At 56.1% G+C, this 69,818-nt stretch overlaps 1 protein-coding gene across 1 annotated transcript; it reads left to right on the forward strand.

Moving 5' to 3' along the window:
* Positions 1 to 22,392: 22,392 nt before the first annotated feature.
* Positions 22,393 to 44,840, forward strand: IRF8 (interferon regulatory factor 8). The gene is made up of 9 exons (XM_047078882.1): positions 22,393 to 22,444; positions 26,093 to 26,267; positions 31,117 to 31,300; positions 33,688 to 33,776; positions 35,205 to 35,310; positions 36,476 to 36,523; positions 40,653 to 41,039; positions 41,819 to 41,934; positions 42,542 to 44,840. The coding sequence occupies exons 2-9, from the start codon at positions 26,094 to 26,096 to the stop codon at positions 42,716 to 42,718; spliced, it is 1,281 nt and encodes a 426-aa protein (XP_046934838.1). The 5' UTR covers positions 22,393 to 22,444; position 26,093; the 3' UTR covers positions 42,719 to 44,840.
* The last annotated feature ends 24,978 nt before the right edge of the window (positions 44,841 to 69,818 follow it).

Raw genomic sequence — 69,818 nt, forward strand, 5'->3', positions numbered from 1 at the left:
GCTTTGTGTTGTACTTGTCAGAAGTACTGTATCTCCTTACACTAAAAGGCTCATCAGAAAACGTTATAGATTTTCCTTTCAACTGTCATTCATAGTTTAAAGAACTCAAAAACAATATTTATTACATTCACCATTTCTGTTTCTTTATTCCTGAAGTTCCAAGTTTCCCTCTGTTATTTTCCTGTCATTTGAATATTTTTCTTAGCATTTCTTTTACAGAAGGTTTACTGTCAGTGGATTCTAGTTTTGTTTCATTGAACACTGTCTTTACTTCATTTTTATTTCTTAAAGGTGTTTCTATTGGATAGAAAATTAAGGGTTAATTGTTATTTTCTTCCAGCACTTAAAAAATGGTTTTCCACTATTTTCTGGCATCCAGTGTTTCTGATGAGAAATCTCCAGTATTTTAGATCATTGTTCCCTTATATGTAACATATGCCTTTTCTCTGGCTGCTTCCAATAATTTTCCCCTTTATGTTTGGTTTTCAGCAGTGTGATTATGATATGGCAGGGTGGGGATTTCTTTGGGTTTATCTCTTTAAGATTTATAGTGTTTCTTGAATCTGTACACTGATGCCTTTCACCAGATGTGGGGAGTTTTTCACTATTTTCTCTTTGAATATTTTTTATGCACCACTTTTCTTCTCCTGCCCTTCTGAGACTTCACCGAAATGAATATTAGACCATTTGATATTTTCCTACAGTGTCCAAGTCTGTTTATTTTTCAAAACCTTTTTTCTCTCTTTTGTGCAGATTAGATCCTTCCTATTGAGCTATTAAATTTTTTTTAAATATTTATTTATTTTAGAGAGAGAGAGAGGCAGAGCGTGAGCAGGGGAGGGACAGAGAGAGAGGGAAACACAGATTCCAAAGCAGGCTCCGGGCTCTGAGCTGTCAGCACAGAGCCCGACGTGGGACTCAAACCCATGAATGGTGAGATCATGACCTGAGCCGAAGTCGGATGCTTAACCGATTGAGCCACCCAGGTGCCCCTAAAGTTTTTTTTTAATGTTTATTTTTGAGAGAGAGAGAGAGTTAGAGTGTGAGTGGGGGAGGGGCAGAGAGAGAGGGAGACACAGAATCTAAAGCAGGCTCCAAGCTGTCACCACAGAGCCCGATGCGGTGCTCGAACTCACAAGCCATGAGATCATGACCTGAGCCGGTCGGACCCTCAACCGACTGAGTGACCTAGGCACCCCAGCTGTTGATCAGTTTTAAAGCTCACTTATTCTTAGCTCCGTCATGTATTCTGCAATTGAGCTGTGACTTTTTAAATCTCTGTTATTGAATTTTGCAGTTTTAAAATTTCTCTTTGATTCTCCTGTATGCCTTCTATTTCCTTACCGAGAACTTCTGTCTTTACTCTGTTCCGCGCACTCACCTTATTTCACAAAGCGTGGTTCCAACAGCCGCTGGAAAGGCTGTAATAACGCCAACATCTGGGTCATCTTGGGTTTGAGAGCTGTTGAGATTTTCTGGATTCTTTGTATGTCAAGTAATTTTGGATTGTGTCCCACACATTTTCAATATCATGTTATGAAACTTTGGTTCTTGCTAAATGACTCCGGAGAATATTTCCTTTTCTGTTTTAGCAGGTTAGCAGTCTCGTTAAGTTCAGACTGCAGACTACTGACCTGCCTTTTGTGGGCTGTGGTTCCAAGTTTGTTTAGTTTCCAAAGCCTCTACAGCATAAACCGCGTCACTCCACATGCACACTGCCCAGCGCTGTCCCGTCTGGGACACGGGTAGCGGGCCACACTGTGGTTCAGTTCTCAGAGCCTTTGCTGTGTGCCATCGGTCAATGCTACACATGTGCAACTTGGGTGTGAGCCTAGGGGCTTACCCGCAGCTTTGAAGGGTCCCTTTTCCAGGTGTACTGACTAGAAAGATGGGGGGTAGCCTTCTTGCACAATTGCACACTTCCGGCCTCAGGGTGAAGCAGCGAGAGGAAAGAGAGAGCAGAGACTCTGGACTGCCAGTGCCCTCTTCCCTGGTGCGTCTGGCCAGAGAGAAGGGCTTTCCTCTCAGTGTTGGTTGTCTGAAATGTCCCACAGGCGCTGGCACCACCACGGGAGTGCAGATCTGTGATGGGGGCTGCTTTGGGGTGGGGGCAGGATGGTGTAAAGAAAAGCACAGAAAGGGGGTCTCCCCCACTCTCTGTTTCTCAGGACCCCGCCTTCCCAGCCAGCAGGCCAGAAAGAGAGTAGTTCTCTTGTAGCTTTGTCCTGACCGCATCCACTGGGTGGTTCCAGGATTCAGGGTTCCCTATGGTTAAATCTGGACATAAGGGGGGAAGAAACTCAGGAAGCTCGTCACCCCATCAGTTGTTCAAATCTTCATTATCCCCCCGAATCCACCTGCTGTTACTGACCTGTTAGGAAAGTCACAGAGTTGCTTGAGGCGTCCGTTCAGGGTTCGGTTGTGCGGAGAGGGTGGGAGGATAGGGTGTGCCTGCACCATCCGCCTGGGGCCTGGAGTCCCAGCAAATGTGCGACCGTCCAAACAGACTGTGTGCATAATGAGGAAGACTGTGTGCATAATGAGGGAGAAAGAACGAATGCAGAAATGACCTTACAAACCACATGAGGACTGTCAGAGAAAGAAGCTATGTCAGAGGGGGAAACTAAGATATTGAGACAACTGGGTGGCCATTTGGAATGAAAAGTGGGATCCGCCCCCAACTTCTTACATCAAAATAAGTTTAGGACAGAATGAAAGATTACGTGTGAAACACACAGAACTACTTGAAGAAAGTTGGGATGAATGTTCTATAATCTTGGGAGGAGCCTTTCATGAGCATGAATGAAGTCTAGAAGCACCAAATAGAAGATTCATAGATCCGATTCCTTGAGAATCAAAAAGCTCTGTGCAGGAGAGCAAAACAAAATACCATAGACGAAGTTAAAACAAAGTGAGAAAGCGTGGTTGCAGTATGTGACAAAGAATAAAGGTATGTTTAAAAAATCCACAAATTAATAAAGAGCCAGGTGAATGAAATGAGCAGGGAATTCAAAGAAGACTTAAATTGCCTGTAATTATAGTTTGTGAAAAATCAATCTGCTTGGCCCACCTCACTACTGCTCAGGAAGATGCAGATAGGAAGGCAGCGTGGCACTGTCCCATGTCAGTCAGGGTGCGGGAAAAGGGACGCTCACTCTCAGGCGCCGTTGGCAGGAGCGTAAGATTTCCACAGCTCCTCTGGAAGGCAATTTGGGAAAACGTTCAACAACTTCAAGTGCATATTCTTTGACACAGTAACCAAGATCTAGAAACTTCTCTAGGGAGGTACCCCAACAACGGTCACGAAGTCAAATGGGCAAGGATGACCATCGCAACATTGTTTATTATAGGGAAACATTGGAAACAACTGAAATTGTCCAATATGGGGGGCTGGTTAAATAAACCATGGTTTATCCACACCCTGGAATATTAACCAGCCTTTGGGAAGGGCGCTATAGCTAAATGTACTCTTTGGTAGGGAGCGATTGCCACAGCATTTTGCTGAGTAAAAAAGGAACAAGTATAATTGTTTTATTTATGTAAATATAATTCTAACTATCTATCTATCCATCCATCTGTCCATTTCTCTTTTTATCCATCCATCCATCCATCCATCCGTCCATCCATCCATCTGTCCATCCATGTATCTGTCCATCTATCCGTCCATCCATCTCTCTATTTATCCATTCATCCATCCATCCACCCACCCACCAATCCATCCATCCATCCATCCATCCATCCATCTCTCTATTTATCCATCCATCTGTTACCCATCCATCCATCCATTTACCCATCCATCCATCCATCCATCCATCCGTCCATCCATGTATCTGTCCATCTATCTGTCCATCCATCTCTCTATTTATCCATCCATCCATCCATCCATCCACCCACCCACCAATCCATCCATCCATCCATCCATCCATCCACCCACCCACCAATCCATCCATCCATCCATCCATCCATCCATCCATCCATCCAACCATCCATCCAACCATCCATCCATCCATCCATCCATCCATCCATCCATCCATCTCTCTATCCATCCATCTATTACCCATCCATCCATCCATTTATCCATCCATCCATCCATCCAACCATCCATGCATCAATCTGTCCGTCCATCCATCCATCCATCCATCCAACCATCCATGCATCAGTCTGTCCATCCATCCATCCATCCATCCATCCATCCATCCATCTAATCTACCTAATCTACATCCATTAGAATAACAAGGGGTTTGGGAAAACGTTAACCAAATATTGGTGGTGTTTATGTTGGGTGGTTGAATTTTGGGGAAATTATTTTTCCTCATGCTTTTCTACATTTTGGAAATTTCCTACAAGTATCTTTTATCTTTATAAACAGTAAGATTTTAATAGGAGGTTACCCTAAAATAATTCAATAGTGGAGAGCAGGGAAACAAAGGAATAAGTACATGAAAAGAAGCAATTTACAGAATTCCATGGAAATTGATCCTTATATCCTTTCTCAGCTTCTCAAAAACATTGTTTTAAAGTTTTATTTATTTAAGTAATCTCTGTGTCCAATGTGGGGCTCAAACTCAGGACCCCAAGATCAAGAGTTGCATGTTCCTCCAACCGAGCCAGCCAGGCACCCCCGTTTCATTTTTTGTTTTACAGAAAATGCAAACCTTTAATTCTCCAACAGAAGGCAAAATATATTTACATCTGATTTTTTTTCTTTCTTCTGCACGAGTTCAAGGAAAGAGCAAGTTCATTTCCCTGTCATCCTACATTCCTTGGTTAGCGGCTGACTCAGCATTTCAGAATTGGAAAGTTTTCATTTTCATAAGGTTAATATTGATCATTGAAAGAGTACAGCGAATCTGTTTTTTCCTATCGCTGAAAACGTTTTTAAACTTTTTTTTTTTTTTACTGTGCTAAAACATACACAACAGAAAATGTCCTATTTTCACCATTTTGAAGCGACACTCAGCACATCACACTGTTGTGCAGCCCTCACTACCGTCTGTCACCAGGACCCTCTCCTCTCCCCACACCGAGACTCTGTCCCCGTGAGACAGCAGCTCCCCTCCCCTCCCCCAGCCCTCATAGTCATCATCTACTTTCTGATTCTACGGATTTGCCTGTTGTGTATCCAATGTACACGTGGACTCAGACAGCGCTTGTCCCTCTGTCTGGTTCCCTTCTAGTGTCGGGTCCTGGTGGCCCATCCATGTTGCAGCATGAAGTCAGGATTTCATTATTATTTAATGCTGACTAGGATTTCACCGAGTGGCTGGACCACCTTTTGTTTCTCCAGTCATCTGTCGATGGACGTTCGCACCGTTTCTGCTTTTGGCTATCGTGAACGGCGCCGCCCTGAACGTGCGTGAGCAGATGTGACCATCAATTTTTAAAAGGCATAAACACAAGAAAGATTCAGTGTATAGGGGAGGGGAGGAGCAAGGGGCAGGTCGGGGTCCCCAAGCTCCCCTTTGCAATTCTTTTTTTTTTTTTTTTTAAGTTTATTTATTTATTTTGAGAGAGAGTGCATGAGCAGGGGAGGAGCAGAGAGAGAGGGAGAGAGAGGAAGCCAAGCAGGCTCCGTGCTGTCAGCACAGAGCCTGATGTGGGGCTCGATCTCACAAACTGTGAGATCGTGACCTGAGCCAAAATCAAGAGTTGGGCACTTAACCGATGGAGCCACCCAGGTGCCCTTCCCCTTTTCAATTCCAAGCAGAGGATGTACTCAGGCATGCGCACTCAGAGTTGGCCAGATGCGATGCCGGCAGGGGAAAAAATGTACTAAGAATTAAAATATGCAAAGGCTTGATGGCAGACCTAAACTTCTGTAATCAAAGAATTTTGGTTCCTTTCCAACGTAAGAAAAATCATAACCCTCTCCTCAAGGTCTTGGGAACTTGAGTGGAGCATTTTGCTTTTTCCCGACCCGCAGTCACCCCTGTTAGGTCGTGTGACCCAGAAGGAAGCACGTTCTCCCAGGTCACGCTCAGCCCATCCTGGGATGTGCAGGAAGGAGCCTAGTTCCCTGCTGGAGCCACACAGTCCATGGGAGCGAGGTCAGCATCTTCAGAGCAAGAGTTTTCGAGAAGTAACGAAGAGTGTCACATGTTTTTACAAAAACAAGTTACAGAGTTTCAGAACATGACCCTGGAGATTTCCCCACCGACACCATTCAGCCGCCTCTGACCTACACCTCCGGGAGCAATCCCAGGAGGGCTCCTGGGAGGTGGTGTGCTTGGCAGGTCTTGTATCCTTGAGGGTAGGCTCGGCGATGAGGATACCAGCTTTCCCGAAAGGGGAATTCGGAACCTGGCATTCTCAACACAGTGAACACTGAAATGGTGAAGGGACAAACATTGTCTACGAGGGGGTTCAAGCGGAATATAAATTGAAGCGGGACAGCAAGAGAGTGTAAAAGACGGCAGTGTTGTGGGTGAGTAGCTAGAGCTAGGTGGATGTGAGACGGGTGTGAGTGACTATGAGGGACCGAGCCATGTCCTTTGCTCCCCGCTTCTGGTCCTTAGCTCGCCACTTCCTCAATGGGTGCACGTACCCCTCAGTTTCCCCTGGTGCCAAGGATGACCCCTGGGTCCCCGAACCCCCTGTGGAACTGGTCTTCAGGGCAGGTGGAGCGACTGTGTGCGAGAGCCCAGGCCACCGCTGCCCTTTCTGTTCCCAGACTGTGTCCACAGAGCGTGAAGACGCAGCACGGGCCACTTCCGTTGGTTGGAGGGATCTTGGGTGGGAGTTAACGTGAAGATAACCCGGGCTTATAGGAGGCATTTATAAAAACTGATCCCGTCGTGGGGACCCTAACCTTTCTCTTCTCATGATACGTTTTTGGGTGTCCTGGAGAAGGGGTGTCCCTGACGACCGTGGTGCCATTCAAGCGGCTTATCGGAGCCTGTTTGTCGCGCAGAATGTGCAGAGGTCGGAGGGGTTTCCCGCTGCCCCCAAAGGCTGCCCTGGGTCGATCAGCGTGTGGTCTCGTCCCCCTCCGAAGCCTTTGTTTGGTTCAGGACACCGAGGATGCAGACTTGGTGGTTGTTTGGGAGGGCGGCCCCCTGGGAAGTAGGACGTGGCCTCAGGCAACCCCGAGGCCGGTCCTGGGCCTGCCCCTCGCCGTCCGACGCGGATCACTTTACTCCACAAAGTTCTCTCCTCTGAGGCGCGGCGCAGCGGTGAGGGTCAGGCGAGGTGACACGTGGCCATGTGACGCTCGTGCCTAATTTAAAATCTTCCAGAAGCCACATTAAAGAAGTAAAAAGAAAGAGGCGACGCTAACTTTAATAATATTTTTCATTTCGCACAACGGATCCGTGCTAGTAACGGCTCGGCACGTAATCAACATAAAAGTTAACAGTGAGATGGTTCACGTTCCTTTTTCTCGTACGAAGTCCCCCAGACCTGGTGGATTTTACACCCACAGAGCATCTCCGTTCAGAGCAGTCACGTCTCCAACGCTCGGGGGACACACATGGGGGGTGGCTGCTCTACTGGATGGGGCAGGGGCGGGGCAGGCGGGGCAACGTGAGGGTGTGTCCAGTTAGTGGCACCGTGGTTCTCTGTCCGCTGCTTCCTCCCTCTGTGACTTTGCGAGGGCCAGTGGCCACGCGCCGGGCCATTCCCGACAGCACGGTGGCTGTGTCAGCTTCCTTGCTGTGCCGCAGGCTGCCAGGGACTCGTGGCTCCCGGCAACGGCCGTTTGTCGTCTCACATTCCGTAGGTCAGATGTCCGTGTGGACTCAGCCGGGTCCTCTGTTCAGGGCCTCGTGGGCTGCCCTCCTGGGGTCACCCAGGCTGCATTCTCTGCCTGAGGCTTGACTGGGGAGGCCCTGCCTCCAAGCTCACTCAGGCTGCTGGCAGAATTCAGCTCGTTGAAGACGTGGGCCTGAGGTTCCCCACTGCCGTGCTGGATGTCGTCTGGGGACCAGTCTTTTCTTCTAGAGGCCGCCCACGTTCCTCCTCATGCTTTCCATGTGGCCCCTCAGGCTTTGCCTCTCTGAGCTCCCCTCCTGCTGCCGGCTGGGGGAAAAACTCTCTGCTTTTCAGGGGCGCATGTGATTAGATTCGACTCACCAGATAATCGTCCTTTTGATTTACTCAAAGTCAACTGATGAGTGATCTTAATTACAAAATGTCACGTAACAGACGTAATCAGGGCATGATGTCCCGTCACCTGCACAGGCCCCAGGGATCAGGGCAGGGAATCGGTGGGGGGGGCGTGCGTTTTCAGGCGCTGTCCAAGTAGAGGTGATGTGGACAAGGAGAGGTTGCCACTACAAGCCACTAAAGGAAGAGGAGGATAGGAGCATGAGGGTCATCTGTGCTTCCCTGGCCTGGGCGTCACAGCAAGCTTTATGGGTGCGGCGGGGGTGGGGGTGGGGGTGCGGCGGGGGTGGGGGGTGCGGCCCCCCCGCCACCCCCAAGTCATGAGGCTGGGACCCCATTGCGGGCAGAGCAGGCTCACTGCGGGCGCAGCTCGGATCTGAGCAGAGCCCGTGCTGGAGGACCAGACCCCTCAAGAGTCTGGTGTCATTGCTCCTATCCCCGGAAATCAATGTACGGTGATGCTGGAAGATTTTAAATGGAAGGCGTGTCACAGAAATGTTTTGTATTCCTTTGTCCCTTTTAAAAGTCATCGTTCGAGACTTTGTGTTTCACACAAGTCACTCGGTCCCGAAGCCAGGCAGTGCCGTCCCGGGCAGTGTCCGGGGCAAGAGGCCCCCAGATACCGCTGTACCTGTATCTGTATTTAGCAACCGGGGAGTTGCCAAATTAGCAGGGTTTCTGGATAGGGACAAACACCAAGAAATTCTCCAGCGAGAACCGTAGAAGTTCCTCCTTGTTCTTCACCTGAGGCCCACGGGGCCAAGAGAGAAAGGTGCACTGCGATGCGATTGGTTTCTTCTTCAACTATATACACACACTGCATGATGTGGCTCCCAAAACCATTATTCTCGACAGTGCCCTGTCATCGGGTTGCCGAAGGAATCTGTATGGGTGTCCTGGGGCCGTCACAACAAATTGCCAGAAAGTGCGTGGCTGAAAACAACAGAAACTCGTTCTTTCACGTTTCTGGAGGCCAGACGACTGAAATCAAAGTGTCGGCAGGCTTTTGGAGGAGAACCCATTCTGTGCCTGTCTCCCAGCTTCTGCTGGCTGCCGGGGACCCTGGTGTTCCCTGCTCGGGCCGCGTCGCTCCGATCTCAGCCTCTGTCTGCGTGCAGCCTCTCCCTGGGTGCCCGTGTCCTTTCGTCCTATGAGGACCTCCTACGTCTCAGGTAATCTCATCTCAAGATCCGTAATTTAGTCATATCTACAAAGAGCCCTTTTCCAAGCAAAGTCACAGGTCTTAGGGTGTGGACATATCTCTTCGGAGGGGTCACCGTCCAGCCCACCGTGAGGTCCACGACCCAAAAAAGGCAGAGAATCCTTGTGACCTCCCTAGGGGATTACTGACGTCTCCTGTCAAAACCTTACTTTTTCATGATTTTTGCTGCTGTAACTTGCAGGCATTCCTGACTTGCCCACCAAAAATAATGCTTCCCCTCCGCCTTGAAGAGCTTCTGAACAGGATCAAGTTATACTGAGGACTGACAAGTGCATTTCCCCCACCTCCCCTGCTTTTTTTTTTTTTTTTTTTTACTCTCAAATATTGTCTAATCAGGAAACCACTGGATGGAGGTGACGTGAAACTTCTCCCACATAATTCTACAGCGTGACGCTTGCTAAATGCCTTTTCGCCAGGAGGAAACTCCCGCCGTGCTTGGGACAGCACTTCTCAGCTTTGGGCCCGGTCTCAAGTCCGACACCCACATCCCCTGTCCCCTGTCACTTCTCCCGAGACACTGGAAACCACTGCGGGGTCAGGGCTGGCTGGGCGCCCCGTCCTTTACAAACCACTTTCTCCCACATGACTCCATGTGGCCACGACGCTGGTTTTCCTCCAGCTCACACAGCCGATTTCTCCGCATTTCTGTTCTTAACTTAAATGTCACCTCCTCAGAGCTGCCTGACCACCCTCTCTGCCCTGAGGTGCCTCGTATTTCCTCTTCTCTTTTCCCTCCCTTGTCGTCTCCTGAAGATGTCTGCATAGCGAGCAGACAGCAGCCTCTGTGCCTTTGAATGACATAATTTTTAAATTTCCTCCAGTCAAAACCAGAAGAGAGAAGTGGAGAACGCTGGGTGAGAACCGTGTCATTCAATAGCTTAGGGTATGCGCACAGTGAAATTTGGGTGATTTTAGTTTGAACGTTCAAATGACCTTTTTTCCGAAAGAGCGCGGGAGCTCGAACTTGACCCCCCGATCCCCAGCTGCAAACGTTTGTGTGCCCAGACCCACCACCGCTACTGTATGTTTGCTTCTCTTCATTTCTTCTAATTGGGGTAGCATTCACATGCCCCCAAACCTGCCATTTTCAGGTGGGCAATTCAGTGCATTTTAGTCCATGCACAGGGTTGAGCCAAGCCGCACCTGGGATGCTTGGCTATTGCAGAGGCGAAGGGTGAAAAACATTTCTTTTTTTCCGGTGTGGAATTTGTGTAGTGCCTGTTAAGGTGTTGAAACCACATTAAAAGACCTTGAGTGTGTTTCTGTGTCGTCTGGTGCAGGGGAGCGCGTGAGGGGCAGGACGGTAGCAGGGGTGCTGCCCGGCTGGAAGGCGGGCGGAGGGGGTGGACGGGAAGCCGGGAGCCAGGCAGAGAGGGAGGCGGGAAGCCGTGAGCCAGGAAAGGAGAACTGCCTGTCTGGAAACCCCCAGGTTCACGGTCAGGGAGACCAACCACCCACAGAAAACTTTTCTGAATGACACAACGAATTCTTTCATCCTGCCACCCACCTGAGGCGAAGATGCCCACGGAGCCCTCCCCTCCCCCTCCCGCTCCCCTCTCCCCCTACTCCCCCCTCCCCCGCCTTCCCAAGGGCCATCTGCGTCTCAGCACGTCACTCGTCGCTCGGGTTCTGGCGTAGAAAGCCCATCTCCGCATGGCTCCCACCTCCACCCACGTGTCCCTTACTCTCCCGTCTGTAACCTGGATGCTGCTACCCTGTGACCACCAGCGTCCCCCGGGCGCTGCCACACAAGGCAACCAGATTCCAAGAGATGAAACCAGGCTTTCTATTGTCCCAGGGGTCCCCGCCACAAGTTTCTGTCCCGGTTAGGTCTTTTCTGGCTCTACCTGTAAAAAGCCCTTCTCAGCCTTTAAAGCCTATTTCAAATGTGGCTTCCTCCATGAAGTCTTTCCTGATTGCTCCAGTTGGGGTGAATTTGGTGCAACAGGTAAGCCCTACTTCCTTCACGTCAAGAGAACCGGGTTTTCTCCTTCTCCAGTTTGCTGACTGGCCGACCGACCCTTTGTGCCTCGATGCATCCACGTTTCTGCATGTGTCCAGTGGGGGTGCTGGTGTTCAGCCTGACCCTCCATCCCCCCAATCAGACGGCCGAGAAGCTCCAGCAGACGGCCCGTGGCCCGCGAGGAAGGGCTTCATCGACTTTACCAGAGTGTCCTGCGTGGGTACATTGTTATCTTTCCCTCTGGACCCGCACGTGCTGGCCCTGCCCAGGTCCTTCTAACCACGTGCATATTTTACTTTGAATTATAGTGATTGTGCACTTGTCCAATTGTCCCTGCTAGAGAGGCCCGAGGCATCCTGAGAGAGGAGACTATGATTATTCTTTACTCCTCCTAATCATTTAGTATATGCTGTGTGTGTGCATTTTCTCCCAACCCACCCCCCCCCCTTTCTCTTTTGCGTGGGCACATTTGCTAACCAGGTTGAAAAGTCAGTCCTGGGTCAAGGGACAACATAGGATCCCCTCCCTGTCCCAGCTGTGCCTTGTCTGCATTCCCTTGTGAGCATACTATTTTTTGCCTGAAACCCCTCTTCCCATCTGGTTCACATCTCTGGATTTGTCCTTCTGATTTCTGCTTCTGGTGCAAGCTGTTCTGGCCGTTGGCTGTCACTCCTGGGTGCCACATCACATTTCCACACACATAGGGCAGTTTCCGAGCTGACCCTGTGGCTTCCATGACTTTCAGTCTCTGCCTGGGCTGTCACCGCATTCCCTCAGTCCCAGCCACTCAGTGACAGGACTGGACATCGGGCAGGGCAAGCCCCCCACATCGTTGTGCAACACTGTCTTGGCTCGTCTCTGTGATGTTATGTGCTCCCGTCCATGAACATGGTATGCTCTCTATCCGGTCATGTTCTGTTTTCTCACTTCCAATAACAGGGCACTTCCTGATTCGCAAATGACACCCTCTGGCCGTGTCCTCACATGGTGGAGGGGCGAGGGGTCTCTCTGGAGCCTTTCATAAAGGCACTGACCCCATTCATGGGGGCTCTATCCTCATGACCTAATCACTCCCCGAAGCCCCAGTTCCTCATCCCATTACATTGGGGGTCAGGCTTCAACATACGAATACTGAGGGACATGCACCATTCCAGGAAGTTCATGTATCGAAACAGTAAATAACCCAAACCAAACAGCAAATGAGGAGGCAGGAGCATTTGGACGGTCTGTGGGGGGAAGAAACATGGCATCCGTTGCCTGAGAGGGTAAAGCACCTGCTCAATACAGGGGGGTCTCCGCGGGCGTCAGCAGCACACGCTGACTCTCCGGAGTCCTAGCTCCTGGGATGAAACAGGTTTCCGTCTACTCGCATCCGAGAGAAAGAGTCCCTGGAAATTACTCTACGAAGAGATAGTCCCCAACGCTCAGGGGCCCGGAAAGCAGCCCCAAGACTTGGAAGCGAGCAAGGAGAGGGTGTGCGCAGCTCCCGAGGGTTGGTGTGAGCTCGTGCGACCCTCCCGCAGACGCGACCTTCACATGCTCCAGGAGCAGAGGGGAAGCAGGTGGTGTTCGCACACATCTCCAGTTTGACCCGCAAGTGATGATGCTTCTGTTTGCATGAGTAGGTGACAGGGGTGCAAAGCAACAGCTCAGAGGAAGAAGAAGGCTGTCAGGAAGGAAATGACTAACTTGTAAAGAAATTTCAGCCACTTGTGTCCTCTCTCCAACGCCCCAAGTTCCCAGTGGGTGGGCATTGTAGCCTAGCTCTGCCGGAGAGATCAGTCCCGGAGGTCTGGAAGAAACTGAAGCACCTGGCCGGTTCAACCCTTTAATCTTCCAGGAGAGGAGACAGGCACCCCCGGGGCAAAGCGACGTGGAGGAGTGGGAGGAGCCTTGGGCTTGAGGTCAAGAGCTCTCAGCCTCCCTGGGCCTCACCGTGCACATCTGCCAAATGGGGACAATCATACCTGTCCCACAGGGCTGTTTGGAAAACCACATGAGAAGGCCCGAGAGCAAGCGTTTTGTCAAAGAGAAAGCAAACTGTGGATTGAAGTTGTTACGGCCCACGAGGCCATTAAGCCCTCCCCTTCCCTTTCAGGCGGAGTCCTGTGATCCAGCGCTGGCCACCAGAAGGTCCCTGCGCTGCGCCTCCTCGGCCTTGGGCACCGGCTCGCGTTATCGCTTCCCTGCGCCCTTTCTCTGTTGCTAGTTAAGTGGCACATCACAGCCAGTGACTGTGCGGCTCCAGCAAAACGAATTACGACCGGGTGTGGATTTAACCGCCCCTGTTCCCGTTAGTGACAATGAACTGGAATCAGGATCTTAAACTTGCAAGGGACCTGAGTAGTTTGGATTAAGTCGCTCTCTCCTGATGACGCCGGAGCGCTTCCCGCAAAAAAACTGCCACAGCCGGGAAAGCACCTGTTCCCTCCGCGGTCCCCGGGGGAGAGGTAGCTCCCCAACGCACCGGGCACGTCATCCCACGTTCAGAGGGCTTGTGAAAACACAGCTCACCCATTACGTGGACTGCAGTGGACACGGAAGCAAGTCCTGCCACTGGCACACGGCCCCACGTGCCACAGAGGTCGGAAAGAAGGTCACGTGAGGACTGTTGTCAAGTTTTCGGCCCTGTCTCTTAGGACCAGTGTGGAGACGGGCTTCTGGCTCACTGTTTTCAATGTCTCTTTGAATCCTCAGAGCCTATGGCTCTACGCAGAGGTAAATAACCCCCGTCGTGCTATTCCACCCCCCCCCCCCCCGTGCTTAGTCGTATGTTTATCAGAGAGGTAATTTTTGCAAGTCTACAAAGGTAGCTCAGAGACGGGATGGATCAACTCGTTCTAGATTATTAAGCACTGCTGGTCGAGCGAGCAGGGTCCTGGCCCCAGCCCGAATGTACTACGCGCCCCGTGTTACTTACGCATATTAAAATTTAAAGACTTTCATCTACACTACATGTCAGAAATCGATAGTTTTGGTAAAGCAGTATTTCCTTGCAGTAGCCCCAAATGGGATAGATATTTTTGATCTGTGCTTAGAACCCGTTTACTCCAAAAAGCTCTTCTTTTCAATGAGTGTCTCAATTGGTGTGAATATAAAGTTTATATTTGAAAGGCAAAAAAAAAAAATCAAATGTTTAATGCAAATTCTTTAAAGTTTTATATGCTTGCCCTCGCTCCTTTGGAGGGTGGTTATGACTTAGTGCATAGCACATTGCAAGGATAATATATAGTAAATAATGTATAATAAACATCCAGGAAGTGAATAAACAGTGCATTTAAAAGTAATGGATTTTAGGGGCACCTGCGTGGCTCAGTCGGTTGAGCATCTGACTTTGGCTCAGGTCATGATCTCACAGTCCAGAGTCTGTGGGTTCGAGCCCCGCGTCCGGCTCCGTGCTGACAGCTCAGAACCTGGAGCCTGCTTCAGATTCTGTGTCTCCGTCTCTCTGCCTCTCCCCTGCTTGTGCTCTGTCTCTCCCTCTCTCAAAAAATACACAAAAACATAAAAAAAAAAGTAATGGGTTTTAGGGTAAAAACAAACAGAGACTTATCTCAGATTTTTGTCATCCTTCCGGGGTAAAGAAATAAATTGGGGGCAATATTAGCGACTGGTAAATAATCATCGAACTCCACCTTGAACAAATAGACCGATTGATTCACTTAAAAGAGAAACTGCTTATAAGGACATGGGCTCAAAGTTCACATCCCTAGAGCAGACGAGTTGTGTCCAGGTTCTGAGTATTTCCTTCCCAAGGCCCTTGAGTCAGCCCCGATTCGGCACCTTGAAGAAATCCCCCTTTAATGGAAAGACAGCCTCTTACACGGCAAAAAGATTGACCTCTTGCGTGTACCCACATGCGCACAGACGCACACACACGCCCTGTGTGTTTAACAACCTGATACACTGCAGCCATCTGTTCTGTGCTGGGTGCACTAATGAACGAATCTTTCCCTTATCTGCCTGGATAGAGCCAGCTTTCAAGTAGTCTGGCTTTCTCAGGCAGAGCTCAGACTTCCTGCACTGTGGGCCCAGGGCCGCCCGTGCACACCGTCCGTCGGGTCTTTGTTCTGACCTCGCCAAGGTCTGTTGGGCGTCTCGGCTTGAGCCAACATCCCCGTCACTTGCTCGCAGGTTGTGAGTGGCCCCTCTGCCACTGTAGTCACCTTGAACACAGCAGGACGGATTTTCCGTACGTTCACGGCCGTGTGCACCCCCCACCCCCAGACCAAGGTGTCGATGGCTCCCTGGTGACTCATCCCCATCAAGTCCCGCTCAAGCCCCGCCCCCATGCCACCCTCCCCCCCCCCCGGAGGTGACCTCTATTCTGACCTCTGCCACCTTAGTTAGCCTGTTCCTGAACTTGTGCACACGAAAGCACACACCGTAGCTCTGGCTTCTTTCACTCAGCGTCGTGTCTGTGAGCCGCGTCCTCGCTGCCGACTGGAGTGACAGTGTGCTCTTTCTCTCTGTGATGCGCCGGGTCATCTGCGTGCAGCCCCGTCGGGATCCCGGCTGCCTCCGTCCGACACTGGGTGTTACTCTGTGTGAAGCTGCACTGAAGTCTCTGGCACGTGGGTTTTGGTGGACGCGCTCCCTGCACTCATTTCTCCTGGGGACAGATTTAGGAGGAGAAGTTCTGGGCGCGGGTTCCACCTGTGTTTTGCAAAGCGATCTCGCCAGGTTGCGCTCCCGCCAGCCGCGCGTCATCGCCCTCATCCTTCCCCGTCTCGCCCGACGCCTGGATTGTCGGTCTCTTTATAATTTTGGCTGTTCCGGCGGGTGTATAGGGGTGTCTTGCTGTGGGTTTTGAATCGCGTTTCCCTGGCCGACGACTCTGTCCACCTTCTCGTGTGCTGTGTGGCTACTTACTTGGTTAGTGCAGTGGCTGTTTGATCTTTCTCTTCGCTTCATGTGTCCCGTCTCTTGACAGACGCACGTGTGAAGGTCAGAGCACGAACATGACTTTCCGTGTTAGCGAGACATCATCTCGATAGTCTTAGAAGAAGGACTGATTCAAATGTGTCCTTTGTTTCGTGCCCACACAAACCACTTCACATCAAGGAGCTCTCGCAAAGGGGATCAGCCTTGTGCAAGGAAGTCACGTTCCTTTTACAAAGCCTGAGCGCCTGCCGGGGCTCCGGGGCATGAAAACGTGTCGTACGAAGACCGCTAGAGACACAGGTCCGGGCACTACGCTGTCACCGCGCCCGCCATGCGCCACAACAGAGCAGTTTTCTGTAACAGCCAAGCAGAGAGTTAACTAGGGGGCCGACTCACAGATGATAAAGTGCATTTCCACACAGCTGTTCCCGCTGTCTTTCTCCGAAAACGGCCTGTGACGTCTGGCGGCACAGAAGGTCCAGGCACCCAACCGCCTCTGCTTTGGAGTGGAGACGGAATCTCTCTCTTACTGGCGCATAGGGCTTCTTTCTATTCTAGACAAAAGTCATTTCTTGAAAATGGGTGTGGTGAGTTTCTGGGCTCGCTTCATGCCGTCTCATAACGAACGTGAACTCCCAATTTTAGTGAAGCCCCGTGTATCTAGCGTTTCGTTCATGGCTTTGTTGCTTTCTCCGTCCTGTCTGAGGACCCTTTGCCTGCACCCACCCTCCCCCCCCAACTGTTTTCTTGCTTGTTAGATTATTTTTAATTTTTTTTTAACGTTTATTTATTATTGAGAGACAGAGCGTGAGCAGGGGAGGGGCAGAGAGAGAGGGAGACAGAATCCGAAGCAGGCTCCAGGCTCTGAGCCATCAGCACGGAGCCCGACGCGGGGCTCGAACTCGCGAACCGCAAGATCGTGACCTGAGCCGAAGTCGGACCCTAATCGACTGAGCCGCCCAGGCGCCCCACTGAGACAATTGTTAGATTATTTTTAGCAAGCATCCTGTCCTGCCGGCGCTATGCTTCTGACCCACGGCCAGCCGCACCCCCGGCACATTGTGTTTTCTTTAAAGCCTTTCTTTCGTATCCACCCAGATGAATACTCTTCTGACTGTCCTGCTCCTCGGCCCATGTGTCTGGTGCTATTTGGCTGGCCATTCACAGTTTTAGCAATTAACCAGCCTTTCGACGATTTGGCCTTGCCTGTCTTGGAGGAGAGCAGTCATGTCCTTGTGTGGATGTGGTCTTAAACAGAAAGTTCAATTCAGAGTCAGTATCACATCCTGAAGGGGCTCAACTCCATTAGAGTCATTGTTTATTGATCTCACGGAAACACGCCCTCAGGAAAAAAAATCCGACGTGGTCCTTGTTTCCTAAGCCCAGGGCTGTACTTGGGGGGCAGTGGGGTCAAGCCTGGGAAGCCAGAGAAGCTAGAGAGGCACATCGGGGTCCCCGTGGCCGGCAGACGCAGCTGGCAGCCAGCAGGCCCCACGCAGCGTAGGCGATGCCGGCGGCAGGAGAGAGGCCCTCCCCGGAGGCCTTCCTCCCACCTGCCTTCACTCCCGCCTGTCCTGTGAGCTGCGCCCCTGGGCGACGGGAGAAAACGCAACTCACCCTCGTTCGCAAGTAAATGCAGGCAGCTGGTAGCAGGGACACAGCCACGGGCGCCTTTGGAGTAAGTGTGGCAGCTTTTGCCGGAAGGTGGCCCCTGTTCCCCCAGACCTTGCCCACGTGCCTGTGCCTTTGCAGATCGTGCTGTATGTCCTGTCCTTAGAATATCCTGGCTGTGAGTACAACTCTGTGCTGAGTTCGTGAGTCCTTCCAGTGAAGTACCACAACCGAGGGTTCTTGGAGACGCTCAGCTAAGAGGAGTGTAAAAAAATAACTCCTCTCCTAGAGCACAAAGACGAAAGAATGTTCTTCCAGCTTTCTCTCCTCTTGTCCCCCCGAGACCACCTCTTGTCTGTCTAAGGCCCCCCCCTAATTCAGGGCTGTGCTAAGTAGGCGTGCTAAACCAGAGCAAGGTTTTATTCTTTATCTTAAGGAGAATTCAGTGCAATCGTTCATAAATGTGTCCCACAAATTATGTTATAAAGACTTCCGTGTGGCTGGAGTCCAGTGCGTTTAAAATGAGGGTCAAAGGCTGGAGGGAAAAAAAAAAGGTTAGGCTTGAGTCGGATCTTAGGGATAGTGTGGCAGGCAGAGTAATGGCCCCAAAGACACCTTGGTCCTAATCTGTGGCGCCTGGGAACGTGTCATTTTACACAGCAAAGGGAAAGTCAGTTTGCAGATGGGATTGAAGGTACTAATCAGCTGGGTGGGGGGACGGTGTCCTGGATGACGCCGGTGGGAAATGCATGTGTACCTGGTGTCATCACAGGGCACTTAAATGTGGGAGAGGAATGTCTTAGCTTCTTGGGCCTGCTATGACAAAACACGCACACTGGGTGGCTTATCTACAGCACAGATTGGTCTCTCGCAGTTCTGGGGGCTGGAAAATCCAGCCTCAAGGTGCTGGCAGGTTCCGTGTCCGGTGAGGGCCCGCTTCCTAGACGGCTGCCTCCTCTGTGTCCTCCCATGGCAAGGAGGGAGGGAAGTCCCTGGAGTCCTTTGACGAGGGCCCTACTCCCGTTCACGAGGGCCCCGCCGTCACGGCCCCATCACCTCCGCAGAGCTTCACCTCCTAATGCAACTGAGGGGTTATCCTAATAGGAGGGGCTATCTCGCCTCGTAATCACCGGGGGGTGAGGATTTCAGCGCATGAATTTTGGGTGACAAGGGAGGCAGAAGAAAAGGGCAAAGTGATGGGATGTGGCTTTCAAGATGGAGGAAAGGGCCCCAAGCCCAGAACACGGCTGGAAGAAGCTGGAAAGACACAGGAACGCAGCTCCATGGACGCTTTGATCTTAGTCCCCCGAGACCTGGGCTGGATTTCTGACGCCCAGAACTGCAAGATAATAAATGTGTGCTGTTTTACGCCTTTAGTTATTGGTGATGTTACAGCAGACACAGGAAACGAATAGAGATTTGGAGATTTTTTTAGTGTGTTTAGGTAGATGATGAACAGTACAAGGCACAGGCTGCGGGCTGTGACCTGCTCATCAGACGTGCTCGGTGCCACAACCAGTAGGTCTCCCTTGCCTGGTAGGTTTCCAGAACAGGAGTCAGAGCCCCTGCCCCAGGCTTTCTCAGGAGGGAGTTGACACCTGTTCTCCCAGCGAGCACATTTCCGAGCTCTCTTGAACCCTCCTCTCTAAGCCTGGCTTGGAAAGTGCAAAGGTGGGGACTGGAAAATGAAAATCTCCCCCCCTGAGAAATCTCTCCACCAGTTCCCTTACTGAGCCCACAACCTCCCTGGCGCCCCCCATGGTCTCACCAACCCTCGCTAATCCTAAGAGGCAGGCGTGACTAGGCTGAACCATGCGAAACTGCCCTTTCTGTAGAGCAGAAAGCAACTGAATATCAGCGATTTCAAATGATTTAACATAACAGTATCATCAGCGCCATTATACAGATGAGGAAACTGAAGCTTAGGAGGGTTAACTCCTCTGCTCAAGGTCACACGTTTAGTAAGCCAGGAACTTGGGATCTGAACCGGGGCCCAGCTGCACAATGTGCTGTTCTGACCGCGTTGGAAGGCTGCGACCCAGGGAGAGGGTTCAGGTCAGATGATGTAAGAGGTGATTTTGGAAGGGTATGGTTTTTATAATTTATTTATTTAAATGTTTATTTTTGAGAGAGAGAGAGAGAGGACACGAGAGTCGCGGGGAGCAGGAAGGGGGGGGGCAGAGGATCCGAACCAGGCTCTGTGGTGACAGCAGCGAGCCCGACGCGGGGCTCGAACTCACAAACTGTGAGATCGTGACCTGAGCCTAAGTCGGACACTTAACTGACTGAGCCACCCAGGTGCCCCAGGAGGGTATGGTTTCTAGATGCCAAGATGAACATCTAGACGTGCTGTGAAGCCACAGGGAATCCATCCTGGAGGGAGAGGCTTCAGCAGGGGGAACGGGTGGGACACGCAGAGACACGGAGGACGAAGGTGCCCACGGCTGCGGCAGAGACCAGGGTAAAGTCTACCTGGATTATGGGGTGCTGGCAGGTCACCGGAGAGGAAGGAATGGTCAGAGACTCTTGTTTTTTGGGTCTTCGGTCCATGGCACCGTATCTAACCCACAGCCGTGGCTCAATAAATGCTCATTAAGTAAGAACAGAGCTAAACAGCTAAGGTTAGAAATTGTCGCTAGGCAGTGAGGAATCACCACGGTGAAAATACGGGTTTCAGGCGCAGTTTTACGCAAGCTCATGTATTGTGAACGGCTCCCGTAATGTATATAGTGACACCTACCGCCAGTAATGCATGCTGTGACGGTTCCAGGGCTGACTTCTCTATATTTGTGTGCCCCTGTCTTTACCCAACTGGAGTGTTGAGCACACATCTTTGTGTGGTGGGCAGCACTGATCGGTCAGTAAATCTGGGTAGCTTAAGGGGCACGTTTGTGAAAAGGTAGGACTGTAAACATCCATGCAGCCTCTTTAAAGCATTTCTGAGCTCGGGAAGCTTGTCCCACATCCTAACAAACATATCAAAATACTCCCACAAAATTATCCAACTACTCTTAAGGAATTTGAGCTTTGAAAAAATAGCTTTCATTTGAAATTATTTGGTGACAGGGAACTCATCTAATTTTTGATTGCTATGACTTCCTGGCAATCATGGTGTCAGGAAATTCTTACCAAGTGATTTCTAACTTACATGTGGTTTTCAAAGACGATGGAATGTTTATCAGTTAATAAATTACAATTTGATGTTGGCACATTATGTTTTGGGGGCTTTTCTTTGAGCATCTAGTAATTTCAAACTGGCAGCGTACTTTTTGCATTTGGGGGCCAATAAAATTTCTTTTTCAGGCTCAAACATTTTTATAGGTTCTTGAAAAGCCTAATGAATAAATGGCTCGGAAAACACCGATGCTTGTGTATTAGTGGCCGATGAGGCCATGAAAACCAATGAAGGCTCTCCTTCTTCTCTATATAAGGCTGCCCCAGACCTGAGTGTGGGGAAGCGTGTCTTTTTCCTTCTGTCTTCGAGGGTTTTCTTTGTCATTTCCGTCACCATTGTTGCCCCCCCACTGCACTCCCATATATAGTAAATGCCAGCTTACATCCACAAGGGGCTGAAAACTGGACACAGACCCACAGAGGACCCTGCCTCAACACAAGTGACATTTTCTGGGGAAAATAATTTATGATGAAAATTTCCCTAATTGGGCATTCTAGCACTAGTATGCTAGACAATCCTGTTTTTATTTCTGATTTTCAGAGGTCAGTGGTTTCGGATACCTTTTTAGCTGGGCACTTTTTTTTTTTTTTTTTTTTAAACACTCCCGGTCAATTGCAAGCATTCGTCATCTAGGACCCGGTCTGTAAGTAGACACATGTCGGATGTAAGGTTGGCCATTGTTTGGACATGTTATTAGGGGCTTCCTCCGGGTGGCGGATGCCTCCCACGCAGCTCACAGAGATGATAGCCTGACCAGGGCTGGGTGGGCACCCTGGGGGTCACTCTGCAGGGACCCACAGGCCGTCTGCAGCATTGACCTCTGGGCCCCCACCATCCCAGCCGTGACTTCCACTGACCTCTGCCGTCTGACACCCATCATAAATCCCAGAGCCCTGACTCTGGAATCTGAACCCGGCCCCGGCCCCAGCCCCACCGTGTCCTGAAGGCCGCCATCTGACCCTCGCCCCAGCCCCGACGTGTCCTCACCTCCGCGGTCTGACCCCAGCATCGCCCCGAGAACCTGGCAGCGCCTTGACTTCCGCCATCTGACACCCACCGCCCGCCTGCCCTCGGCCTGGGCGCGTGGACGCCCCCGAGTCCCCTCGGGAATTCCTGCGGACACCCCCGTCCCGCGCCGCCCCCGGGACCCCCGGCGGGGACCCCGGAAGGGCACCCGGGCCGTCAGCGGCCGCCCCTGCGCAAAGTGATTTCTCGGAAAGCTGAGCGCTTCGAAGAAGGCGGGCCGGACGGGCCGCGCCCATTGGGCGGTCCTGGCAGCGCGTCCGCGCCCATTGGGCCACCCGGGAGGCCCCGCAGCGCCCATTGGCCTGCGCGGCCGTCGCTCGGCGCCCCGGGCCCGCCCCCCGTCCCTACACTCGCGCGGGCGCCCGAGCCCGAGGCCGCATCCCTGGAGCGCGGCGGCGAGCGTGGGAACGCGGGCGGCGGCGCCGAAGGCGAGCGGAGGGCCGGGCGCGCGCGGCGGCAGGTAGGCGGCTGGGCGGGAGCGGGCCCAGGCGGCGGGCCGGCCCGGCTCTGTCTCTCCTCCCCCTCTGCTGGTCCTCCGGAGCCCAAACCCAAAGTCCAGGCGTTGAGCATGGGGTGGCCGCTCCCTAAATGGCTGATGCTTGACAAAAAATAATCCCACTTTTCTTAAAATCTGGTTTGCACGGAAAACTTTAGAATGGCCTGTCTAACGAGGGGAACTATTGACCCCTTTATTGGCAAGAGCTGCCCCTGGGTCTCGCCCAAGTCCTGCTGCCTGGAGGAACGCTTGGAGGGTCACGACCCAGAAACTGCCCGGAAACTCGCCGAGGCTGTGTGCCCTGCATTGTGGAGGGGTGCGCCCTGGGGTTTTCTTCTGCTTGCTGACAGTTAGGATTTATGAGTGGGTTTGCGGCCCTTTGCTCCTGTCATAGCCCAGGGGTCCCTGGCGAGAAAGGCTGTGTAGGGCTCACAGCAAACGGGAGCATTTTGGTGTAAAAGCTCCAGGGCCAAGGGGAGACTTTCTAAGGTGAGATATGTTGCTTCCCCAGGGTTGTGGAGGGTGTTGTGAATGGAAACTGGAGACTGAATTTTCCAGAACTTCAGACTATCCCTGGGGGCACCTGGGTGGCTCAGTGGGTTAAGCATCTGACTTCGGCTCAGGTCATGATCTCATGGTTCCTGAGTTGGAGCCCCGCATCTGGCTCTGTGCTGACAGCTCAGGGCCTGGAGTGTGCTTCGGATTCTGTGTCTGCCTCTCCCCTGCTCGTGCTCTCTCTCTCTCTCTCTCTCTCTCTCAAAAATAAACATTAAAAAACCCAAAACAACCTAACCCTTCAACATATGGGGAGATATGACACTTTTTTTTTTTTTTTAACTTAAATTAGGAGCTGGTCCTTAAATGAAGGTTCTGAGCCTGTCCTTTGGGGTTGTGTCCGGTTCCTCCATGAACAGAATTGGGTTCAGTCATTTCAGAAAGATTGAGGCCCAAGCAAGAAATGGCTTTGATGCTTTTGGTCTGGGGTCAGGGGAGATGGGGATTTGTGGCCACCAGGCAAATGCCCAGGGGCCCTGAGGAGTGCGGGAGGTGAGTCCTCTGTGGCCTCATGGGCACATCCTGAAATCTGGGTTGGGTGGGGCCCGGGCTAAGCGTCTTATCATCTCCTGCCTGGGAAGCCTGATCCTCCGGACTCATTTATTGGGATGCAGATTAGCTCCAGATAGGACTTGGCCCATAAAGAGAATTATTACCTAAAAATCAAGGAAGAGGAAGTTATAAACATGTGACTGGACTTATACATTTTTTTCTGGCTTGGCATTTGGTGGAATTAATTTGTTAGCGTTCAATAAATCATTGTGGGTCATCATCGAGCTAGAATCTTGGCTTTTACTGCTGTTTAGAGTCTTAGAGGTGATCTCTGAAAGTTTAGGTAGGGCGGTCCATGTGCTTAGATCTCGTGACTTAACCGTGGTTTTTCTCTGCAGAGTCAGTGAAGGAAGACGCTGGCCGGGGTGCCTGGGGGTCAGGGTGCCTCTCTGGGTCTCCATGTTCCCTCCTGTGAGCAAACCGGCTGCGTTAGATGGCTTCTAAAGTGTTGTCCTGCTTTCATGTCCCGTAATCACTTTTCCTCTCAGTGCCCCTCTGTGTCTTTTCTCTTTTCCTGTTCTTATAAATCGGCAAGGCAGTTGTTCCTAACAATTTTGGGAGTTGTGAATCCATTAGAAATCTCAATAAGAAGGTGTTGGTTCACTTTCTAGAAAAGCATCCGTACAAACAAAATCTTGCTTTTCATTTCAGGGGGCTCCTGGAACACGGACGGGGTTTATAAAGCTAGTACTAAGAGGGTGAGCAAAATACTCCTGAGTGGGCACATTTCATTGAATTGACAGACCCGCAGAGACCACCCCTTCTATCGTGTTCTGGCCCCTCACCCTCCTCCTGCACACAGCTCATTCCTCAAGCGAGGGGACAGTCTCTTGTCTTTTCTCCAGGGGGGATCTGTAGGAATCAGTACTCTGCGAGGTTATTTTTCCGGGGCGGGGGGGGGGGGGCTTGGTGGTGTCGTTCTCTTTCTGTTACTAGGTGTCCCTCCTAAATCTGTACCTTCTTACTTATACACGCGGGGACTGTTTTTGGAATTCTGGGATCCTTGAGATGCACTCATTTTGCAGATGAGGAGAGCCTCAGAGGCGTTCAGGTGGTTTTCCCAAACACCTTTCTCTAGTTGGAGCAAAGCCTTTGCTGGGTCTGCAGTTTCCAAATCCAAGTCCAATTTCTATCCCACGTGCTTCACTCCTTTTACGTCCACAGGTGGGCATGGAAAAGTTACAGCTGGCACTTGGGACTCACCTTCTCTCTGGGACCCGGACCCCCTTCCGGTCCGACAGCCACCTGCAGGGTGGCTGGTTTCCGAGTCATGTACGTTATGGACCAGCATGGCTCTGGATGTGACTGTATTCTGGAGGACATTGTGTCTTGTCTCCACTGATTGTCTCAAACCGATTTGCCCGAAGAGGTTACATTTTAATCAGAAGAATAGAAATGCTTTTTTTTTTTTTTTTTTTTTGGTGGGCGTCTGTCCAACCGCCTAGGGGATTTCCACCCCTGTTCTTGTAAATGTGGGCTATGAGTTGATGTGGCATGACTGTTCTCTCTTTTTCTCTGGGCTGTTGGGAAAGCTGCCTTTTCTGGCAAGAATGTTCCTCCAAAGGATGTCTCTGGGCACCCTGGTGAGATCCCCAAATTCTGGTGCCTTCTGGAAGAGTCTAGCCTGGCTAACTTGGTCTGTCCAGTGGTCAGAGTCGGTTTCCTTGCTTTTGTCTCCGCTGGTCGTAAGACTTCCCGAGGAAGAAAGTTGGAAGAGATGACATCTGGTATTTAGAGAGAACCTTCTAAGGTCCAGGCATGGCCTCAGGTGCTTTATACACATCCTCTGAGCCCTCACCGCAATGACGCAAAGTATTGATACTTGTCCTGGGGCTTCAGCCTGGGTGCCTGGCACCCAAGGTTAAATGATGGTTCAGGGTCACTCAGCTGGGAGATGGCGGGACTCAAGCGGGCCCCCAGCTCTGTCTCATTCCCAGACTCTTGGTCTTATCGTTAGCCCAGCTGTGAAGGAACCATCTCAGAGGGATAGCCTTGAGGATCTCTTCTTTCTTGGCACACACACATGTCATATTTACTCATGAACACTGGTCAGACTGGGCATCGAGTAATGGAGCTTGCTCTTGGAGGGACGAGCTGCTCACTAAAGGGACCTGACAGTGTAAAAGTGATTACTCCCCATCTCGTACTGTAAGTGGAAAGGTGTCCTTAGATGGGGCTGTCTGCCCAAACCAGAGCGAGGGGCGAAAGCTGGAAGGAGTACCAGGCGGAACCCTAGGAGGGGCTGACGTCTGGCTGCTGGGAAGCTGCAGGTTTCCCGGGGAGCTTCCACTTTTCCTTCGGGGGTTTTGAGGCCCAGGGGAGGCATGGCCTCCCCTCGGCAGGTGGCCCGGCGTCCCAGGTCCGTGGGTTTCCCCGAGGCTGGCACCTGTGTGGCAACCCTCTGATCTTCCTGTCAGTGCTGTTTGGTGTGCCAGTACATGGGGCGCTGCGATTAACGGGACGATATTTGTAATATCACAGAATGTGTTTTATTTCCTTTCCAAGGATGTGTGACCGGAACGGTGGCCGGCGGCTTCGGCAGTGGCTGATCGAGCAAATCGACAGCAACATGTACCCGGGGCTGATCTGGGAAAACGATGAGAAGAGCATGTTCCGGATCCCTTGGAAACACGCTGGCAAACAAGATTATAATCAGGAAGTGGATGCCTCCATTTTCAAGGTACAGACTCGAACTCCCTCCCCGCGTCACCAGTGGTTTCTGTCTTCCCTGCAGGCCCGTGGAGGGGTTGAGTGACATCTCTTTTATTTGCTCGAAAATTAACCTATTTTCTTAAAACAAACATCGATTGAGTGCTGAACGTGTCTCAGAAATATATACCGGGTGATTTTGCATCTACTGTATGTGTGATCGAATCCCTTCGAGGTTGTGTGTTGTTGGCATTCTCCCGCTGAGGAAATTGAGGGCACCTTTATCACCTACACCACCATTTATTTTGCACGAGGACTAGTGAAGCGGGAGTGAGAGTACTTCTCCGAGGCCCTGAGACCCTGGACGCTACCGTCTAAATCCACGAAAAATTCTAGGAAGGGCATAAGTCTTCATTTTTCAAGGTTATCTGCCTGGCAGCGTAGGGTCGGCTCAGATGAGAGAGACACCATCTGTCGTGACTTCCGGGGCCTGGTCACCTAGGGTGTCCTGAGGCGGCAGCAGATATCTAAAATAGTCTTCCTTCCCTTGAGAATAAGAAGTACCCAAGCGTGGAGAGGCTCGCTATTTACCGCCAGCGCCCAGTGAGAGCTCGCCCCGTGCCAGGCCTGGCCCACGTGTTTGTTTTTCCTTCCACACACGGCTGTGCTGCTCTCCTGCCTCTGTAGAGGCCCCGAGAGAAGGGACTTGTCCAAGATCTCATGGCTCTTGGGCGATGGAGCCTGGCAGCCCAAGCATGAGCCCTTGCCCCCGAGCGAGCCCGAGCTGTACCCACAAGCAGAGGTGTTTGTCATTGCCCTGGGGGTCATCGTCACCCGTGGGTTTCTCTGAGGCTCCAGGAATGCAGGCTCCCTGCTGTGTTCTCCCTGGGAGATTTGGATCCCTCGGTGGAGGTGAGCCCAGGCTTCTGTGTTTGCAAACAGACGCACCGCAGGTGGCTGACCCTGAGCCCTCCCTTGTTCTGTGGGCATGGGGGTATGGGAGTGAGTATGGGGGAGGAGCGGGGCGGGCTGAGCTGTGGAAGGGCGGAACCGGACCCTGGGCCGTGGTGAGGGAGGGAGCGCAGGCCCGCGGGACCCCGGCGCAGCGCCCGGATGCTTCGCCAGGGATGACTGATCCGCGGGCCCAACCAAACAGAAGTGACCGGAGATCATCCCTGGCCCCAGAGCAGAGCATAGGCAGGTCGCAGCTGGCTTCAGAGGCGCAATCAGTGCTTCTGGGCTTTGCGGGGAGGCTCCGCATCTGAGCAGTTCTGTCACCTCTGTCATCCGGGGGCGTGGGTCTCTTTGGGAACCTGCTGCCAGTTACTGGCCCTCTTCCAGAAAAGTGGGCACATGCGGGCGGACACGAGTGCACTCAGTCGCCTTCAGGGGGCCCCATGTAGCCTGAGCGTCCAGCCGATTTCTTCCCCTGGAGGACCCCGGCTCAGCAGCCTGGCAATGGTAATGGCTCCCTTATCACTCTTGGTGGTGCCTTTTGCCTTTGGGGCTCATGGTGGACCTCTCTTGGGAGTGGCTCTGGCTACATTTAAACAGTGTCCAAGGTTCTCTGGGCCCGCTGGGAGTTCTGGATGGTAGATGGCTACAGGCCAGAGCCCCACAGCCTTGGCCCTGTTGGCATCTGGGGCCAGCTAGTTCCTCCTTGGGGGGCCGTCCTGGGCACGGGGGCACGTTCAGCGGCACCCCTGACCTCAGCCGACTACATGCCAGTAACGCCTCTTCCCAGTGTGACGACCAAAGGCGCCCTGACGTTACCAGACCCGCCTGGGGGGGGGGGCACGTTCCCCCCTCCCCACTGAGAACCCGGCAGGCTGCCGACCGCGGCCAGAGTGAGCAGGTTTAAGCAGACGCGTGGGGTGCCGAGGACACGGTTTCAGGGTGACCATCACGGCAGCCTCTTCGGGAGGGGAGGAGGGGCCCTGGCCGAGGCCCCCGGTGGCCTGCCAGGCCTCTCCCTTCACGCAGCTCCCTGTTTCAACTTACGCTCTGGGGGCAATGAAATAAAGCCCCAGATTTATATGTCTTATGCAATGCCCTTCATGGCCGTTTCAACAGCGTTGAGAAAAATGTGTAAGATTCCCAGTGTTTCCGTTCGTTTCGCAGTCGCCCAGTGTGGCAATCTGAGAGAAGCCCACAATCTCGGCAGGAGCCGGGTGGGAGGGGGGCGCGGGCGGCCCCCAGAGCTGCTGGCCACGGGGAGGGTAGCACGCGGGTGCGAAACGGGGGGAGGAGGCCACGTGGCTGTGCCCTGTGCCATGCTGGCTGGCTCCCGTCCTCCGAGGGCGCGTCCCCGCGACGCCCACGGGAAGAGCCCGCAGTCGGGCCTCGGTTGCACGGAGCCATTTTATGGATCTTCTGGTCCCGTAGAGAGACTTTTGTTCGAAGCGTTCAAAGAAAACCTTTAAAAAATCCGTGAGTTAAGAGGATAGAGTGGAGCTTCAGAAGGCATTTATACCAGAGCGTTCTTCATCGTCTGCAGATATGATTCTGCGGCCGACCTCGTGGGGCAGGGCCAGAGATGGGGAGTGAAAAGAACGGAGCTCATTTGGTGCCGTCCCTGGGCACACCGAGGCCCTCGTATCCACTCACGCTTGTTTTTCAAGAAGGATTTTGCCTCCTTTTCATAAACCCGGGGCGGTGGGGTGGGTGGAATCCTTGTTAACTGAGGGTTGTTCCTCTCCTCGACCAGCCTTGTGACAGGCCTGAGTGAATTAGAACTTACTTAGTAGCACAGATATTTCAAACCCAGTAGGCCTTCGAGGAAAAAAAAAATAGTGCTTGATTTTTAAGACACGAGATGGGGCAGTAACATTGAGTCAGGAAGCGTGTGTGGTCAATGCTGGTTGCTGCTGAATGCAGTGCCTGGGCGGGGGACACATGTGGTGGTGGTGGTGGGGGGGGGACACTGACCGCCGTGCTGGCTGTTGTCACTGGGCCTCAGAAGCGCTCTGTTCTGCCAGATGTTAGCTCGGGAAGAGTCTTGAGAGATCAGCCCCCCAAGCTGGGAGGTTTAGAGCCCAGCAGAGAGCCCACGAAAGGGCTCAGGGCAGGGCTGGAAGCAAGGCACCTGATACGGACCCAGGGCACTTCCTGACCGCGGGGCCGCGCTTTGTTCTGTGATGTCCTGGCTTTCTTCTCGGGGGAGCGCGAGCCGTGGACGGATGGTACTACCGTCGGCCGTGCAGTTCCGGCTAAAAACCAGCTGGGCCCAGCATGCCTCTAAGCCCGGGCTCCTCGGGGTCCGTTTGTAATGTGGGTGAACCAGTGGTTCTCAAAGGGGGGTTGGGGCGGGGGAGTGTGAGTGTGTCGCAATTTCGCCTCCCCGGGGACGCGCGGCAGTGTCTGGAGACATACTGGGTTGTCACAACAGGGGCGGGGGCGCTCCCGGCATCCAGCGGGTGGAGGCCACAGATGCTTTTGGACAGCCAGCCACGCGCGGGACGGCCCCCGTCACAAAGTACGATCCGACCCCAAATATCAACAGTGCTGAGGTGGAGAAGCTCTGACTTAACGTAATAGAAGTGTGAAATTACCGCTCAGCGGGTGCGTGACGGGCCTTCCTTGGAGGAAATAAATCAGTGCATGGTCTGAGCTGCAGTTAATTAATCCTTGGGCAAAAGATCGGAAGGGACTGAAAACCATTTGCTTTGGGACACATTTCCGGAGGGGGGTTTGCGTCTGCGTCCGAGCAGGAGGTGATCCTCGGAGCCTGTTTGGGATTCGCTTTCTCTCCGCGCCCCCCCCCCCCCGCCAAAATAAATAAATAAACATTTAAAGGAAAAGGTGCAGATTCTCAGACCTAACCCACAGTTAATGAGAATCTCAGGGGGCAGGGCCCAGGCATCTGCATTTCACGAGCTTCCCAGGGGGCTGGTGTCGGCATTAAGCTTCAGAACTCTTGCTGTAGTGGAGTTTCATTGGGTCGGAAGTGAGGACAGTGGTGTTTAACCCCAGGCTGGGTCACCTTTGGAACTGCATTTTCCTGAGTGGGACTGGGGATTCCCTCCAGATGGCGTGCTATCCCAGGCTGGAAGTTGCATCTGGTTTCGTCTGACAGCGAAGGTTATTTTCACCTGATAGCAGTGACCTCCTCATTGGGGTGTCCGGATTCCAGTTTTGAAATCTTCACACCGTGCCCGTTCGCATGCTTGTCTGAATTTTCTTTTAGGTCTGCCCCATTCTGCACTGTGGCTTTTAGGTCTTCAGCTTTCAATTTCTCGTCCTTGTTCAGAGTCTAAGGGGTTTGGAGAGGTCAGAAGCAGAGCTGTGGAAAACCAACAGAGACAGAACACATTTCATTGCCCTTTTAAGCAGGGCCCTGGGGGTGGGGCGGGGAAGGTTAGAATAAACGCCAAAATGCAAAACAAAATTTCTATTAAAAGTAGCCAGGCAGCGGATGACCACATTCAGACTTCTTGCAAATGTTCCCTTTTCATGCTAAATTTTAGCCAGGGGTTGATTTTGAAAAAGCAACAAATTGTTCTTTGTTTTGAACATTCTAGTGAAACCATGTGCGACTTCCTCTTTGTGCTGTAGCTGACCTCAGGCTCCTCCAGACCCTTTGGTCCCAGGAAGGAAAGGCCCAGAGGCAGATCCAGGATGTGTGCTGTGTGGGAGCCAAGGCCCTGGGCCGGATTCTGGCTCAGCTGGGTGATCCCCGGGGCCCCTTCCTGGCCCTGATCTTTTCACATCTGTCACAGAAAGTTGTCCCGAAAGTCCTCGAACGAGAGGTGATGGCCAAAAGTGACCGTCAGGACTGGCGAGAGAACGTGCTGGTCTCGCCCGTGGCCGCGGATGCCTGTGGGCAGGGCCGGTGGGGGCGGGCGGCCACGTGTTTTATGTGCTTCTTTCTGTTTCTACAGGCCTGGGCAGTGTTTAAAGGGAAATTTAAGGAAGGGGACAAAGCAGAACCAGCCACTTGGAAGACGAGGCTACGCTGTGCTTTGAACAAGAGCCCAGATTTTGAGGAGGTGACAGACCGGTCCCAGCTGGACATTTCAGAGCCATACAAAGTTTACCGCATCGTCCCCGAGGAAGAGCAAAAATGTAACTATCCCTTACGGGTTTTCTGCCCAGCAGAGGCTGCCCGGCCCGCAGGCCCCGCCAGAGAGCCTGGGTCTGGGGTGGGAAGTCTGGGCGAGTGGTTTTAGCTCAGCTGCCAGTCAACTCCTTTGCGTAAGCAGATGTGGAGAGCCCTTTCCCCTGACCCTGGCCACCATCCGCTGGCCGAGTGGCAGCTTCCGTGGGAGGAAGGGGTGGGGAGGCTGGGGCTGTCAGACCGGGAGCTCACTGTGGGGCCTCCCCGAGGCTCAGTAACGAACAGGGTTAGACAGGAGCGAGCATCCTGGACAGTGTGGATGAGGCATCCCTTTTGTTTTCCAGCAATGCCCAGAGGGGGGCCAGGGGCCAGTCAGGTGGTCGAAGAAGGGACGGGTGACAGGATGGAGGGTAAAGTTACGAATGCGTCTGGGGACGATGGCACTGTTAGCTTTGTCGCCGTAGATCAGATACGCCTCAGCACACGGTTACATCCGGGATGTGATGTGATGACTCCCGAAAGGTCTTCCAGCTCTAGCTAGAATCCCGAGAGAGTGTTTACCAGGAGATTAAAGCAGGGATGGCGGAAACCCGCCTCCCAGCCCATCGTCCTGATTCGGCACCCTGGTCAGACATCACTAATCAACCGGGATGCGCTGAGCTCGGTCTGGCCTCCGAACCTTTTCCAAAGTGGCAGTCTGTGTAAGCTGCTGGGAATCAGCAGAGTGGGCCCGGCCCGTGGGATAAAAGCTAATCACCGTCACTGGTTTGAAGCGTTCTTTTGACACGTTGATTAGCCGCTAGATGTAGCAATTAGACCCCTGCAGCCTTACCCTCTTCTCCTTACCTGTTTTTTAGTGGTCCAGGAATGCCCTGGGCATCTACAAATAAATGGAGCCCTCAGAAACTCCTTAGGGCCGTGCAGAAATTCTGAACTCGAGCCCTTCCCACTGGGGGGAAGGTTGAGAGGGTCGACATGTAATTTCAAAAACAGTTAAAACTGTGAGTCTTCCAAAGAGATAGTGAGCCTGGGTCTCAGCCCTTTAACTCGCCCACGAGGGAGCCAGCATAGTGATAAAGACTGAACAGAGGACAGGAAGCATGGGTCACACATGGTCAGCCAGCCCAACCCGTGGATGTTCCCCCCCGACCCCAGTGTGGGGGTTATCTGTGCTGCCGGTCACTTGGAGCTGAATTGTCTGTAAATTAGCACCGAACTTGACTGAGTCAGAGCCCTAATCGATAGTCAACAGTAAGTCAAACAAACTGACCACCCCCCAGAGAATCTGACGGCCCTTACAGGGAGACTTCTTAGATAACCCTCCGGGATGGCTTTGAAAGGCCAAGTGTGCATCGTTTCTGCCTTACTCACCTCCAAGTTTGGGATAATTTTTCATTGTCACAAATCGAATTGTGGTTTGAAGGAATGGAGAAGTTTCCATTGGTCCCTCCCACCCTGGGATTGGCCGAGCTTGAGCTGGCAGGTGACCCTAGCTTGTTTGTACGGGGTGCAGCCAGCATCACCTGCAGGGGCGGGTTTTAAAGAAGCAGTAGGTTCTCAGGGGGCAGAGGGACGCTGCATTTGCGTAAAGTCTAAATGGACCCACTGTGCTCTGTCCTTCAGTGGTTTGCAGGCTACGTGGGGGAGGGGGTACCCCCCCACCCCCTCCTGCCCCCATCAGCAGCTTCTAGCCAATTCTTGAGTCTTTCAAAGTAGAATCCAGATGCAGTCAGGACAGAGCGATGGGTCAATCAAGTGTTTGTGGCCCTCTGATCACTTCGTAAGGCAGGTCTGTGGTGGGGGGATGGGGAGGAAGTGGGGGGCTTGCTGTCGGGTCGCTCTGTGCCTGCAGCCATGCCTGACGGAGCCTGTGGCCCCCCCCCCCCCCGCCGGGCCCCCATGTGTGGGCCTGCCGTGTGTGCACAGATGCATGCTGTATATTTGGAAAGGCCACGGAGACGTTTCCTGTCAATTAACTTTAAAAAATGACTCCAATCTGCACACGCATTTTGCCGGGAGATCTTTGAGCGTCTTCAGACAGCCTGACTTACGAATGGAACCTGGACCCAGTGTAGAGTGTGTCCGATGGGAACTCGTTTTCTATCCGGGCAAACGGGGCCCAGCCGCACCACTGTCCTTGTCCTCTGAGTGTTAGAAACCACAAAACTGACTTCTCCCTTTGACTTTGCCCGTCAGAGGACTGAAGCATCACGGGAAATAGTTTCCGGGCCTTTTTCCAAACCAGCGAAGACACTCAGTGACTTTTATTTCCTTCAACTCGGCATTTAAAAAAAAACCAAAACAAAACCAAAAAGCACGACACACTGATTTTGGCCTCGCGGAAGGCTGCAGTGCCCCAGTGCCATTGGTCACGCGCCTGTCCGATTTTCCGCAGGCAAGTTAGGCATGGCGACTCCCAGCTGCGTGAGCGACATCACGGAGATGGAGTGCACGCGCTCTGAGATCGACGAGCTCATCAAGGAGGTGAGTGGCCGGCACGCGGCACTGCCGGGGCCCTGGGAGGAGCCGCGTGGGTCCCCGCGAGGAGCGGCACCCCTCTTGCCCTGGCCAGGCCTGCAGAGCCCTGGGCTCTGTCGGGCAGCGGCACCTGCTCCCCCGAGACGGAAGGCGAGGCCAGCCTCTGCCGTCTGGCCGCCCCGTTGCCTCGTTCCCCGCCTCCATCCCGAGCGCCGGGGCTGGGCTGCCGGCTCCGAGCCGGTGCCATTTCTTCCCGCCCTAAACTTGCCATATTTTAAACATTTCGATTGGCAGTCTTAGAAAAAGCGCACCCTGCTTTCTCTTGGCTTCTTAGACAGGCTACGATGAAAGAAAGACTTCCCTTGCAGCTTGGGGTCGTCGTGACCACATGGATGCTCGAGGGGGGCGCTCAGGGCAGGCGGGCTCCCTGTTTCATAATCTGCGGCTTTAGGTCTTGATGGATGGGAAAGGCGGGCCTTCGAGCTTGTTAGGCCTGTATGTCAACTCCGAGTTAATAGGCTACGAGCAAAGGCGTAATGGGGTCTCCGGAGGCAAAACACACGGTTTTCGGATTCCAGCGTTTGCTCTGCAAATACCCTTTTCCTGTCACCATCTGCTTCTTAACTCCGTTTTTACGGCCAGTACAGGGCAGACGTCGCCTCGCTGAAATAATCCCGCAGGGTCCTCGTACACGGCGGTGTGGGTGCTGTGGACGCTCTCCTTAATACCGTCGTGGCAGCACCAGAACTTTTAAGGGTAGCTTGGCTGTCGGGAGGTGCAGATAACAAAACGCCGCCTCCTCTCGGCTGCTGAGCTTTCTGCCGATGGCAGCTGTGAAGTTTCTGCGTGGTCTCTGGCAGCAGGCCAAGTGGACTCCGGGCTTCGTGTCTCTCCAGCAACGTCCCGTTTTCTGCACGAGGCTTTTCTGCTGACTCAGCTGAGAGAGGTTGGGTTGGCACAGCAGGGTCCCAAGGAAAGCAGATTTCAAAATGCTTCCTACCCACATTTATCCGCATCCGTTGAGGAGTGGGTCAGAGGTCGGAAGCGTGGGCGTGGAACGGTGCGCGGGGCCTGCCCGGTCGTGGCCGAGTTTGTCCGGCGTCGCCGTGCCTCGGCGTCCCAGCGCTCGTCTGCTTCCCCGGGGCATCCGGGCAGCTGGGCGACCCGTGGCCATTTGGTTTTGCGACTGGCGCCCGTAAGCTTATTAGGGGTCCCGCAGGGGCCGGTAAGTCGGGCGCGTGGTTTGAGCGCTCAGCCTGGTGGATTTGTCTTAGGTCTTTCAAGAGGCGAAGTAAAACTTTCCCTTTGTCTTGGGATAAAAGGTTGACAGTGTGGCTTTGGTGAAGTCTAAACCGTTTGCCTTTACGATCACCGGAGCCCCACTTTGGAAGCCCGCCGACCACAATGCTGTTCTCTCTCACCCTGTTCCTCCAGCCTTCCGTGGACGATTACATGGGGGTAGTCAAAAGGAGTCCTTCTCCGCCGGAGGCCTGCAGGGGCCAGCTGCTCTCAGACTGGTGGATCCAGCAGCCCAGCGCAGGTGAGGAGGGGACCCCCAGTGCGGCCGGCGTGCGGGGCTCGTTCGAGTGGGCTGGGCACTGACTCAGCCTTCAGGCAGCTGGGGGCAGGTGGGGCGGTGGTTCTACTGTGAGCCCTATTTTATCGAAGGTAACTGAGTCCACAGTGATGCCCGTGGCCCCTTCGCCACTGCCTCTCGGGGGGCACGTGGGCCCTCCTGCGCTCCTGGAGGGGTCGGAGGCGAGGGAGGGGGTGTGCAAACGTCTCCAAGGCCAGAGGGGAGATGGGGGTCTCGGCCACACTCGTGCTCGCCACGGATGTCTGCCAGCCACTCCCTTGGGACATTAGGGACCCCCCCCCCCCCTCAGAGCCAAGGGGAGCACAGGGCGTCAGGAGAGGAGGAGGGCGAGGGTTGCCCGCGTGGCGCCCTGGATTTGAAGCCCCCTGGCAGGGCGGGGGCCTGCAGATCTCAATTACGCCTCAGCTTACTCATCTGTGAAATGGAGACACCAGGACCTGTCCCATAGGGTCATGATACCCCTATTATCATTGGGATTAATAAATAATCGCTTATTTAATAAATTATTTAATTAGCTTCTGATACCACCTCCCCCCCAGCCCGCTTCCTTCTCGAACGACCCTCCACGAGCACAGATTTCTTTGCTTCCTCTCTCCGCCTCTTTCCCCGACTGTTCCTTGTGGGAGACTGGGAGGTGACTCTGGCCCAACTGACTTCAAAGGTCTCCAGGCTGCGGGTGGCACTTTTGCCTCAGGGGCCCTGGGAGAGCCCCCTCTCCCTGCACGGTGGCTATCCCTCCCGGAAAGCGAGCCGAGGCCCCAGGTTTCCCTCCGGAGACCAGGCCTGGAGGGTGGGCACACCGTCCAGTGACATTTCGGGAGCAGGCCCTTGGGTGGGAGGAAAGCATCACCCCGGCACTTGGTCAAAAACCCCACAGCACAGAGGACGTTTCCTCCGCCTCTGTGCCGGTCGAGTCGAGGCCTGGTTTTCCGTGTTTTTGAAACGCGGGTCACGGCACTGGGAGGGAAAAGCACTGAATTGAGCGGAAGCCTGTGGCAGGGCCTCCGGGCCTTGGGAGCACACCCCGTGTGGCTTTGAAAGGAACTTTTGGGGGGGTGCGTTGGGGTCGGTTCCTCACGCTCACCTGGGCCTTCTCTTTCTCCCACAGGCTTGCCGCTCGTGACGGGCTACAGTGCCTACGATCCGCACCACTCAGGTACGCGGGTGCTCGGGGCTGGGCTGGCGCGGTGGGACGCGGGCGCTCCTGGAAGGCAGAGCCCAGAGGGCCGAGTGGGCTCGCAGGGGCCCGTGGATGAGCCGATCGCACGTCAGAAGGCAGGACCCCAGTTCATCCTTGTCGCTGTTTGCTTTTTGAGCACGTCAGGGGCCGGCCGTTTTGAGGCTCTTCTCAGAACGGGCCGAAAGATTGATCCCGAGAGCTCTTTTCAGCGTAACTCTGCAGGAGAGAGAGCAGGGGGACAGACGGACTCAAGGCCCAGCCCTGCCTCTCTTGTGTGACGCCAGGCAGAACCTCACCGGACCCTTGTGAGGATTAGATGTAGCGTTAGTTTTCTGGTAGGAACGTCACTGGTCAGCGAGCGTCCCCAGTGCCCATTTCCTCTACTGTCTTCCACACTCAAGTTCGTGATAACGATGGTCCTAATTAATGGCGACGATGGGGCTGGGGCTGGTGGTGGTGACGACGGTGGTGATGGGGTTGATGGTGGCGGCTGACGCTGAATACTGGCGAGGCGCCAGGGTCAGGCCTCGTCCCGTTACACCTCCCGCCACATCGTTCCCGCCGCATAGGCTCAGAGGCTCTGGGTCACACAGCACGTGGGCCGCAGAGCCAGGACATGGTCTCTGGCCGTCCTCTCCAGGCTCCCGCCACTCGTGGGCAGAGGTGGCCTCTGTGCCACGTTTTTGTCTGTTGACGCTGGGGACTCAGACCTCCTGCCGTGGCCCCTGGAGTTTGCATTCTGGCTCACTGACGGCCTCACTGACGGAGCAGAGAAAGCCCGTGTCCTCCCTGATGGTTCTGTGAGAAGTGAACAGCCTGACCCATCAGGATGGACCCCAGAGGCCCCCCGGTGCGGAGGAGGAAGCGGGGCTCAGAGAGGCGTCTGGACCACGGGCCTCGTGGGACGAGTGTTCGGGGTGTGGCGGAGGCAGGTTCTCACCCAGGCCCGCAAAGTGCGGAGAACCCGCGTTCCTGTTCGTCGCACTCCTGTCACCGCTCCGGGACGCCCTGGCTCGCGGGGCCAGGCCTCTGACCTAGTCAGCTCTGTGGCCCGGGGAGTCTGCTGACCGGTGCTCTCTGGGGGCAGGAGAGGAGCCGGGGGCAGGGCCGAGGCATCCGGGTGAGGGGGAAGTGTGCCGAGTGGCTCCGGACTCGTCCCAGCGCACAGCGGGCGGGGCGACCCACAGCAGTGCTGCGTGCGCAGAAAATCCTAAAACCTTCTTCTAGGTGTTGCGGACTTTGGTCCCTGGCCCCGCCCTGTGGAAACAAGGTGACGGCGAGGGTGCCCGGTTCTCAGGGCCGCGGGGACGAGGTAGTGAGTGAGCGGGGCCGCGGAAGGGCGCGCAGGGAGCGCTGGAGGCCACGGCGGAGTGCAGGGCCTGCCCCTCGGCTGTTCAGCGCTAGACGGTGCCCTGCGGGCCTCAGACCCGCCAGGCTTGGTGTCCCCGCTTTTCTGGAGGGATCGGAAGTCCAGACCTTTATGTGAAACCTCCCCATGTGGAGTGTTGGCAACAGAGCTGCGTGGACGTGTACCGCCCCGCCCACCGGGCTGGATCCGGACACGCCCGTGGCTGCTGGGGGGGGAGGGGGGGCGTGCTTGGCGGTGTTTGCAGTGGTGGGGCAGGGGGAAGGCCGTGTCCGGGAACGGAGGGGGCGGGCTCGGCGCTGCAGGACGCGGGTGCAGGGCCGGCCTGCCGGGGAGCCCCTCTCCCCGCTTTGTGGTCGCGCCATCAGAGCAAATGCCTTCACCTGTCGACACCCGACTCCTTGCCTGGAAAAGGCGTCCTCCAGCTCGCATCGTGAGCGTTAAATGTGCCCCTCAGTTCAGCGCACTGAGAACAGCGCCTGGCGTGTGCTGCCTCGACCAGGAATTAGGGCTTATGACTCCGGGAGTCTCATCCACGTGGCTAGCTTCCGGTCCTGTTACCCCGATTTCTTCAGGAGCCGCCCATTGCTCGTCCCCAGCCGCCTGGGGAGCTGGGTGCCACCACGGTCTCTGCTTTGCTGATGGGAACACTGAGGCACGGAGTCACAGCTGGGCTCACGCGTCGTCGGGGAGTCTGTGCTCCTGGCATCGTTGCTCTGCTGCCGTCGTGGGGCGGCTGTTCCCCGGTGGGCAGGTGGCCGTGCGGGGGCAGGGCAGGTCAAGGTGGGCTGGCCAGAGCCACCTGGTGGCTTTGGTGGCGGCTTCTCCACGGGTCTCTGCTGGCCGCTCACTGCGGGTGCAGCGGTCGTCGCTCAGGCCTTCCCGGCTCGAACCGGCCCCAAGCTAAGCTGCCCTGTGGCACTGGGGTCCCTAGGAGGCCTCGTCTGGGCCTCTCCAGAGCACCCATCTGTGGCTCCCTTGGGCCTCGAGGCGCTGGTGTGAGATAAAGCCTCGGCAGTGGCGGGGTGGTGACAAGAGTCGTCTGTAGTGTTTCATTCATCTGTGACAAAGTTCAGAAATGTTCTGGAGCGAAGGAAGTGGAGCGTGCCATCGGGGGATGCAGATGTCCCAGAGCTGGCACAGTGCGCAGGATGGGGAACTGGACGGGACGAGATGTGTCACTCACCAGCTGGGTGACCTCAGCTGCCTCTTGCCAGCTGGGTGACCTCAGCTGGGCCTCAGTTTTCCCACATGTCATATAAATGAATTGGACCAGAACACCTGAAGCTCCCAACCCAGAATGGTTCTAGAATGCCGTTTAACCCCCATGTGGGGGAAGATGGAGCCTGTGCCCCCAGCAGCGGGGGGGTCTTATTATTTGACTGAGCAAATGATTCTTAATCAGAGCCCAGTTGGGGGGGGGCAAGAAATATTAACCTGGGTGAGGCAGGTGGCCACCCACAGGGCTGCCCCTGACTGTCGTGTGGGTGGTGCACTGCACAACTCGAGGGGTTGCCATGGGGGTGGGCAGCTCACAGTTTGCGTGGCTCTAGAAGGCAGCCCTGGACTGCTCTGGGACCCTTAGGAGGTGCCCCAAACTCACCAAGTTTGGTGATAGTGCCTGTAATTCTTGTAGTTTAAAGCTATCAAAATGCAGATTTCTCTGGGACTGTCGCAGAAGTTAGCTGTTGTCTTCATTCCTGCCTTAGCTTAAAGGTTCCCAAATTTCAGTTACTGGAGCCCCACTTTCATGATGGTTTTTCATATCTGGGTACCACCTGGTAACGTGCTCTTTTTCTCTAAACGTCATTACAAAAAAAGTTTTTATTTATTTTAAGAGAGAGAGAGAGAATGCGTGTGTGTGTGCATGGGGGAGGGACACAGACAGCGGGAGGCACAGACTCCGAAGCCGGCTCCAGGCTCTGAGCTGTCAGCACAGAGCCCCCACTTGAGGCTTGAACTCACAGATTGCAAGATTGTGACCTAAGCCAGTTGGTCACTTAACCGACTGAGCCACCCGGCGCCCCGAAAATTGAATAATCCTTTCATTTACTTAACTCTGGGTCACCGCCCTGCCTCCTTCCCCGACCTTCTTAAGTGTAGCGCGTCTGGGGAAACGTTGACTTAATTTGAATGATTTTCAGACTCTTCTAAGAACAGGCTTAGATGAAGGGTTTGGAGGGATTCGTGATTTGAAATCCAAGGAACCCCAAGAGGGCTGTGAATGTGTCAAGGAAAAGAGGACGTGTCTGTTCTCCCTGACCTGGAGTTCAAATCTCACACTCGTGTCCGTTGTGAATCCGGTCACGGGCCCCGTTGTGCCATCGCACGAGCGACGGTGTATCTGTCGGGTAACGGATAACACGGCGTGTCGCTTACGGGTATTATATGACGTCGTATGACGGTCACGGAGTGCCATGTGACGGGGCAGTTCTACTGACTTCTAAACCGTACCGATCCCTGCGAGCTTCCCCAGGAGAACGGAGAGCACGAGAACAGTTCTTTTGTATTTCGAGTCACTGGCTTCCTGAGTGATTCTGCGTATGTCCTCGTGCTCACAAAGACACCGTTTCCGGAAGGGGTGCGTGAACTTCCCGCAATGCCGAGGGGTCCCGGGCACGCGAGGAGCCAACCGGCCTGCTTGGGAGGAAGGAGAGCGCTGGGCACCGGCCCGGAAGGGACCGGGGAGCCCCCCCACCTCCTGGCGGAGCTGACCTGTCGCCCTCCTCCTCCCCACAGCCTTCTCCCAGATGGTCATCAGCTTCTACTACGGGGGCAAGCTGGTGGGCCGGACCACCACCACCCGCCCCGAGGGCTGCCGCCTGTCGCTGAGCCCCCCGGGCCCGCCCGGCGCCGGGCTGCTCGGGCCCGAGGGCCTGGAGCTGGTGTGCTTCCCGCCGGCCGACGCCATCCCCAGCGAGCGGCAGAGGCAGGTGACGCGGAAGCTGTTCGGGCACCTGGAGCGGGGCGTGCTCCTGCACAGCAGCCGGCAGGGCGTGCTCGTCAGGCGGCGGTGCCAGGGCCGCGTGTTCTGCAGCGGCAACGCCGTCCCGCGCAGGGACCGGCCCAACAAGCTGGAGCGGGACGAGGTGGTCCAGGTCTTCGACACCAGCCAGTTCTTCCGAGGTCGGTACCACCGCCGGCTGGCCTCCCCCGGCTCGCAGAGACCTCGCCTCCCTACCGCGGGCCGCGCCCCCCCCCCCCCCACGCCGCCAAGCTGGGGACCCCGGTGGGGGGGGGGCTCCTGCTCTGCGCTTTCTTGCTCAGCGACCCTGGGGAACCGCTCCGCGCCTTGACTGCCCCGTGTGTTGAATGGGCGTGTGGAGACCGCAGCTTTCCCGTGTGGCCCTCGGGGGGATGAAGGGACCCGGTAGCTCGCAGGTGCATCGCCGAGTGTGCCCGTAACCCGGGGGCCGGTCAGAAGTGCGGGGTCTCAGCCCCCCCACCCCCCCCCCCCCCCACCGAGGGCTGCGGGGTCAGACCCGCATCTCGGCAAGGCCCCCCGGGGCTTGATGTGCACATTCGGAGGCGCGCTGAGTCCGCGGACGGCGCTCGCACTTGCGGGGTAGCTGTCGTGACTTCCTGTGCGGGGCATGTGGCTAGGATCCCGCCCCGGGTGCTCCTCCCGGAGGTCAGGGTGTGTGCAGTGAGCACCTGCGGGGCCGCGGCCGCTGCCTTCTCTGCGTCCCCAGAGCTGTCTGCTCCTCTCCCCGTGACCGCGCCGGCCCAGAGCTGGGGTCAGGCCTCTCCTGCCGCCCAGCCTGAGCAGTCCCGGCGGCTTCCCTGGAGAAGGGGCCCCGGAGGGGTGGGCTCAGGTGTGACAGCCGCGGGGAGCACCCGCGGGGACAGAGCGTGGCGGGGCCCGGCGGCGTCGACAGGGGCCCCTCCCCCTCCTGTCTCCCCAGAGCTCCAACAGTTCTACAACAACCAGAGCCGGCTTCCCGACAGCAGGGTGGTGCTGTGCTTTGGAGAAGAGTTTCCAGATATGACTCCCTTGCGATCCAAACTCATTCTCGTGCAGGTAGGAACGGGCGGCCGTGGGGCTTCTGGCCACGGGGCCGGATCTCCTGGCCCGCACGGCGGGACCCAGTTTGCGCTTGGGCTGCAGAACAGGGAGCGGGCTGCTCCACCCGTGGGCAGAGGCAGGCCCGGGGCGCACGGTGAACCTCCACGCGGGGCTGGTGGATTCCTGCCATCTGCCATTCTTGCCGTTCCGAACCATCTTCCCACGTTCCGGGACTCACAGTCTTTGTGTTCTCTCCCTGCCTTTCTTGTTTGTTTGTGTTTGAAGTCGAAACCCCCTTTCTAGCAAGACGCTACCTTTCTAGCAAGGTTCAGTTGCCTCAGGGTCTGAGGAACGGATTAGGGCTTTGCAAGCCCTTGTTTAATCTAGTCAAAGGAATGAAACCCTAATGGTGGAATTCTGGCCACCGGCTGCCAGGTCGGGACCCTGTGGGGAGACCCCTTGCCCTTTCCTTGCGCTGCCTGTTTGGGGCTCATTCGTGTGGGACTCACGTGGAGGTTCTCAATGTCGGCTTCGGCCTGGGTAATCCGAGAATCTGGCTAGGGCCAAAGGCGGGGCCACCGGGCTTCCCACCTCCACGTCTGACCTGTGCCCGTCCCTGTAGATCGAGCAGCTCTACGTCCAGCAGCTGGTGGAGGAAGCCAGGAAGAGCTGCGGTTCTGGCTCCATGGTGCAGCCCCCCGAGGAGCCCCAGCCGGACCAGGTCTTCCGGATGTTTCCAGACATCTGTGCCTCCCACCAGAGACCTTTTTTCAGAGAAAACCAGCAGATCACGGTTTAAGTCTCTCTCTCGGGCACCCCGTCCTGCCCGCGTCTCGCGTTTCGTTATTACAATTACTGTCGTAATTATTTAAGGATGGGGCTCCCTCTGGCCTGGGGCGGGGCTTCATCTGCTCTTAATTTAGTAAGGGCGTCCCGTGAGGGCTTGATGTTCGACACAGAGTCGCGTCACGCCTCTTGTTCAGGTATAAACGTAGGAAAGTGCGTCGAACGATCCAGATGCTGTAACTACATACAACCAGTGATTAAAACGTGTATTCCCTGCATTTCCCCTGATTATCATCAGTTGCTAGATTCTTTCAGCATTTCGGGATAATCGATATTTCCAAAGACTCGGCATTCAGTTGTACTAGCAAATAGCTGCTTCCAGGAAAAAAAAAAAAAAAAAATTGGAGTAGGAGATCAACTTGTCAGAACAAGTCTGCTTTTTGTCTGTACCTCGCGTTAGAGCCATAGATTCGTGATTTGATACGCTTGATTCCGCGTGGAGCGTCTCTGCTTTTAAGCACGTTAATAAGGTTTAGAAAAACTTAGATAGCAGCCCCCCTTTAGCAAGTGAACACAGAACTCTTGGCTTGTTGAGGAATGCACCTCCTTCCTGGGATCTGTTGCCAGGAGGGCACTTCCATCACCAGGTGAGCTGGTATGTTTTCACCTCCAGACAATGAAGAGTTTTCCTCTGGGCCCTTGTTGCCTGGAAGCTTCGAGCTAAGTGTGTGTGTGTGTGTGTGTGTGTGTGTGTTTTCGTTGCTGTAATTCAATCATCCCAGAGCCCTCTCTTTTTCTTCTTTCTAAATGGTTTTGACCTGTTTTTAAAAATACTCATTCTTTCAATTGTCCTATTGTAAACTGCTTTGATATATTTTTTTTTTTTTCACATAAAGTGAGCAGGATAGAAACCACAGATTCAAAAAGCAATTGTAGATTGTACAAGCATTTTGGTTTGTGCCTTTGACTCTGTCAACCCATCGACGAGCGTGTGGGCGCGGCTCGGGTGGCTTGGGGACTGCGGATGAGAGGTGTCGGCTTCTTACCGCCGCCCTGGTCACAGGGTGGATGGCGGCAGGGACAAGGCCTTCCCCATCCCTCGGACTCCCAGGCCTGGGGCCACACCAGATTCTACTCTTCAACGGAGTCCTGTGGTGGGACTCCAGGGGAGGAGTCCCAGTTTTAGCCCCAGAGGAACGTCACGCTATTTCCTGTCCAATCAGATGCATTTATTGCCCCACAATGTGTCAAAACGGCAGCGGCAGGCCAGCCTTCCCGTCGACCTTCCCCGTCTCCACGACCGCTCTGAAATCACTTTCATCATTGAAAAGCACTTAAACGTTTTTTTCTGGGAAGAAAGCCGGGGGTATTTCGCTAGATCGGGGTGCCCCCTCCCCTCCCGTGTGTCCTGTGCGATGTGCTGGGACTGGCAGAGGGTGGCCGGGTGCCGGCCGCTTGCCAGTGGAAGTCGGCGGCCGGGGCGAGCCCGTCCCACTTGCAGTGTGGACCCCTGGCAGGGTCGGGGAGGGTCTGCGGGCTTTCCCCCCAACTCTCTGTGGAGCGGGGGGCGGGGAGGGGGAGAAGAGTCGTCACCCCGTTCTTTCTCCTTCATAACCCAGCCTCGTGGCCACCAGCCCTGACTGACAGCGACGGGGCACGAAGGGACCTCGCCTGTCGGCTTTCACCTTGAGGTGTGGGAGGAGCCGGGCTCTGGGGGACGAGACTGCCAGCCTGGCCCCCTTGTAACCATGAGTCGCTGCTTTAAAATCCAAGCCGAGGAAGACCGGTTCACTTTCGTGGCTGCTTCCACGAAGGTGACGCAGGCGTGGCATATGTAGCGAGACTTTATGGTCGTAGGCCCTATAGGTGTGTTTGAATTCACCTGAAAATACGGGAAAATGCGGCAAGAGTGGCTTTTCCTCTTTGGCGGACAGAGCCGGCCTCACATTGTTGGGGGTAACAGACCCGTTTTCTGAAATTACATCAGAGAACAGCGACTTTCGGTTTCTAGCTCAAACGAATGGTAAAGCGTGTATCTTGAATATGCTAAATGAATATTTATTTTTGTATCCATTTAAAGCGTATATTGATCTCTTTTATTCTTTATTAAAATAAAGTGCCTTTTTAAAAGCTGGTTCACGCTCCGTTTTTTGTTGAAGTCACTGTAAAATATTTCATCACTGTTACTCGGTTCTGGGTTCTTCAAGGGGGTGGGGATTAAAACACAAGGCTGCGCTGGGAGTTTAAGGGTTTTTTGCCTGTCCATTTGTTTTGTTTTGCTTTTCACTCATCCCCAAAACAGTAGCGAAAAGGTACGGAGGCGCACAGATCATACAGGATATCCTGGAGAAAATGTGGGGCATGCTATGTTTTTATTAAAGCCCGGGGTCCTGTTTGGGGTCCCATGAGCTGATGGAGGGGTGTGTGTGGGGGGGTGTGGAGCAAGTGGGAGGTCGGCAAGGGCAGCACCCGCTATCCTGGAAAGTGCTGGGCGTGATCTGCACGAGGCCCCCCGACCTGGGTCGGCCGCACACGATGGGGTCGTGTATCCTTCCATATCCTTCCACTTACACACATGCTCACTGTGCTGGGTCCTTAGGGACACAGACAGCGGGGACACGGGGGGACCCAGTTTGGTCCGGTTGGAGGTTGCCTCATGAGACACGCCCTGTAAACAACCCAGGACCAGTCGGTCCATTTCAGGGAGGCCCAGACCCCGGCCAGCCCAGGGGGAGAGGGGTCCCCCGCCAGGCTCCGTCTATGGGCGACGTGCATTCTCTCTGCAGCCTCAGATGAACCACGCGGTCCTGGGACTGTCCTCCTCAGCGCAGAGACAGGGGGAAGAAGGCACGGGCCCTTCCATGCTGGGCGGGCCGGGGCCGACTCGTGTCCCGGGACAGCTCCGTGTGAGAGGCCTTCTGACAAGGCCTGTGGCTGGCCTGTGACACCCGGGCAGGGCGGCTGCTGGGCCAATCGCTGGCTTTCTAGAAACCTTCGAGATTGCAACCAGACACTTCGGTTATCAGCAAGTCCTTTTCTGCCCAGGATTCATCAGGGCCAAATGTGGAAACTTGACTGAGTCTGCTTCTCCCCCAGAGTTCAACTCTCCTGTGCGGATGGTTCACAAGACGCTTCTCACTCAGCTGCTCGCAGGGAGAGGAGGGAGGCCAGAGCGCTTTCATCCGCAGAGGACGGGGTTCAGGGACGAGGTGCTTCAGGAATAATCGGGGGCTTAGAAAATGCCGTTAGGGGGGCGCCTGGGGGGCTTAGTCAGTTAAGCGTCCGACCTCAGCTCAGGTCACGATCTCGCGGTTTGTGAGTTCGGGCCCCACGTCGGGCGCTGTGCCGACAGCTCGGAGCCTGGAGCCTGCTTCGCATTCTGTGTCTCCCTCCCTCTCTGCCCCTCCCCTGCTTGTGCTCCGCGTCTCTTTTTCTCAAAAATAAATAAACGTGAAAACAAATAAAAATAAATGAAAAAAGAAAAGAAAATGCCGTTAGGGCCCTAGAGATGAACTGACTTTTGAGGTGTGTGGCTGCCTCTGGACAAGTAGCTGCTGGGACCTAAGGGCAGCCCGTGGGAACGGGCTCGTGAGACATTCTGTCGCACGAGCAGCCTTCACACTTTGTTTTCTAAAAAACATTTACACAAATTAAGATATTTCAACTATCACTTTTCTGAGTGGTTGCCCCTTAGGAACACCAACTTTTGCAAAATCCATGTGGGATGGAAGATTGTGGTGAATTAAGATGTCGGCCCCCTCTGATAAGCATCCGCTGGGTCTGCTGGGCCTGGGGTCCTAGGAGAGTCCTCCTGGAGGGGTCCCCCGGGCACGCACCCCTATGCGCTCCTGGGGACAAGTTCTCTCCATGAAGAAGCCATTGTGGGAACCAGGAAGAAGTTCATGTGAGTGAGTCAGACTCTCCACAAGGGAAACTTTTGCAACTCAACTACTCAGAAATATTTAGAAATTCTTTCTAAAGAACGATCTATAACTAATGACTGTAATTTTTAACAACAGCTCAGTGGGCTGAGGGAGGGGGAGGGGTGGTTTCTCAGTGGAAAGTCTGGCTCTTTTCACTAAAAGTAGGGGGGAGGCAGTAAATGTCTTGGCCCGCTCATAATCTCTCTCTTCCTCTTGGGCATGTATACTGCGCGTAGAAAGTTCTCTCTCGTGCTGAGAAACTCACGTGATCCAGCATTTTCCAGACCTACTTGACCTGAGGTTGCTCCTTGCAATATGTCTGCGGGGAAACAGTGGCTGATATGGCGTGACCAACCTCGGGGCCCTATCTCTGCTCTGGCTGGGCTGCCTTTGCGTCTAGATGGAGCCTTTCAGGGATGGGGGCGGCCACCCCTCACACTCACTACCTTCAAACTTTCATTTTGTTTTGCTCATGGATTTTGTGGGTCAGAATTTAGACAGGGCACGATGGTGTGACCTCCCCTTGTTCCACAAAGACTGGCGTGTCAGCTGGGAAGTCTCGGATGGCGGCGGGTGACTTCGGCGTCTGGGGTGGGGGGGGGTGGAATCTTCCGCAGGCCTTTTCATCCACGTGGCCGGTGCCCGTGGCGGGGAGGGCTGGGAGGCTGGGCACAGCTGGGGCCACACGCGGCCTCTCTGTGTAGCTGGGACTTCCTCACAAAATGGCGGCCCCGGGGTAGCGCGGGGGACCCGGGGCGTGCTGGATGGCTGTTTGTGACCCGGCCTCGGACACTGTTGAGAGTTACTTCTGGCACGTTCTGTTGGCCAACGCAGTCACACGCCACGCAGGTGAGGAGCATGAGCAGGGTCCCCACCTCTTCGTGACAGGAGTGTCCAAGTGCTGGTGGCCATGTTTGAAAACTGCCTCCGGGGCCCGGAAGCATCTCCTTTCCTACGCATCCCACCTGCCCCTTATTTAAACAAGTCTTCTGCCCCCACCCCTGCAACCCCAGCTCCTTCAACCCCAGCTCCTTTCTGCCCTGATTCCCCAAGTCCCAGGCAGATAGACCTCCTCGCTCCGTCGTGGTCGCTGCCCTTCTTCAGGAAGTAGCCCTTCTCTTGGGAGCACTGATCCTCAATCAGGGCGTGACTCTGGTGTATTTTACTGTGTAAAAAGGACCCCGTCCCCACCAGACATGACGATGGGGCCTGAACGGAGCTTCTCAGAGGGGGTTAACCTGGCCGCAACGGCAAGAGCCTTGAGTGGTGTCTCCCTGATTCAGATTCATCCCATCCTTCTTTTTATTTTATTTTATTTTATTTTATTTTATTTTATTTTATTTTATTTTTTTTACTTATTTATTTATTTTATTCTTTAATTTTTTTTTTCCAACGTTTATTTATTTTTGGGACAGAGAGAGACAGAGCATGAACGGGGGAGGGGCAGAGAGAGAGGGAGACACAGAATCGGAAACAGGCTCCAGGCTCCGAGCCATCAGCCCAGAGCCCGACGCGGGGCTCGAACTCCCGGACCGCGAGATCGTGACCTGGCTGAAGTCGGACGCTTAACCGACTGCGCCACCCAGGCGCCCCTATTTATTTTATTCTTAAGTGAGATAACATGCAGTGTCGTCTTGGCTTCAGCATTCGAATTCACTGATTCATCACGTACATATAACACCCAGTGCTCATCCCAGTAAGTGCCCTCCTTAGTACCCAATCACTCTTTCCCCATCCCCCCCCCATCAACCCTCAGTTTGTTCTCTGTATTTAAGGGTCTCTCATGGTTTGCCTCCCTCTCTGTTTTTATCTTAATTTTCCTTCCCTTCCCCTGTGATCCTCTGTTCCGTTTCTTAAGTTGCACATCTGAGTGAAATCATACGATACCTGTCTTTCTCTGATTTATTTTGCTCAGCACAATACCCTCCAGTTCCATCCACGCTGTTGCAAATGGCCAGATTTCATTAATTTTCATCCAGGGCCACCTTCCTTCCTGCCGTCCTCCGGCTGCGTGACCACAAGAGCCATAACGAAAGGTCACGCCGCTGGCTGTGTCTCTGTGGGGCCGGGAATGGTGGGTCGGGCTTCCAGCTCTGGAGCTGAGTGAATGCGGGCGGGTGGGGAAGATCCCCCAGGCCTCAGTTTTCCCATTTGTAGGCTGCTTGTGGGGGGTAAGTGAGTTAGCACCTCGAAGCAACTTGGAACAGCGCTTGGCGAGCGGGTGGCGGTTTATTGGTGTGAGTGGTCATTACCGAGAAGCCGTGCGGGGTCCTGCTTCTGATGCCCCCAGAAGCAGGGCCTGAAGCAAGGGTGGAGTGTAAGTAGTCTGTGTGCGCAGTCCTGTCAGGAGAGGCTGGTGGGGGGACAGGAGCCCACGGGGCTGACCCCATGGCTACTGGGGAGTGCTCCTGCTGGACTTGGAAGGGCCAGGCCCCTGGGAGGGACCCGGACCCGCGCCCACCTTCCTCCCCCAGGTGCCGGTTGAGGCTGCTCCCGGGGGCGTTAGCGACTGGTACTTTCCCCCTGCCTTTCGTGCAGGAAGAGGGGGCTCTGGCAGCGGGGGACGTCTCGGCCACCCCCTCAGCGGCCGGCAGGTGGGGGTCGGCTGTGTGCCCCGGAGCAGGAAGGGCCAGGGGACGCGCTGGGGCCCCGGGAAGCTCCACCAAGTGTGGTCACCCTCTCAGCAGAGGCACGATGTGCCAGAGAGCCCAGGGTTCAGCTTCCTGCTCAGGGCTTGTTAGCTGTGTGTCCTAAAGAAAATCACTTACACTCTCTGTTCCTCTTTCCCTCATCTGTAAAACGGGGGTAATCCCCTGTTTTGAAGTGATTGATCACCTCACAACCACCGATTGTGGGTTACAAGGGCTTACGATAGCACCTGGCCTCAGCAAGTACTGGAAAAAGCATATTTATATTTATTGTTTATGTAATTAAATTCCTTTATTATTACATATTGATAAGTCTTAGAAAGTAGGGTTGTTTACAAGAACTATAAATGATGATATGCAATTATTTGCAAATTCTTAATAATGTGATAAATTGTTTATGTACTTGACCTAATTTTAGAATTATTTGATCATCTCTCGTTAGAATCATGTAACTTTATAAATACAATAATTATTCATTAGATTATATAATGATGAAGAGTTTGAAACTATGTTATAGTATATAAATATGGAAATAATTATAACATAATTTTTATTATGCTGTAATTTCTTTAAAAAAATTTTTTTAATGTTTATTTTTGAGACAGAGAGAGACAGAGCATGAGCAGGGGAGGGGCAGAGAGAGAGGGAGACACAGAATCCGAAGCAGGCTCTAGGCTCCGAGCTGTCAGCACAGAGCCCGACGCGGGTCTCGAACTCACAGACCGTGAGATCATGACCTGAGCCGAAGTCGGAAGCTTAACCGACTGAGCCACCCAGGCGCCCCAATGTAATTTCTGTTTTAAACACTTTTTATTTTTTGAGAGAGAGAGAGAGAGAGAGAGAGAGCGCGTGCGTGCATGTGAGTGGGGGTGGAACAGAGAGAGAGGGAGAGAGAATCCCAAGCGGGCTCCACACCCAGCGTGGAGTCCCGCGAGGGGCTCGATCCCACGATGCTGGGGTCATGACCTGAGCCGAAATCAAGAGTCAGACGCTCAACCGACGGAGCCCCCCCCCACCCCCCCCACCGGTGCAGCAAAGGCAAGGACCATGTGAACCAGGGCCCGGTGTGCAGAGGTGTGAACTCGGCGTTTGCTGAGCGAGTCCCGGATGTGTGCACGCGGTGGGTCAGGGCTCTGATGGTGGAGGTGGGTCGGTGGAGAGGCCACCGTGGCACGCGGACGGACGTGGGGGCTGCCTCTCTCTCGCAGGGGAGGCGAGGGCTGCAGAGGGCAGGTGTTCCAAGCTGCCTGGCCCACAGTAGGTGCTCAAGGCACGTTGGCTCCCCGCCCCCCGGGTCGCCTCCTCCCCCCACCGTGCAGGGTGGAAGGATGACAGTGCTCTCGGAGGGTTCCACGGGGTCACGTGAACGCACAGGTCTCTCAGGTTCAAAGCTCTGCTTGGAGGCCCAGGGTCGCTGGCTTCCCTTCCAGACGGGCTGTCTCCCCAGGGGAGAGGAACCACGTGGGTCTGCAGGGAGAGAGGGGAGGGACAGCAAGCCGCCCCGGAGTGCGGGTGCGTTGAGCACGCGGGTGGTCGGTGCTCAGGAGGCGCAAAGGCTTTTCCCGAAGGCCGGGGTGGGTTAGCCGTGTGGATCCAGCTCAGGGTTCTCGACGGTGACGGGGGGGGGGGGGGGGGCTCTGGATCGGCCCGTGGTGTGGAGCTAGGTTTCCTCGGGAGGGACGTTTCTGAGAGGCTTTGCACACGCGCGTGCGCGCACACACACACACACACACACACACTCACATCACCCGGTACCTGAAGGGGGGCACCCTCTCCTCCTTTTTACCCAACCGTAAGGACCCGAGGGAGCTGGAAAGAACAAAGAATCTGGAAAAGAACAATCTCTCAGAGACACACAAGGGCTTCCTGTGTTGTTTTCTCGAAGAGCTTCTGGGGGCAAAAATCACGGAGCGCCCGGCCGCCCCAGATGTGCCCCTCCGCTCGGCATTTCCCCTCCTGCAGCTCCTACACGAGACCTTCCTTCTGACCTCGTCCCCGCTACTCTGTCCAACACGCACATTGAGCAACCGGGGCCGGTTAGAAATCCCGAGCCCAGAAATAAAGCGACTGTTGCTTTCCTGCCCTTGCTCGTTTGCCCCGGGGTCCCGACAGGGGCAGGGGCGATGCTTGCAGGAAGCAGGCGGCCTGGTCTACTGTACATTTCGGAATATTTCAACTGCAAGTCTGGCCGGGCTGTTGCATCACTGGGTCAGGCAGGGCCACAGGACGGAGGGGGGCGGGGAGCCTGGGGGCTGGGCGGCAGGCCAGGAGGGGCCAGGAGGCTGGGTCTGGAGACCAGGAGGAGGAAGGGGGAGACGGGTGGGGAAAAGGGCCCCGCTGTCACCGAGGTCCGCGCGCCAAGGGCACATACACGGACGGAGGGCTCAGATCCTGAGCGGGTTGCTGAGTAGCTGTGAGACCCTGGGGAAATGACCTCCCTTCTCTGAATTTCAGCGTCCTTGGCTCTAAATGATCTGTCACTCCTACTACACGCGGCTGCTGTGGGGGTAACAGCCCTGACCTCGGGGGAGGTCATCGATGCACAGCGCTTAGGCCTGGCCCGGTGCTCAAGGTGGTGCATTTGGGCCAGCCTCTTCCTGTGGGCAGGTGACAATTTGGGGGACTGCTTAGTGGGCGTGGAATCAGACAGAAGGAGCTAAGAGAGCCCCCAGAGGGCCTGTCCGCTCAGTGCCCACCTGCTCGCTCCCTGGGAAGCGGACCTCCATGGACGCGCTGGCAGGCTCCCCCAGCACCCCCCCTTCCAGCCGCGTCAGCCCCAGCAGGAAGTCGGAGGGAGGGAGGAGAGAGGCCAGGGCGCGCACACCCCCGTCTTCTCCCTGCGTCTGCCCGAGTCAGCCATGCTTCCCGCAGTGCGGTGGTCTGCCTGTGACTGTCCCTGGGCTCCAGGCACTGTTCCTTCTTCTTGTCCCTCTGGACGCCGCCACCTTGGTGACCGCTCTGCTCCTGCCAGTCCTGGCTCCAATGCCATCTTCTGGTGCCCTTAGGCCAGGGGTCAGCGAGTCTGGCAAAATCTGGCCCACTGCCCGTTGGTGTCAATAAAGTTTTATTGAAACGCAGCTGCGCTCGCGTGTTTCCGCGCTGTCTCTGGCCGCTTTTGTGCTACGGAGACAGAGGTGAGCATTTGCAACCGAGACCGCACGGCCCCCAAAGCCAGCAGTGTTTACTCTCCGGTTCTCCTTAGCCTTTTGGAGCCGCTTGTTAAGCTGTGCGTCAGACCCACCCGCACGGGAGAGACCGGGCCTTCGCTAACCTCCGCAGGGCCCTCGGCTGGTGCCCATTTGACCACGGGAGTCCTGTTCGTGCAAAGGACTCCTCTTTCCTGAGGTTCTGTGTTCTTGTGGGTGTTGACGACACTCCTCTCTTGGAGGAGCGGGACAGGAGACACTCTTCCTCCCAGGGCCGCAGGAATCGGGCTCTGAGAGGTGGCACACATTTCACTACGGGAGCGCCCCAGTTCCCTCACTCGCCAGGGGCTCCCGCCAGGGGGCCGGAGGTGCGTCCTGTACCCAAGGCAGCGTGTGGACCCCGTGGGACACAGGCCCTGGGGGTTCAGAGGATGGAAATGGAACGTGGGGTGCGGGCAGGACGGGGTAGCCGGGGGGCGGGGCGGCGTCTCCGGCTGGGGCCTGGGCTTGCGGCACGGGGCAGGTGGGGGCCCGTCAGGAGGCCTGGGGACGCCACGGGGCCTTTGCGCACGAAGACGGCGGGTGGCAGTAGGCGGGTGGCAGTAGCCGCATGGCCCACGGAGCGGCAGGACGTGAGCCAACACACAGGTGACTCAAGAGGATACTGTTTTCCGGGAGTTTCGGGGGAAGGTGCGGGACACGGGCCGTTCTGAAAGTCAAGGTGATTCCCTCAAGGGTGCCTTTCGCTTCCTGAGTGTGATGCGGGCCTGGATCACTTCCCTTCCCTCGGGCTGCAGGGCCGTTGGCACCAGAGGTCAGCAGGGGGGCCCTGCCTCCCCCCCCCAACCCCGGCCCTGCCCGGTTTGTGGGAGCACGACTGGGACCTCTCATGCTCAGTTTCCTCCCCTGGCAAATGAGCGGGAAGCCGCAGAGAGATGGTCCTGGGGAGGGGGCCCTGGACCCTGCCCGGCGAGCCCAGGGTAAACGCGTCCTCGCCTTGGCGGGCTCCTGGCTCCTGGCTTCGTCTGCGCCCCTAACGCCCTTCTCTCCCCCACTGAGAGATGGTGTCCTCACCAGCATCACCGGGGGCCTCCTTACCCACTATCAGGACCACACGGGAGACTGGCAAAGGGCAGGAGGGCTTTGCCCTGGGAAGGTCAGGAGGGCAAGGGTGGAAGAGGCCGAGTGGAGGGAGGCGAGAGGCGGCCGGGACCCCGTGGCGGCGGCTGTGATCTTTCTGCCTGGACTCTGTCCTACCTCAGTGGCTCACTGGTGGCATCTCCGTGGCATCTCAGTGACCTCCCTGCCACCTTGGCTGCTCCCATTCTTGTCCCGCTTGGCCACTGTGAGTGAAGCGGCTACAACGTGCGTGTGCAGGTGTTTGTGTGGACGTTAGCTCTCAGCTCCTCTAGGTGGGCACCTGGGAGCACCGATTCAGGGCTGTAGGGTGAGCCGACGTTCAGCTTCGCGAGAAAAATGCCCAACCATCTTCCAGAGTGGCTGTAGCATTCAGTATCCCCACCAGCAGTGGGTGAGAGCTCTTGGGGCTGAGAAGCTTGATTCTCAGACCTTTGGTCCATCCTGATTTGACTAGGTGAGTGCGGTTCCCACCTTGGACACGAAGCCGGCGTTACGTCAAGGTGGCCGAGGGCTCGGACTCTGGCAAGGTGTGGGTTGCGATGGCCCGGGCCTGCCGTTCTCTCCCGTGTGAACGTGGACAGGCCAGCCAGCACTCCCCACCCGAGCCCGACTCACCCCTCTGTGGACAGGTGGGGACGGGGCCTCACTGCTGCAGGTCACGTGGGACAGCGCATTGTGGGGGAGGAAGGCCGCCACGAACATTCGCCGCCATTGTCACTGATGGTGTTTGGTAGAGAAGACTCCTCTCCCTTGCCCAGAATCTTAGAAGGTTCAAGAGGGAAGGAACTTGGGGTAGGCGGGGTAACGCCCCCCGACGATGTCCGTATTTTCGTGCTCAGAAGGAATCCGTGAAGACGATCCCTTCATGGCCAAAGGCGCTTTGCCGGTGTGGCAGGGTCGAGGGCCTGGGGATGGGGAGGTGGTCCTGGATGATCTGGTGGGCCCGCTGTCCCCGTAGCGTCCTCTAAGGGGGAGAGGGGAGGAGTCAGAGGGAGACTGGAGGGGCCATCCCGCTGGCTTTGGAGATGCGGAGGGGCCACGAACCAGGGAAGTTGGTGGTCTCTGAAAACTGGAAAAGGGGAGGAAACATGGTTCCCGGAGCCTCCAGAAGGAACCAGCCCAGCTGACGCTTGGGCTCAAGCCCAGGGAGACCCGTGTTGGACGTCTGACCTCCGGACGTCTGGCCTCAGTGTGCACCGAGATGTCAGGGAACAGAGGAGGACACGGTGTGTTGTTTTCAGCCACTGGGTTTGTGGTCCTTTGTTGCAGCCTCGGGAGGAGACCGATTCAGAACCCGCGTGAGCAGATGGGGAAACCGAGGCTCAGCTTCCACAGCGGGGGCCTGCTGCCCCACGTGCCTTTCTCAGACCTGCCTTGTCTCCCGTCCTGTCCCATGAGTCCAGGGCCCCGCCAGTGTCACACGGGAGCCAGGCCGCCCGAGCGCTTTGGGGACAGGGGGTGAAAACCCCAAGGTTGAAAATAGCTCTGTACCCTGTGTGGTTAAGTTTCTGCTTCTCGGCCTGCCGTGAGGTCGACAACTCACAAAGCCACTTCCTTCCCACTCGCTGTTGCCAGCCTGTCCGGACGGGTATTCCCTCCTCTGCCTTCCCTCCGTCTCCGACCCTGCTCGGCCAGACTCTGGCTCGGCCAGCCCGGGGCCCGCCTTCCAGCTGTCCTCGGAAACATTGGCGACGGGCTCCCGGGGCCGCGGCCCCCGCGGCTTCTGGCTCAGGGGACTGCTTTTCTGTGTGTGACTAGTACGGCCTTCCTCGTTCTGAGGTTAACGTCGGTCCTTCCTTTCTCTGGTGCGAAATTCAACCATGATGCAGTCACAGCGAAGACCGTATTTCCACTCAAAACCGCTGTGAGCGCAAGGCTTTCTCGAGACGTCTTCCTTAGCTTCCTCCGGGTTCTCGGGCTTGACCTAAAGGAAATTCGTAGTTGGAAAATCTGAACAACATCGTAGGTGCACGGTGTAGCGTGTGTGGGAGGAAAGGAATTATTTTCTAAATGAGGCTAACGATTTCTGTTTCATTTCGGACGGGAGTGCTTCACAAATGCCAAAGACGTTTTAAAAAGCCTGTGTGCTTACAGTAGAGACCCAAGCTGCCAGCCGCTAGCTGGGTGTCCAGTTTGCTCCCTGGCACGTCACAGGTGCTCAAGGGGGTGTCTGTTGAAGGAACAACCAAAGGACTGTGTGAGTGGGGCAGAATTCGGAAGCGGCCGGAATGTTCCAGAACTTACCGTCACACTGTCCCTCTGATACGGATCCTTTGTTCTTACTTTGAACCGTTCAGCACACGACAGTCTTCTCGTGGCCCGAACGCTTGCTGAATGGGGACCAAGGCGCATGTCACGGGCCCAGAGGGTCAGGCTGGAGCGAGCTTTCTGGGAGTCTGGAGGAGACAGATGACGCGTCTCCCACTCCCGGACTGTGCCGTCGACGGTGATGGCTCTGTGGGGGGCGTGGCGTGTAGGGGAATAAATGTGTGTCCTGTGGATGAGCGGGCATCATCCCAGTTATGAAGGGAACTCGTATTTGTTGAGTCGCTCCCGAGAATCTCAGCAAAACACTATTCCCGTTGCTCAGATGACAAAACCAAGGCTGAGTAATGTCCAAGTGAGCAAACTGCCCGAGTCTGGGTGAGCGACCCGGATTTGCCTTGAAGCTGACCAGTGACGGGGACAGCGTGGTTCGTCAGCGGACGTCCATCCGCCCACTTCTCCCGTGCTCACCGAGCCCTTAGTGTGGTGGCTCCGTCACAACCAGTGGACCAGTGTTGACAGGTTCCTGTTAACTAAGCCTGTGTTTAGTTTCCAGCCAGTGTCCTTTTCCTGTTCTAGGACCCAAGTTGGGGTCAGTCGTCCTGTGTCCTTAGGCTCCTCTGGGTGGTGACAGTTTCCCGGACTTGCCCCGACAGCATTGAGGGGAGCCGGCCGGGCGCTTTGCAGACTGCCTGTCGGTTGTGGGTCGTGGGAGGAACCCGGAGGTGAGGGGCGCTTCTCAGCACGTCATACAGGTGACTTCTCGCTGTGGGTCCTGACCGTGGTCACCCGTCAGGCTTCCCAGACCCCTTTCCACGCTCTCGAAGAAAACAGGTCCCGTTTTCCCGACACTGGGGGTCTTTCTCAAGGTAACCGAGGCAGGAGCCGGTGGGGTGGCACTGACCCTGGCCGCTCTGCTTCGGGCACCGGGTCTGCAAGGAGAGCCGTGGCCGAGTAGGCTCTGTGGCCCTCCCGGCACTGGCCGTCCAGCGGTTCGACGCAGCTCCTCGAGGCGTTCATTAGAAGGTTGATCTGCGTGATCTTTTCACAAGCCCAGGAGCACGGCGCTCTACCCCTTAAATCCGTTCGGTGGCTTCTGAGTGCTTTCAGGGTGAGGACCAAAACCCTTCGGGTGTCTGTAGGACTCTGAGTGCCCCGCTCCAGCAGCGCCTCGAGCCCTCTCTCGCTCCACGCTCCTCCTTGCCGACCCAGCTCCGGGGACGCCGGACTCGTTCCAGCACGCCCCACCCCTCCTGTGCGCCCCAGGGCCTCGGCGCATGCCGCGTCCTCTGCCTGGAGTCCGCTCCCTTTCTCCCTGGACTGGCGAACCCCTGCTTGCTTCCTTCCTTAAGTACCGCGTCTTTGGGAAAACCTTTCCCGATCGGCCTCCAGATTAGGACTGTTGCCCCGTCTCACCCTTTCTGAGCGCACCACCTCGTGGAACACTTACGTACTCATGCGTGCGAGTTTTTCCTTTTGGGGGGCCTGTCTCCCCTGCCAGACACTAAGTTCAAGGGGGATGGGCCCATGTCTGTCTGCATCCCCAGAAGCCTGTGTCACAAAGCGCGGGCTGCTCCGTAAATGCCTGCGGGACGAAAGGCGTGAATGCAGGAGACCTGGCTCTTGCTGGGTGGGCAACACAGACAGCGGGTTTCACCAGCAGGGCTCACTGCTCGCACTGTCCTGACCTTGCCTCCCCCTGCCCTGCCCTCGGAGGGCACACGAGGGTGCACTTTCAAATGGGAGGAGGTGAGATTTTCGAGTCGGCAAATTTGGGATTTCCAGTCTTCTGTGTGTCCCAGCCTTATCGATCTGGGTCTTACCAAACCGAAGTGAGTGAGATTCGGAGGGCCTGACCCTGTCGCGGCCTCGCCATGCAGCATCATGGTCTCGCGGACCACACGGCTCCTTCCCTCCTCTGCCGGGACTCCCCCCGTGGCCTGTCCCAGCTAGAGCTGGGGGGGGGGGCTGCCGCTCCCTCTTTTACCCAGAAAGGTCTGTTCCGTTGTAACAGGACTCCTGTGTGAGGTGTGCCTTTTCTGTAGAGAGGGTTCTGGCTCCCTGATGTCCCACACGTTTGTCTGGGCCTGTCCCCCCTCCGAATCCCCAGAAGCTGCAGCCTCCCCCCAAGGCCAGCTACTCAGAATCCCGCCTCCTAGCCTCACCCAGCAACTCGCTTTGGCTCATCACCATCTCTTCTTGTCTCCTGTCCCACACAGGGCCCTGCGCTCTCGGCACGTAGCCTCTCAGCTTCTTAGGCTGGGAGCCTCCTGGACTGGCGGTTCCATTCCTTGGTGATGGTGAGGGACTGGGGGCTCAGCAGGTGAGGGCAGGGTGGGAGTGCGTGTGAGTCCCAGACCTGAGGTTGTGAGCATTTCAGTCCCAGATCTGAGGTTGTGAGTGGTTTCCTCTTGGACTGGCTCTGTCGACTGTCAAGTGATGGAGTTTTTATAAACACGCTATGTTCATTCACTCACTCCTACACCTGCCCACCTATCTACCTGTCCAGCTCCCCCTACCTACTCACAACCCATCGTCCACCTACCTACCCACCCATCATCCATCCATCCATTCATCCATCCATCCATCCATCCATCCATCACCCAACCATCCACCCATCCTCCATCCATTTATCCATTCATCCATCCATCCATCCATCCATCCATCCATCCACTTGTCCATCCATCCATCCATCCATCCACCTGTCTGTCCATCCATCCATCCATCCATCCATCACCCAACCATCCACCCATCCTCCATCCATCCATCCATCCACCTGTGCATCCATCCATCCATCCATCCATCCATCCATCTGTCCATCCATCCGTCCATCCATCCATCCACCTCTTCATCCATCCATCCATCCATCCATCCACCCACCTATCCATCCATCTATCCACCCATCCATCTGTCCGTCCATCCATCCATCCATCCATCCAACACCCAGCCATCATCCATCCATCCCCATCCATCCATCACCCAACCATCTACCCATCCTCCATCCATCCATCCATCACCCATCCATCCATCCATCCATCCATCCACCTGTCTGTCTATCCATCCATCCATCCATCCATCCAACACCCAGCCATCATCCATCCATCCCCATCCATCCATCACCCATCCATCCATCCATCCATCCATCCATCCATCCATCCATGCATCCACCCACCCACCTATCCATCCATCTATCCATCCATCCATCCATCCATCCATCCATCCATCCATCCAACCATGCATCCATCAGCCAACCATCCACCCATCATCCGTCCATCCATCAAACCAAGCATGGTGCCAGGTTCAGGACACAGGGTACAAGGAGCTGCCCCTTCCAGGCTGGAGCCCAAAGTATTGGCGATTGCACACAGTTCTAGGGAGCTCCCTTTTAGAGTTCCTGAGACTTTGGGACTTGGCCCTCTCTCTCCTGAGTCTCTGTGGCCTCCCTGGGCAGGGTACAGATGATGGTTCAAGGTTGGACCAGCACATTTGCATTTTTTACCCTTTTGGTCTCAGTTTTGCAGAGGAAACTTTTCTGGAAGTCTTAAAAAAACTGAAGAAAACACACATACACAGGAAACCGTGTCTTGTGTTCTTTGTAGCGAGTCTTGTGCTAATTTTGAATCAGTTTTATTTTTCTTTATTTTTAAACCCTGAGTCTCGAGTGTGAAGAGAGAAGCTTCCTCCAGTGAAGCGGCAACGACCGGGGCTGCAGGGGGTGGGGGGGACGAGAGGACCCCCGTGGGGTGAACAGCACGCAGAGGCTGGGGCAGGGGCCGGCGGCCCTTACCATCCCGACGCTGGTGTCATGATCGGGGTGTGACTGTGGGGCTCGTACATGCTGGAACACGCCGGAAGCCTGGCCCTGCCACCTCCCTGCTGTGTGGCTTCAGGCAAGGGCTTCATCTCTCTGTTCTCGGCTTCCTTGCCTCTGAACCGTGGGTGATGCAGTTGGCACCGCTTTCTCAGGGTTATTGTGAGAGTAATGGCAGCGAACACACACACACACACACACACACGCTGCCCCCCCGGGGCACGAGTTCCCTGCTCACGGAGCAGACGCAGGTGCCCGGAGGAAGCTGCCAGGCGAAGAGACACGGGGCAGCTCGTGGGTAAGAGGCTGGCGCCCGCGGCTCCTGCTGTGCGGGGGGTCGGGGCAGTGCCCCAGGTTAGGGGAAACTCCCTTCTTGGTGCTCAGACCTCCTCAGCACCAAGTGCGGTCGGGTCGGGTCGCCAGGTGGCAGTTTGTGACTTGGTTTGCCGCCTGTTAAGGCTGAGCTCTGCCAGGCCAGGCCCGGTCTCCTTGCCAGACCACCTGTCCCGCCGTGAGAAAGCGGCCACCGCAGGCTGGGGACGCCTAACCCACGTCTTCACACGGGCCTGATGGATTCTGCAGGTATCTAAGAAACGCCCACCTTGGAAGAAGGGCCACGGACACCTCAACTCAGCACATCTCAGACCAGGCTCCTTATCTCAGCCGCTGCCCTCGCTGCCCATGGCCGCCTCCCTTCCTTGGTCCTGTGTCTCAGCCAAGGAGGCCGAGGACGCTGACGTCTGAGCCTCCCTGGCCAGCTTGCCCCCTCCCGGCCAGCAGCTGCTGCTGCCTGGACCACTGCATACGGTGGGGCAACCTCTCCCTGCAGACACCCGGCCACCCTTCTGATCTGCTGTCTTCATAGCAACTGACCGTCACTTGGCCTCACAGATCGGACGTCACGAGCCTCCCCACCGCCCCAAGCCCTGTAGTGATTTAGAGCCGGGCTGTCCCGTGCAGTGGCCCCTAGTCCCATGTGGCTATTTAAATTCAGAGTGATTAGGTCATCATGGCCTCCCAGTGGGTCTCCAGGCAGCCTGCTCTGCCCCATCGTCCACACAAGAGCCAGAGAGAATGTTCTAGAACCTGGCTTTTATGGGGCCAGTACCCATGTCCCACTCTCTGCTCACACGCCCGTCCGCCCCTCTTCTCCCACCTCCCTCCCAAGTGCCTCTCTCGGCCCCAGTGTCCCACACCCCTGTGCCTTCTGTCCCCATCCGTATGCCTCCCTTACTCCTCCTGCAAGGCTCCAGGGTGACAGAGCACTTGGTCCTTGAGTGTCCTTGCACGTGGTGGAGGTCGACGTCCAGGCGCTGGACCGCCCGGGGTCGGCTCAGCTGTGCATGAACCACGGGGCTGGTGATATTTTCAGCTCTATGCCGTGTGGATCCCTAACCGGCTGGGTGTCCACTGTATACTCTGTCTTAACGAGGGACCCCAAGTCAGCAGCAGCAGGCCCCAAGCCCGGACCCACTGGCTCACCGTACCGATCGTGTAAGGAGATGGGGAATAGTGCTCAGAGCACGACAGGAAGGCTGTACCGAAATGCTGGGTCATGTTGTGTGATCGAAATGGGTGCTCGATACATCGTAGTTATTATCAGAATCAACGGCCCCGGTGATGGGCGTGCGCACCTAGTCCTCTCTAACCTGGTGGGGTGGGTGGTACCGTTGCCCCATTTCACAGACGGGAAAACCGAGGCTTTAGGGAGGCGAAGCGGTTGTGTGTCCGGCAGCGGCCGCTGGTGGGGCCGGGTCTGCGTGGCTCAGAAGGGGTCCGTTTCCGGGATGGCACTGTGTCCCCAGCTTGGCCATCGAGAGTGGGCTCTGCGTCCAGAGGAGAGCCCGGCCTGCGTGGGGGGGAGGGGACGGCAGCGGCTCCCGGGGCCGTGGGACCCGCCCGGCTCTTCTCCTTTCTGTTGCAGCTCTTCTCGTTCTGGATTTCGTTTCGCCTCAGGCTTCTGCCCCGACACACGTACACGAGAGACCGGAGAGGTTTCGGGGACCCCGCGCATCCAGGCAGCTCCACGGCGGCAAGGTGCCCGGCTCCCGAGATGAGTCACATGCACCTTTCTGATAAGAAAAGTGAAATCGCGAAGTTGGGGACGGAAGGCGCCCGGCTCGGCGTGTCCTGCCCTAGGGAACAAGCGACTCCCAAAGAGGAATCGTTAGTGGAAGTCCCGCGTTTTGTGGGCGGCGGAAGGGGAACTGGTCGGGGGTCCGGTTTCGGGGTCTCACCTCACTCCCGCCCCGGGCCCAGAGTCCACGCTGTGCCCGGGGCCGGCCCGTCCCTCTCCGGACACCTGTGCCTGCGTCGGGGGCCCGTCTTCCTGAGCAGCCGGGCGGCGGGGCCGCTGGGTTGCAACACGGCCGGCTGAGGTTTCTGCGGCGCCTCCAGTGAGAGGGCGGCCCAGGTGCTGCGGGCGGCCCGTGTGGGAGAGACCGAATTAGAGCCCCTTGGAGCCCCCCGCCCTCCACGCCCGGCCTGCGCCCCTGCAGGCCCGGCTCCCGGCCCGCACCCCACACGGCGGAGCCCCGCTCGGACACCCTGCCTCCTCTGCTTACCCGCTGGGCCGTCTCGTAGGCCACTGGCCGCGGCGGGCTTTGGCTTCCCGTCTGCGCAATGGGTGCGTGGACGGGACCCGCCTCTCAGGGAGGCCGGCGGCTCCGAGCGGCTGGACGCAGGCGGAGAGCTTGGGGACCCGCGAGGCGAACGCTGACGGCCCCCTTACCAGAGGGGGTATGAAAATACTCAGCAGCGGCCTCACACTCGTGTATTCACTCAACACGGGTTTGTTGAGCACGTTCTGTGCGCCGAGCCCGGCACCAGGGCCGGTGGCTGAGACAGACTTCGACACAGACACAGCCCGTTTGTTTCCAGGGCTGGAGATGGGGCGAATGGAAACCCGAGGAGCCCGTGTTACTCACAGCGTGGAAGGTGCTAGAAAAGAAATCAGGAAAGGGCCGCTAGAGACGCTGCTGGGAGCTCAGCTCGCCCGGAGTGAGGACAAGGCTTTCGGGCCGAGGGGGCGCCTGGGAAGGGGCGCAGTTCGTGTTGGCAGCCAGAGGGCAGGGAAGGGGCGAGGGGACAAGCCGAGGCCTCGGGGCGTGCGGGCTGGGGCCAGACCGCGTAGGGCCCAGGGGGGCTGTGCCTTCGGAGCCTCCATAGTTCTCAGGCGCGGTGCTGAGCCCTCCCACATGCTTTAGCCGGCAGGCCTGCCCTTAAGTGGTCACGGCAGCACCCCGTCCACGTGCTCAGTAGCCCCGCACACCAGTGCTACGGAGTATCTGCGACGGGAACTCGCTGTGAGGGCTCCCTGGCTCCCATGGACGCCGTTGTGGTAGCTTCCCCCTTATTTCTGCGTTTTATAAACTCTCTCCCACAAGCTGCCCAGCTTCCAGAGCGGACAAAGAAACTTCAAACTTTGTTTGTAGTCAAACTAAGCTTGAAAGTACCCCAGTTTTTCCTGTGCATTTCGGGTGCTTTGGAACACATTGAAGGCTCTGAGAAGTCCTGCAGCCGAAGCCCAGTGCTTCCGAAACTAAATAGTGCAGGGAACCCTTGTCTTCCATGAGACCCTGGAAACTCATGAAACTAACGTGACATAAAAAAATCCTTTGGAAAACGTGGCTTCATTCTGCGCATGAGCCCGTAGAGGTGTGGGGCCCGAAACCGTCTCCTACGACGCCCGGCACAGAGGGGGTGGCCAGTGTGAAAAGCAGGGATTGCGGGATGTTTCTGGAAGGGCTCACTCGATTACTCTTGAGGAAGCAGAGGGCCCCTGGCCCCCCGGGCACGGTCCTGGCTCCTGGCTGGGCGCAAACCGCCTCCCAGGACACCAGCCTCAGACAAGGTTGCCCAGAGGCCAGTGCCGGGGAGATGGAACGGGTCACCGTGTCGCCTGCGAGATGGCAAGCACTCTCCACTCTTGGCTCAAATGAGGGCTCCATCTGGGCTGCCCCCTGCCCTGCAGTTAGAGGAGCGGCCCCCCCTTGCCGAGCACCCAGTCCAGAGGGGACCCCGCGCTTAGACCCTCCCCAAGCCGCCCACCCGAGGCTCTAACGCCTGCTCGATGCACGGTTCCCGCGGGAGGGTCCGCCCTCCCTGCAAGAGGAATAAACCGGATTCTTCCACCCCAGGGCTGGCGGGCCCCCCGGGGCTCTTGGGTGGAGGGTCCACACTCTCGGAAACAAACAGTTCTCTGAGCGAAACTCCATCGGTTTTTTTGGTTTGTTTTTTTTTATAAATGAAGCATCTTTTTGAAAATCCACGGAGTGTATTTTGCCAAGATACCGGTCGTGAGAAAGCCTGACTCAGGGGGCCTGTGTTTTCACAGGAGCCACGGGCCAGGAGGTCCCACAGAGAGTGATGCCCAGGTGGACGTGACCGCCCTCTCCCGGGTCCGACCATACGCCCGGGCTCCCCAGACCGGAGCGGGGCTCTGCCTGACGACCCAGGCCTGTGGTCAGCGCGCTGCAGGAGCGGGGAGGGCGGGCTCGCCCCGCGGTCCCGCGTGGAGCTGGGTGAGGACTTACACGTTCTCGCTAAAGGGGGAAGACGTGGGTGAGGGCGTCGAGTTCAGGCTCCCTCAACAACGGAGCCACCTTGGCCGAGCTTTTCCGTTCCTGAACCTCATGCGCTGCATGCGCACCTGTTTGCCTGGTGCCCACAACCCTGCGAAGCGCGTGACTTAGTCGGCCGTGGCTCCTGTAACGTTGGCACAAACTTGCCGGCCTAGAACCCGCGGATGTGCTCGCTTACAGTTCTGGAGGCCAGAAGTCTGGCACAGGCCCCCGCCGACCCGGGCCGCGACCCGAGCCGTGTTCCTTCTGGAGGTTCCGGGGCGAGAACCCACTGCCTTTGCTCCCAGCTCCTAGAGATGCCGCCTTGCCTGGCCGGGGCTCCTCCCGCACCCTCAAAACCCGCATCGGGTGGAGCCCCCTTTACCTGCGTCACTGACTCTCGCTTCCCCTTTTAAGGACCCCTGATGATGTTGGACCCCTCTGGCCGACCCGCCAGTCTCTGTCTTCAAGTCGGCTGACTCACAGTCTCATCTTCAGCCGTCACTCCTCGTTGCCGCGTAACCTGACATATCCACGGGGGATTCGGGTGTGCGTGTCTCGGGGGGGGGGACCCCTGGCGACCGCTCCTCAGTCTAATCATTGTTCCCGTTACACATTTGAATAAACGGAGGCTCTGAGTGGCCAGCTGGCTTGCCCAAGACCACACAGCAGGTGGGGGCTCTGGCCGGGTCCCTGGACCCTTCGTGTGGAGGCCAGGGGACCACCCTGCTCCACCCCCAGACCCTGCAGGCCTGATCGGACTGCACACTTCTGCATTTTTGCTCTCCACGACCACGGGGCTCGTGGGTCCCCGCAGCCTGAGCAGATGCAGTCTCTGTTCACTTAATCAGACCCCTTGCACGCTGAGTGGAGTCCAGCTGGGAACATAGAGGAAGGTGAAAATAGGAAACCGTTAAGATCTGGGACCCAAGCGAATGGTTCTTGAAGGCCATAGGCCACCCCTTCTCTTGTCCGCAGCACCCGGGCACCTGCACTTTGAAAATCTCCTCTGGGGACTGGAATGTGTGGCGTGGCCGTGGCGTGGCCATGAACCCCCCACATAGGTCCTCTTTAAACCTGGCCGACCCTTCCGAGGGCGGGTGTAGAAATGAGTCCGCGCGTGGGTTTCATCTTTGGATTTTTTTCCCTATGTTCTGAATTTATTTTTGCAACGAGATTTAAAAAAAATACAACAACAGGACAGTTTATTTCCTATCCTTGTTTGGGAGACAAAGACCCTCATCACGTGGAAAGCTGCGTGGGAAGGCTGGGGGAGGAAACCCACCCGGCCCCGTTCGGGTGCCAGGGGACCCGGTCAGCCAGCGCAGGCCCAGAGGTTGCCGGTCCTGGGGGCTCACTTAGCAGATACCAGGTTCTTTCTCTGCCGGCGAGTATCCTGTCCCATGAAATAGAAGGCAAATGGGTTCCTGGGGGCTGGGGCTGGGGGACTGGGGGCTGGGGGGCTGGGGGCTGGGCTTGCCTGGCTGGTCCCTCCCCACCAAGCCTGGACCGGCCGCCTCTCCCCAGCCCACGATACCATGGCTGTCTCAGCGGGGGCCGTCCAGGCACTCCTGCCTATTTCGGGTGCCTCGTCTGTCCCAGGCTCACATGAGCCCCTCTCCCACTCATTCATGCTGCCTTTTCTCTAACCTGGGCTCGCTCTTGCACCATGGCCTGTGGGCTGGCATCCCAGGGATGTGTGTGGGGGGAAGGAGGCAGGTTCTTCCCACCCGGCTGGTCAGGACGGGTGCTGGTGTGGGCAGGGGGGGCCTGGATGGGCTCCTGGTCCTCGCTGGGATGTGGTGAGGTCAGGGAGGGCTGCTTGGAAGAGGAGACGTCTGAGCCGATGTCAAGGGCTCAGCCAAACACAGAGCTGGGTGGGCAGGCTGCCTTCAGTCCAGAGAGCAGCCGTGTCCTTCGGGAAGCAGCAGCTAGTTTGGCTGGGCGGCACCTGGGGAAGGAGAGAGGTTTAGGCGAGCTGGGGGGACAGAAGGAAGCAGGAGCTTCCTTGTGAGTCCCCTCCGGGCCTCGTGCCCTGCACCGGGGTGGGGGGGCGGCCACGCAGGGCATTTGTGCCTCTGACTTGCCTGCAAGTGTGGGGACAGCCACAGAGCGGCTGGGGGGCTGTTTAACTCTGGGCCGGAGGCGGTGAGCCCGGACCCCAGGCGGGCCTTACGTGGGATACGACGTGAGGGAGCGCTGGGCTGTCTCCACTGGGGGCTCGGAGGAATCCCTGTGGCTCAGATGAGCCTCACGCGGTGGGGTGTCGGGCAGAAGCCGGGAGGTGTTTGGGGCAAGGTCTCTCCAGGTCATGTGCCCTGTTCTAGAAATCTAGCTATGCTCAGGGGCAGGACTCCCCCAATCCGAGGAAGCCCTGTGGCTCTCTGGGGCTGAGCATGGCGTCCCCTGGGCTGGCTGCGTTCCAGAAGGCCCCGGTGAGAAAACCCGAAACATCGGTGTGTGTGTGTTGGGGGTGGGGGTTTGGTATCGTGAGGAAGGGAAACTAACCTTTCTCGTTGCCTCCCTCACTCTGCCATTGGTTTGGTTGAGACACATCTTTCACCTTAATTTTTTTGAAAATTATAAAAATAATATAGCGACCGCATTATATAAAATTTGAAACAGGGAAAAAAGAACTGCTCCCCACATTCCCCCTCCCGCCCCCCACCCCAGACCACACCAACAGCTTTGGTCTTCGTTCCGGCTTGAGACCATATTCTGAGCTGTGATTAAAAAAGTTCTGTGTTTTGTGTTGGTTTTTTTTTTTTTTTAACATTATATCATGCAGGTTTTCCCCATTGTTACAGAATCGACCTGACAGAGCCCGTATGCCATCCTCCATTCAGCTGTCCGCGTGTGGGTGGTCGTCGGGGTGGTCTGGAAATGTCCGATCCTTGTGGACGATGCCGCATGCTTTCTCTTTGGGGATGACGTCCAGGACTGGCTTTCCTGGGGGACAAGCTCTCCATCCTCTGTCCCACCCCTCACCCCACGGCAGCCTCGCAGGGCTCCTTGCTGCCCTCAGATGTGATGGGCATGGTCCTACCTCAGGGCCTTTGCACTGCTGTCCCTCCCCCCCCCCCCCCCAGATCATCCCTCCCAATCGTCCACATGGCTTTTCTTTTACTTCGTCCTGGGATCTGCTCAGATGTGACTTCCTCAGAGAGCTGTCCTCACTCCGCTGTTGTCCAGCCTTGTTTTTCTTGGGAGCACTTGCTACCCTGTGACATTAATGCCGTTGGTGGCTTCCCGCTAAACGGTAAATGCCATGAGGGCAGGGACTGTGTCTTGTGCATGTCTAGCTTCTGCAGGTGCCTGGCACACAGGAGGAGGTCAGCGGCTCTGGCTGACCGAACATTCAAACCCAGGGAGGGTGGTGGACATTTCCAGGTGCCCTGACGTGGGTGCCCATGTTGTTTCTGGAAGGTGTGGCCGTGTGCCAGCGCTTGTCCGTGGCTGGCTTCCGTGAAGGCGAATTTCCGCTGGGGATTTCCTCTGGTTCATTCACGCTCCAAAACCACAGATATGAACATTCCAGGGTGTTAATTTGATAGGCACCAAGTTAATTTGGGCCAATCCCAGACCCAAGAAGTGCCGTTTTAGGCGCTATTTGGCCCCCTCGGTCCTGGAGATGTTAGGCTACATCTACGGACGGAGACCAAAGCGATCCACGCGAGCGTCCATTCAGTCCCCACGGCGGATGACCCCCCGTTGGGAAGCAGAGCGCGAGTGGTCCGGGCGATGCCGACCTGGCCCCAGGGCAGCCTGAGCCGAACTGAGCTCCGGGGCCTCGATCCTGAATCTGACGCAGACGAGAAAGTAAGAGAAATGAGCCAGCTCGTGCGGCCTGGGCGAGAACGTCTTCTCTGGGGCCGAGCTCCCCTCTGGCTGGCGCTTTGCTCCTGACGCGGGAGCCTGGCCGGCTGGATCGTGCCGGAACCAGCAGAGGAAAGCACAAGCCTGCGTTCTAAGACAGACTCGGACAGCAGCTCGCTGTGTGACCTCGGGTGTGTCCCTCGCCCTCCCTGAGTCCCGGGGGCCTCCTGTGTCGACTTTCCAGGCAGCCCCGGGTTTGCTCAGAGCTCACTGTGGTGCAGGTGGGACGGACACACGGGAGTCTTACTTCCAGGCACGGCCTCAGTGCCACCCGGCCGGTCCCTGCCGACGGTCTCAGCGAGGTAAGATGACCCGTGGACAACGCTTCGCGCACAGTGGGCTCTCAGTCTCGGTGACGCTAGTTTCCCGGTAGATTTCTGGGCCAAGCAGTGGCTCGGGGTTCATTTCAACAAGCCTGTAGCCTCAGCCCCCCGGTGCCCAGGACGCAGGCCATGGCCGGGTGATGGTTAAGGGCTTGTCCTGGCTTCCAGTCCCGGCCCAGCTGTTTCCAGTCTGGGTGGCCTTGGCCAAGTGGCTTCAACAGCCTGAGATGAGTATCCTCCCCTCCACCAGGGCTCGGGGACAGTTGCTGTTTCCCAGGGCCCCGAGGAGAGAGGTGAGCGGGAGAGCCCAAAGTCCCTCAGTGGAAGTAACCGGTGGTGATCCCTGTGGCAAATACCGGGCAGATCCACTCAGGAGGGGAGGGGAAGGTGTCTCCCACTGCGTTTTAGCTCCTGGCAAGCGGCCGGGTGGGTCGCTGAGTCCGTGTGGCCTGGGTCACTGTCGGCCACTCCGAAAGGGAACTGATGTGTCCCTGCCGGCAGCTGGACCTGTGTCCTTGAGAGCCCAGGTCCCCGCGGGGGCCCCTCTGTCGACAGAGATAAAATGCCTGCCCTGGCTGGTGGTTCAGGCTGGCGGCAGACTCAGAGGAGGAGTCGCCCCACGAGCGCGGCACTGAGGGGGCTCCCAGGGGCTGTCCCCCCTGCTGAGGGCTCACGGCCTGCTGACCTGCCAACCACGGGGTGTCTGGTTGAATTGTCCTGAGAAGGGGACGGTCACACAGCACAGCAGAGGGGGGCTCGGGCCCAGGCTGTGTGAGTTGGGGGACGGCTCTGGTACCTTCGTTGAGCTGGACGGGGCCCGGGTCCTCGTGCTCTGCCCCCGCCCCCCCCCCCCATGCACTGCTGGCCCCTCCCCACCACCCCTCGCACTGCTGGACTGGGCACCGTCACCTGCAGGCAGAGACCTCCTTACGGGGCTCATTCCTGGGTGTGATGGGCCTGGAAATCTGCATTCTCGTGAACTCAGCAGGTGATCCTGATGCAGGTGAATAAAGATGTGGAGGGTCGGGACCCCCCTGGGCTCCTCTGCGCCCCTGACCGCCCCTGTGCAACTCTGTTACAACCAATGAGCCACGACTGACCGGTCCTGGTCGCCCGAAGTCCCTTGTGCAGCACAGTCTGTGGGTGGGGACAGATGTCTAATGAGGTGCCCCTGGCACTCTGGCACCGTACAGAACTGAGGCACTGCCCTCAGTTTCTCCTCAGCTCCACCTGTCCCCGCTTCCTTTGCCCAGGCTCTGTTCTCCAAACGGGAAAAGCCGGGTGCGGGCGGACGTACAAACGCACGGGATAAACCCAGAAGCCTTCTTGGAGCATTCATTTCGATTAGAGATTAGGGAGGGGTGGACAGAGTAATGCAATGAGCCATTAAATGTTTTATTAACAGAAAAGATGATGTTT

Source organism: Lynx rufus, unplaced genomic scaffold (assembly GCF_022079265.1).
Source record: "Lynx rufus isolate CCGP_SWC_20201006 ecotype Redwood Valley unplaced genomic scaffold, mLynRuf1.p SCAF_16, whole genome shotgun sequence".
NCBI lineage: Eukaryota > Metazoa > Chordata > Mammalia > Carnivora > Felidae > Lynx > Lynx rufus.

What these genes read in the sequence shown, in the direction of transcription:
- IRF8 (XM_047078882.1), top strand. Translation starts at nt 26,094, where the DNA reads ATGTGTGACCGGAACGGTGGCCGGCGGCTTCGGCAGTGGCTGATCGAG. An exon ending in TCGACGAGCTCATCAAGGAG is followed by an intron (nt 33,777 to 35,204) that starts GTGAGTGGCCGG and finishes CTGTTCCTCCAG; the next exon opens with CCTTCCGTGGACGATTACAT. An exon ending in GATCCAGCAGCCCAGCGCAG is followed by an intron (nt 35,311 to 36,475) that starts GTGAGGAGGGGA and finishes TTTCTCCCACAG; the next exon opens with GCTTGCCGCTCGTGACGGGC.